Source organism: Hakea prostrata, chromosome 3, assembly GCF_041222555.1.
Source record: "Hakea prostrata isolate BN-2017 chromosome 3, UWA_Hpros_2, whole genome shotgun sequence".
NCBI classification, from domain to species: Eukaryota; Viridiplantae; Streptophyta; class Magnoliopsida; order Proteales; family Proteaceae; genus Hakea; species Hakea prostrata.
The window spans coordinates 42,293,569-42,355,363 of NC_142602.1; the positions used below are offsets into that span (position 1 = coordinate 42,293,569).

A 61,795-nucleotide genomic window follows, 5' to 3' on the forward strand; every position below is an offset into this window, starting at 1 on the left:
ATTGAAATTCGGGATGACTGGGATGAAGAAGCTATGCAGAGAGCCGAACCAGTTGAAAAGCTTGAGCGAATTCAACTTCATCCGGATCTTCCCGAGAGAGGGACTATGATCGGTTCAGAACAACCTACAGAATTCAAGGAAGAACTCACTGAGTTTCTCCAAAACAACCTAGATGTATTCGCGTGGTCGGTCGAAGACATGCCCGGAATGGATCGAAGAGTTGCAGAACATAGCTTATGGATCAGGGACGATGCAATTCCAATGATCCAAAAAAGAAGGAATTTCTCACTCGAGAAACATGCTGCCATCAGAACCGAAGTGGAGAAGCTAGAGCAATTGGGTTTTATAAAACCCATAGAATGCCCAACTTGGTTGGCGAATGTAGTCATGGTGAAGAAAGCCAACGGCAAATGGAGAATGTGTACAGATTACACAGATTTGAATAAGGCATGCCCAAAGGATTGCTATCCACTTCCCCGAATCGACCTCTTGATCGACGCTACAGCAGGACATGAAGTATTGAGCTTCATGGATGCTTATTCGGGATATAATCAAATTAGGATGAATCCCAAGGACGAAAGGGATACGGCCTTCATGACGGATCGAGAAAGTTACTTTTATAAAGTAATGCCCTTTGGGTTGAAGAACGCTGGGGCCACTTATCAGAGAATGGTAAACAAAGTCTTCAAAGACCAAATAGGAAGAAATATGGAAGTATATGTGGATGATATGCTCATAAAGAGTATTGTCCGAAGAAGTCATCTGGAAGATCTTGAAGAAGTCTTTGATACTTTGAGAACATACCAGATGAGGCTAAATCTGGAGAAATGTGCGTTCGGAGTTTCTTCCGGAGAATTCCTTGGGTTTATGGTATCCCAACGAGGAATTGAGGCAAACCTGGAGAAAATCAAAGCCTTGCTCGAGATGGAGTCACCAAGGACGGTTAGAGACATCCAATGCCTAGCTGGAAGAGTAGCAGCCTTAAACAGATTTATCTCGCGATCGGGTGAGAAATGTTTGCCTTTCTTCAAGGCTCTTAAAGAGCTCGGGAAGGCAAAGGATACCTTATGGACCGATGAGTTAGAAAGCATTCGAGAAATTGAAGGAGAAGCTCGGGACTCCACCTCTCTTAGCCCGACCTTCAACGGGAGAGCAACTATTCACATACTTAGCCATATCTCCAGCGGCAGTAAGCACGGTCTTAGTAAAAGAAGAAGGTACTTCACAAAACCCTATCTATTTCATAAGTCATGTTTTAGTAGATGCCGAGACACGATATCCGGATGTGGACAAACAAGCCTTAGCACTTGTAATCGCATCTCGGAAACTCAGACCATACTTCCAAGCTCATCCAATTGTAGACTTGACCAACTTCCTGTTGAAGAAGATACTACAGAAACCAGACTTAGCCAGAAGAATGGTCACATGGGCTATTGAGTTAAGCGAATATCAAATTCAGTACAAAACTCGTCCAGCCATAAAGGGACAAGTTCTGGCTGACTTTATTCTTGAGAATAGCATGCCTAGTTCGGGAGTAGAAAATTCACCCGGTCCGGAGTTATGGACTTTGCATGTTGACGGCTTGAGCAACTCTTCGTGGAGTGGAGCAGGGCTAATGCTAATCAGCCCGGATGGATTCACTATTCATTATGCTTTAAGATTCAACTTCAAAGCCTCTAATAATGAGGCCGAGTATGAAGCCCTACTAGCAGGACTAAGACTTGCCCGAGCCCTAAGAGTCCGAGAATTGGAAGTTCAAAGTGACTCTCAATTGATCGTGAATCAAGTTCGTGGCGTGTACGAGGCGAAGGAAACAAGAATGACAAATTACTTAGCCAAAATTGATGATTGTCGCCATTATTTCGATCATCTTGAGATAAAGCAAATTCCGAGAAAGGAAAATGAAGTAGCAGATGAGTTATCCAAGTTGGCTTTATCCAAATATTTGACCTTAGGCTCAGCCGTTTATATTGAACAGTTGGAAATTCCTAGCATTCGGGAGGCCGAGGCGATGGATATTGAAGAAGAGCCTAGTTGTATGAGCCCAATTATATCATATTTGAAGAATGATATCCTCCCAGAAGACGTCAAGGAGGCTAAGGCAGTTAAAAATCAAGCAACGAAGTTCACCATTATTGAAGAACAGCTTTATAAAAGATCAGTAACAAAGCCTCTTCTAAAGTGTGTTGGCCCTTCTCAAGCCCAATATGCCTTAGCCGAGGTACACGAAGGAATATGTGGAGCACATATGGGAGGTCGGGCTTTGGCCCATAAAATAATACACCAAGGCCTTTATTGGCCGAATATTCAGAAAGATGCCGTGGACTATGTCAGAAAATGCAAGCAATGTCAACTTCATGCATCTGTTCCGAAGACTCCGGCTGTTCCTCTTACATCTGTCTCCAGTCCGATTCCCTTCGCCATGTGGGGAATGGATCTGGTGGGAAAGCTCCCTAAGGCCGCCAACAATAGAGAATATTTGATCGTGGCAATCGACTATTTCACTAAGTGGGTGGAAGCCGAACCTCTCTCATCCATTACTAAGAAAGAAATGGAGAAGTTCTTTCAAGAAAGGATCATCTACAGATTTGGAATTCCAAAGATCCTTGTGACCTACAATGGAAAGCAATTTGTTGGGGCTGGCTTCAAGAATTTTTGTGAAAGATATCACATCGAACATAGGACTTCATCCGTGGCGTATCCACAGAGCAATGGGCAAGTTGAGATAACTAATCAGACGCTTTTAGATAGAATAAAAAAGCATCTGGAGACAAGTCGAACCAAATGGGCTGAAGAACTACCAAGCGTCCTTTGGTCATATAGCACCATGGCCAGAACTCCTACGGGAGAAACACCTTTTCGGCTAACCTACGGCACTTTTCCCGGTGGAGGTATTGGCAGAATCAAAGAGATATACAAACTTCAATAAAGAAGCAAACGAAGAAGGCTTGAAGAGCAATCTTGATCTAATAGACGAAGTGCGGAGCATGTCAGAATACCGAAATCACAGATATTGGAACCGAGTAGCTGGATACTTCAATGCTCGGATAAAAAATAGAAGACATCGTGGGGGTGACTTAGTGCTCCGCAAAGTTGCGGCATCAGACCCAAGAAACCAAGGCAAGCTCTCACCCACATGGGAAGGGCCATATCTCGTCGAACAAGAGACGAAACTAGGGACATACAAGCTAAAAAGCTTAGCCACGGGCGAGACAATTGATCGAACTTGGAATTCCATGAATCTTCGAAAATTCTATCAGTAGAGTTAGTATAGATATGTAGCATTTGCAACCAAGTCGAAAGACCATTTGATCCTCAATAAAGTCAATGTCTCCATTTTTGACATCCTTTTTCTTGAAAAGAAAGTTATAGCGAAGAAGACACAAGCATTTCTTCACGAGAACCCAAAAGCGCTCTTACGAAGAGCCCAGGAGAATTCTTAATAAGCTTAAGAACCCAGGAGCGCTCTTCAAATCAACGAAGAACCCAAGAGAATTCAAAGGTGTTACACTCGGGGCCTCACTCGGGTAGCCATTCGGGAGAATTCCCTCACCTCTTATGAAAACCAAGAAAGGCTTTCATAAGATGGAATTATTCAAAGGCGTTACACTCGGGGTAGCCATGAAATTGCCCCCTTGAACCGAGGTCCGAGGAACTAGAGGCGGGGTGCCTGATCCTTGGAGGGGTGGGGTATGTTGCTTGGCCTTGTTCGCTGGCCTGCGGTTGGGCCCGGCCCCTGTGGGCGGCTTTTGTGTTGTTGTTGTTGTTGTTGTTGTACACTCGGGTAGCCATTCAGGAGAATTCCCTCACCTCTTATGAAAACCAAGAAAGGCCTTCATAAGATGGAATTATTCAAAGGCGTTACACTCGGGGCCTCACTCGGGTAGCCATTCGGGATAATTCCCCCACCTCTTATGAAAACCAAGAAAGGCTTTCATAAGATGGAATTATTCAAAGGCGTTACACTCGAGGCCTCACTCGGGTAGCCATTCGGGAGAATTCCCCCACCTCTTATGAAAACCAAGAAAAGCTTTCATAAGATGGAATTATTCAAAGGCGTTACACTCGGGGCCTCACTCGGGTAGCCATTCGGGAGAATATCCCCACCACTTATGAAGAACCAGGAAAGGCTATCATAAGATGGAATTTTTTTTTCAAAGGCGTTACACTCGGGACCTCACTCGGGTAGCCACTCGGGAGAATTTCTCCATCACTTATGAATTTCTCCAACACATGAGATACAATTCTCTACAAGACCTTCATTCAGGACCCTATTCTGACAGACCAACTGGAATAAAGGCTTGGGAGAACTCAAACATCATCAACTCTAAGGCATTACTCTAGGGGAATGACTCGGGAAGATACTCGGGACAAGTCAAAAGAAGCTTAATGCCTTAGTTGGAGGCAAACAACTACAAGCTAACATCCAAAATATTTGGCCACAAGGACCAATATTACAGAAAGCGCAAAGTTGCACAAATTCAACGATTGTTTACAAAAATTCCAAAAAAACAAGAGAAAAAGTTCAAGTATTCAAAGTTTCTCAGAAACAGAAGCAAGAAAAAGTTAAGTCTTTTAGTTCTCGGGAGGATTCTCTCCTTCGGGAAGCTCTTCGTCCGGACGCTCTTTCTCGAGACTCTCTCCAGAGCCCACTTCTTCATCTTCATCAATATAGAGAAGAGGACCAGGAGGGCTAAATGGTTCTCTGCACTCAATACCTTCGGGTACATCTCTTTCAAGAGTCTCGTAGACTCTACCGTCTAGCATCCCAGCGAATTCCTTCAGGTTAGGAATATCTACCCGTCGGAGAACTTCAGTAAAAGCGTCATTAAGCCCGAGGCGGTAGGTCAAAGCAGAGAGAGTCAACTGAAGTTTCTCGAACTGAGAAGTCCCAAGGTAAGAAGCGATGATTTCTTTCCGGACGACGTCGGGAACATCCTCAGCACTAATAGGAAGTTTTCCTGCCCGAACTTCAGAGCGAAGCTCAAGGGTAGTAGACTCCATCTCAGCTTTCTCGCGTCAGCCTTTCCTTATCTTTAAGGGCCTCATCCAAGTCTTTCTTCGTCTGAGAAAGTTCTTCTTTAAGGACTGACTTTCTCTTGGACACCTCCTTCAGGTTTAGACTCTTTTCTTCATCCCGTTTCTTCAAAGCATCAACCTTCTTGATAGACCCAGAAAGCTCCACAGATCGTTCGCGAACCTTCTCAACATCCCGAAGCTGGTTAGTCAGGTGCTCCGAGCGAATCATGCACTCTCCCATATAATGTGCCCCTCCAGAGAAGTATCTGAAGAAAATATGGAATACCATGTTACAAGAGTCACTTGAAGAAACATAAAAGTTAAGGACAGAGAATTACCTATAGGCGCTGGCATAAAACTTGTCATCCGAGAGATTCTTCAAATATTGGCGATCAGAAGGGATCATTCCTTTGAGAAGCCAAGTCCTGGCTGCGTTTGAATCCCCCAGCACAGTGTCACTCGAGGTTAAGTCCCACCCGGGAACGAACACGGGGGACTTCTGGGAATCCCCCTCGGCAGCATCCTCGCTGTCCCGAGGCCTCTTGGAAGACATGCCCGAGCATCTGGACGGGGACGCCTGAGGGATGCCTATCTCGGGAGGACCTCCTCCAGTTGAGGAGCTCATCCTGGCGGTCTTCTTACCCAAAGGCTTGGACAAGTTAGGGGCGCTCGGGACTTGGACGACGGGACCAATCTCTGTGGCTCCGCCTTTCTTCACTGGCTTACGAGCGAAAGCCTCTTTGGTGTTCCAGCGAGTAAGGGCTCGAAGAGCGTCAATGTCCAATTTGCTAGCCACTACGACAACAAACGAAGAAGATTAGAAAATGCAAAGATAAGAAAATCCACAAAATTGAAGAACATTAATGAAGAAGGGGCTCACCTGGAGAAAAGCCCCACAACTGAAGAACAGATGGATACTCAGACAAGTATCCATGAACTGCGGCTGAGTCTCCGTCAACTTGGATGATCTTTTCTAAGGCCGCTTCTTCGGCGGCGGATAACTCAATGAGAATATTGGGTTCTTTAAGATCTGATTTGGATTTCTTCACAAAAGCGGTTGGGAATAGCGGCGGGACCGGGGGCTTGCAGAAGAAAAAGTGATGTCTCCACCCCTTGGTGGACGTAGGCATAGACCCCGGCAAAATGATGTTGCCCGACCAGTCCATCGCGTCGGTTGCCCGACGTTGAAGAGAGAGCCAACCCCCCTTCGACTGACTCTTAACTTCGAAGAAATGCTGGAGAAGGGGGAATGTTGGTTCAACTCCAACATTATGACAAAAACCCACGAAACAAGTGACATTTCTCCAACTATTTGGAATAAGGTTGGAAGGAGAAATTCCATAATGAATTAGAAGGTCTTCAATAATTTTCTGGACGGGAAGGCGAAGACCCCCTAAGAAAGCATCGTAATAAAGAGAGAAGGACCCATTCGGGGGCTCTCCAACCCGACTGGATAGAGACGGGAGCAAGAAGGAATAATCCTCTGGAATTTCAGAGAAATCCCTTAAACGCTGGAGATGGTGTTGGTTAAGATCTCCGGGATAGAATTCGGGACCCGAAAACTTGAGATCATAATCAATGTGAGAAGGTGTCTTTGGTTTGTTCCTTTCTTCAAGAGTTTCCTCCTCAGAAAGCAACTTAGCAGGGAGAAAGGGTGGCCAACGATTCCGGCAATCTTGAGGACGAGAAAGGGGAGGACGAGGCGAATAATGCCTCTGACTAGCAACTCAGAATTTAGCAGGAGATAGACTAATACTATCAACCTCCTGCTCAGCCAAAGAATTCACAGAAGCATCGAAATTGACTAAGTCCGTTCCTAAATCAGAGCATAGGGGTTCTTGGTCAAGAGGGTCGTCCCTAGCTAAGTCAGCAGCAGCTCTAACAATAGAAGAATCAGAGAAATCATCTTCATTGGAATAGTGTATAGATTGAGTTCGGGAAGACATCTCGGGACTGGAGATCTCAGTAGTCGGGACCTCCAGTCGGGAGGTGGCTCGGGCTATTTCCTTGCCTTTTCTTAACTTATCCATAATACAGAAATGACAAAGGAAAGAAATGGAGAAAGGTTAGAGATAACTTACTGGTTGAAGAATTGGAATAGCTAGTTGAAGAAAGCAAGCAACGCAGTCGGGAGACTTCAGAGAGAGTTTGCAAGCAAAAGAGTAAAAAGAAGATTGAACCTCTATTTATAGTGAGGAGGAGGAAGATGAAGAGACACATCCAACGGTCGTGAATCAAGCAAGGCGACGGTTAAGATCTGGCACATGAAAGGTCGCGATCCAACGACCAACAATGAACAGACACAACGGTTGAGATTGAGGGACTCAAGATCTCAATCAAATGGCCCATGATCGAGTAAATCAATGGCTGAGAAAGCATGACCATTCGCATATCAGAAGCAGCAATAAATGTGAATTAGTACGATGGTTGGGAGTTACGAAGGCCTTGGAGAAATAATGGCTCTCATTCAAGACGACGTCTTAAAGTTTCTCCAAGAAGAAAGGAAATTTTCTAAGAAGCCTGGGAGTAACATTCCATACGTTCGAGAAGTCAATCGCACGGAATGGGGGGCTCTGTTGTGGGGAACTAAGGTCCCGAGTCCCCCCCCTCGGGAGAGATACACCTCCCTCGGGCTGGTGCATCTCTTCCCTCATAAAGGGTCCCGAGTGCCTCACTCGGGACAGATGGACCCCTTTGGGTTGTCTGATCTCTTCCTTGGAGAAGGGTCCCGAGTGCCTCATTTGGGACAGATGTGCCAATTTGGGTTGTCTGATCTCTTCTTTGGAGAGGGGGTCCCGAGTGCCTCACTCGGGAAGAGTATATATCCAACTCAAGCATTTCTCAGAAGACTCTCTTGACCAAGTCAAGAAGAGTTAGTTACGCATAAACACTCAGCATATCTATTCCGAGAATTGGGGAGGTGAGTGAGCATAACGGCACTATCAGGTGCCACAAAGAAGGAGCCGTTATTCCACTACTCCACTCACTCCTCAACTATCGATCCGAAACTTAAGGAATCGCCGCCTCCAAGGAACCTCTATATAAACCCACCTCCTACATGGAGAAAGGTACGAGAACTTTCATCTGAATAATTACTCATTACGTTCTTGAGAACTCTCTCAAGAACTCTTATTGTTGCCTAGGCTGACTTGAGCGTTGGAGGCAGTTCCCCGGCCAAAACTAGGCCGGACCGTTCTTGCTTTCTTTGTGTGTGCAGGCATCCCAATTATTCCAACTTGGCTGAAGAGCTCTTAAGGTGGTCATCTCAATATCTGGCCCTCGAAGAAGTTCTAGATGCAACACTTTCAATGCAGAAATGGAACTTGCGACCTAAGAGATGTATCCAGGGTAAGAGTGCTATATCAAGTCTCCATCTAACCAACATAACACATCACTCTAAATTATCTTATTATACCCAGTTCAACACTCTCAATCCCTCATAGTGAGCAATGTGAACTATCCTCATATGATGTACTCATGAATTTGTCAAATGACAAGTTGCCCAAGCAATGAGTCACATGATTGTTGGGTATAGAATGAAAAATTTTCCCATAGCCCTCATGCCTTTTGGATTATCCCCAACTACTTTCCTAGTCTTGTCTTGCGAGACAGCATCGTCCTTGATCATAAGGAACAAGCTAAAATAGCATCATTGGGTGTCCTCTTTGTGGCATAGTCTAAAGTAAAAGGTGCAAGTAGGATCAACAAAATGTGATTCTGATGGCTCACATAGTGACAGAGCAGGGATCCATTCAATCATTCTCATCATCGTCGACTTCAGCACACAAACATGCATGCTATGGCGTAACTCCCACTGATATGGGCATGTCACATGATGAACACATTTATGTGTTCTTAGGGCATAAAGCATGAATTTTATACACTTTGAGTGGAGCTACCTTGGGTTTTATGTTGTTTTTGCAGATTTTATGAATTTTCAGGACTTGAGCGAATATTTGGAGTTTTGGGTATGAATCATGCAATTTTACACGTCTTCAAATTCTCAAATACGAAACTGGGCCTGATCATGAGAATGATGGGCTAGAGATTTGATTATGGGCCAACTCTGAAATATTTAAGAGATAAAGAAAGCAAATTTTGATCTACGGCTGAGATTAGAAATTATTAATCAAATCTACAGAAATATTATTGAGAGAGTCCTAATGGAGAAAAAGAGTCCTTGCACACCTCAATATCTTATTTCCTATTTGGGACTTGGTCAAAGAAAGAAAAAGAGGAAAAAGAATTATATTCAGAAAGAAAAAGAGGAAAAATCCCGTTTTTGAATGTCTCTGTCCAGTTTCGATCAAGCCCTTCATCGAACAATCATCCGGTGTCCAATCGAGCTGATTTTTGGAGGAGAGCTTTACGACTTCTTAACCCTAAAATCCAACGGTGGAATTATGTATTTGATATCTCTAAGTCCATTTGATTGGTACGCCAAAACCCTAATTGGTTGAGTCAAATAAGAAGTTTGAGTTTTATTCAAATTCAGTCGTGCCTCATGTGAAATCCAGCCCTAACCCTGACCTGGAAACCCGATTGTTTATAGGTCTGAAGACCTAGAGTAAAAGAATAAGCCAACTATGGGCCATCTCAGTAGAAGACATGGTGTTTGACCAAAAACCCATGGATGTTGACGTTGGTGTTCCAATCTTGGAAGTCTGTGTAGATCTGGAAAGAAAGCTGCACCTATCTGAAGATGAGATTAGTTGAAGGACTTGGAGTGTTATTTGACTTGGTTCGAAGGCATTTCTACCCACTAGGTATGTCACTTGATGTGTGTGCAAAAGCCCTTTAGGTTTGGTGTTCATTTGATCCATCCATTTCCCTGTTTGAACTTTGTTGACCTGATTGGTTGACTGATTGGTCAGCTGGGCCAGTTGACCAAGCATTCGACCAATGGTGTGTTAAATCTGAGAAACTCCAATTTTAGGGGTTTTCACTCTCTATTTAAGCACACTTCATGTTTCTTAGTATCGTCTACCTCGAAAACACTCTAAGAACGTGGGAAGACTCGTTTGAAACTCTCTTTGGTGATTTCGAAGATTCCTCCGCAAGATCTGGAGCCTCTCATCTCCGATCTGTCAGTCTAAGGTTAGTATCTCTTCTGTGTTGTGATTTATCGTTCTTTGATCTTGTTCTTGTTTGAGATTGGGAAGAAGATGTTGCATTCTTGCAACCATCTCTTCCATGATCTCATTTTGTCTTCAGGGTTTAGGATCAGCATAGAGATCTCAACCCTAACTCTGAAAATTCTTCTTTAAACCCTAATCCTTTCCATGGATATGATTTCTTAGCCGACTGAATCTAATTCTCATGATGTACTTGTATTTGATTCTGATTACCTTTTTCTTGGATGAGATCTAAATCATCCCTTGTCTTTGGCGTGATTTCCATTTATTTTTCATCGAATTCTAAGGTTTTCACCCAATTGGGGAAACCATGATTTTAATTCGAAGGTAATGTTTTTGATCATTATTAGTGCCCGATCTTTACTCCCTTAGTGTTAGAATATTATCCTATAGTCTTCCTCCAAGTTTCGTGGCTTAGCTTGACTGATCGTGTAGCAACGAGTGAAGTTCCGAACCCTGTAGATTGAGTTTCGAATTAGAATTCTCGCATTTGCTTTGTACTGACTCTGTTGGTCGACTGGGTCAGTAGACCATCAATCGACCAATGAAGTTAGTAGCTTTGTTTTTTGCTCAGTTTGATTCGTTTGCTCTCTGATCTTTTAGGCATCTTTCCTAATGCTATATCTATGATTGCTAGGGGTTTAATTGCTAAGTTTGGAGCCTCTCTCTTTGATCTTTGGATTATCTTCGACAATAATCAAGGTAAGGACAGTCATTTCATAATAACATAAATCACATACTCTTTGGTTTCTACTTTAAGAAACTCTGAGTTTATTTACTGTTCTTGTATTTTATACTTCTGATGTACTATTGTAAGTACAGTAGCACTTCAATTATGTATTTTTTTTTCATTATTCAAGATTATATGAAATGCTTATTATTGCATATGGTTTAATGATTGATTATGCTTTTACATTCTCTTTGTTTGACGAGTTGTTGATTTTGTACGTCATGACTGATCTGAGAATGTGTTTAATTAGGTATGGTTTGGGATTGAGAGGTGTCCTTTTGACACTTCTGTCCTTGGACATCGGAGGGAATAGTATGGGATGTTCTCCGAAGATGCCCATCGACGCTTTCCCAAATCATTGGTTGTCATACCTAGGGCTATCTAGCAGTGTTTGGCTAGGATGTCCTCGTTATATCAGACCCGATTCAGAAGGGTATTAAGACTAAACGACCCGTGGCAGCAATAGGGATTCACGGGCACTCGAGACCGGTGAGTTATATGCGTGAGAGGACGGGAATCACATTGTGGGGGCCATTTATGGGTAGGGTTGCTTATGGATAGACTTGGGCTCTCAAGACCGGTGAATTATATCCGTGAGAGGACATGAGAGCTTCTCGTTTACTATTTTTGGATGATCTATAGGGTTGATGAGTCTGTAGTCCGAGAGGGAGTACACTGACTCTAGTGTGAAGGATACCGGAAAGGATCCCGAGAGGGGAGGAATGGACGTATCTGGATATGAGTTGATGTAACTGAGTAGATGACTTGTATTGGGCTAGGCTTAACCTTGACATGCGCCAGTACTTAGACCAATGGTGATGTGTGAGAGCGGTGACTTAACCCCCAGCCATGGATTGTCCAAGAGGGATGACGGACCCACTACCAACCGAAGCCGAGTGACTGAGACCTTCCCAAAGAAGTATGATGCTATGACTTAAAGCATGTCTTCCAATAGAGACCAACATACATAGAGCTTAGATGCATCCATACATTATCTGTTTCATATTGCATTGCATCTTGTTATGTTCTGCTGTATGTTATTTATGTTGTTATGAGTTAACTTGCCTTGCTGAGTTCATTCGAACTCACTCCTTTTTGTGCAAATCTTTTTGTTAGATTATTCCACAGGTACTGACTACTATGAAGGACTGTATAATGAAGCGCAAACCAATGAAGCGTACTACGTGCAAAGTACTGGCAACTATGAAGATCACACTGATGATCCCTCGAGCGATCAAGTTGCGTACTACAATTAGACATAACGTAGAGTTGGAACATCTCTGTTGGATTGATGAAGTCCATTACTTTGAAGATGTTATCTATAGGATAGAAAACTCGTAGTTCAGTTTGATTTACTTTCCTTACTTTTCTTTAGAAACAGATGTAATTCTTTTTAGACTTACGTGCTACATTCCGCTGTAATTGTGGAGTGAGTTTCTGCCTCACTCTATTTCTTTTTGATGTACTTACATCTTGTATCATTTCCGCACTCTGATTATACTGATATACATTTCCTGATTAGATCTTTGATTTATAATATTACACTTGATTTTATGTGTTCATGATTATGTTATTGCATATGTGGGAGGATGATTTCCTCAATCCTTGATCTTCAGCACTGTGGATCACACACCAGGGTATGCCAGTTAGGGTACCGGCTGGGGGGATGTGACACCTCATATCCCATGTAAACTCTATAAAAGGAGAGCATACTCCATCAAGGGGAAACGTGTTCTAGATCTTAAGAGAAGCACATTTTCTTTTCTCTTTGGTTTATTTAGGTTTTCTTTAGTTTTCTTTGCTTGCATTTGTGAGATTTAAATTTCTAGATTGAATGTTTAGGTTTAATTTTTCTATGTAATGCAATTCAAGTTCAAGTTTTAAGTTCAAGTTTCAAGTTTTAAGATTAGTTTTTTCTCGGGTCTAGCAATTGCAGATCTAGATCATTCTAGATCTAGATCTGGTTGTTAGGGTTGGTTGAGATTCGAATCGTTTGTTCAATTCGCTAGTAAGTAATCTTCTTCAATAATCTTCTCTCCTTCCTCCATTCCTGCTTCTATCTACCCCTCCATATTCTTAATTTAAGATTTACTTTCAGCATTTATTTATTGTTCTCCCTTCCCCTAGGTCCTTGATCAAAGATGCCTATAGTCGTGCCTATCTTTGGTTAAGGTTTCCCTTTCCTTTTATTACTCTGTTATTTACTTTCTGCAATTTACTTTCTACAATTTACTTTCAGCATTTATTTATTGTTCTCCCTTCCCTGAGTCCTTGATCAGAGATGCCTATAGTCGTGCCTCTCTTTGGTTTAGGTTTCCCTTTCGTTTTATTGCTTTAATTATTTCTTTTCTGCTATTTCTTTTTCTCTAATATCCTTTCCCCCGGTCGGTGGACTGTAAGCTACGGCGAAGGGTCCACGGTCAAAGTCATTATTATTATACTCCCCTTCCCTTGATCCAGAGCTGACACTCGGATCACTTCCCTTTTCCTTTTATTTTTATTGTTTGCATTTTTTTCCCGCCTTTTATTTATGCATTGATTGTGTTAACTTTATTTTTCGTTTTAATTCGATTAGATTAGATGTATGGATTATGATCGTTTAGTTTAGTTAATTAGTTTATAAAAATTGAATCATTCCACTCTCGCATTATCATTAAGAAGTTGAATTCTAAGTGACATATCTCCTTGAAATCGACCCGTTAGCTACATGATACCGAGTGCTTGCAGTTACTTTTAATTTCACAAACATCACAAAAGAAAGAAAAAAAAAAAGCCATATGAATCTTGGTTCAATCGCTACCTAAAGCACCTAACCTGATTCTTCTACAATCAATCACTCAATGACCAATTATAAAAGATTCACATTTGACTACAATACAGGCAACACATAAATGTGATGATTCTATGTTAGACTGTTGAGGTCTCATCTTAGTTCCAACTAAGGCGCCTGTTATTGGTTTGAAAGCCTCCTAAAGCCTTACAAACCCATAGGCTCATCTTGCTCGCTATATTCAAGCGCTAAGGCGAATTACCTTTGTGAGTGGGTCAAATCAATGCCTAGTGACATCTTTATAAAAAGTATACTAGCTCACTTATCATAAATATGCATCAAATATGCACATTAAAAAAATGATTTCATTATGTCCAAAAGAAGATGTCTTTAAAAAAAAGGAGAAAACATCATCCATGCCTAAGACCTAGACTCTTAACATTTGACAGAAACACATCCATTGGTATAGGCTTAGTCAATGGGTCAGCCACCATGTTGGATATGGAGATGTGCTTTAAGACAACTTCTCCATTCGCAATCATATCTCGAATAAAATGGTAGTGGATCTCTATGTGTTTGGCTTTTCCATGAAGCTTAGCATCCTTAGAAAGAGCCAAAGTTGTCATTCTATTAGTGTGTAGGAACACCACATCATCTGCATGTGAGAATAGGCTAAGACTTCTAAAGAATTTTCTAAGCCAAACTGCCTCTTGAATAGCAGCTAAGCACGCAACATACTTAGCCTCCATTGTGGACAAAGCAATGCATGTTTGCTTCTTGCTGCTCCAAGTAATAGCTCCAAGTCCAAGGACAAAAACATAACCTGAGGTAGACTTTTGCTCGTCCTGATCACTGCCCCAATTAGCATCACTATAGCCTCTCAACCTCAAATCTGAACCACTAAATGTGAGCATGAGATTTGTCATCCCACGAAGGTAACGGAAAATCCTTTTTACTGCCTACCAATGGGTAAGTCCAGGGTTACTCTAGTAATGAATGACCATCCCAATAGCATAACAGATATTTGGGTGCGTGCACATCATCGCGTACATCAGACTAACAACTGCAGAAGCATAGGGAACTCTTGACATTTAATTTTTCTTTTCTTCATTCTTAGGGCATTTATCTAGGCTCAGTCTGCACATTTTGTCCATTGGTGTGTCAATAGGCTTAGAATTTAGCATGTGGAATCGTTCAAGGACTTTCTCTAAGTTAGTTGAGACAAACCAAGAAAAATTCTTTGAGCGATTCCTCACTATCTGGATGCAGAACACAAAGTTAGCTTCGCCCATGTCCTTCATCTCAAATGTGGAGGACAACCACTCTTTAGTGGCGATAATCATGTCAATGTTATTCCCTGCTAAAAGGATGTCATCGACATATAAAGAGAGAACTAAGAATCCTTTCTTGGACTGTGTTATACACACAATAAAGCACAAGAGCACAGTATCGTATAGCTAACGGGTCGATCTCAAGGAGATTTGCCACTTAGAATTTAACCTCTTAATGGTAATGCGAGAGTGCAATGATTCAAAATTGTTAATTACTAAATTAAACTAAACAAATGGTCCTAATCCATACATCTAATGTGATCGGATTAAAATTAAAGATAACACAAATATAACCAACGCATAAATAAAAGGCAGAAAAAAAAATGCAAAAAGGAAATAATCAAAGCAATAAAAGGAAAAAGGAAACCTTAACCAAAGAGAGGCACGACTATAAGCACCTCTGATCAAGGACTTAGGGGGAAGGGAGAACAATAAATAAATGTTGAAAGTAAATTGTAGAAAGTAAATAACAAAGCAATAAAAGGAAAATGGAAACCTTAACCAAAGAGAGGCACGACTGTAGGCATCTTTGATCAAGGACCCAGGGGGAAGGGAGAACAATAAATTAATGCTGAAAGTAAATCGCAGAAAGTAAATAATAAAGTAATAAAAGGAAAATGGAAACCTTAACCAAAGAGAGGCACGACTATAGGCATCTTTGATCAAGGACCCAGGGAGAAGGGAGAACAATAAATTAATGCTGAAAGTAAATCCTAAATTAAGAATACGGAGGGATAGATAGAAGCGGGAATGGAGGGGGGACAGAAGATTATTGAAGAAGGTTACTTACTTGCATCTTTGAATTGAACAAACGATTTGAATCTCAACCTAACAACCAGATCTAGATCTACAGTTGCTAGACCCAGAGAAAAACAAATCCTCAAACTTGAAACTTGAACTTGAACTTGAACTTGAAATTGCATTACATAGAAAAATTAAACCTAAACATTCAATCTAAAAATTAGAATCTCACAAAAGCTAAAGCAATCAAAAAAAACTAGAGAAAGCCTAAATAAACTAAAGAGAAAAGAAAGAGTGCTTCTCCTAAGCTCTAAAACACGTTCTCCCTTGATGGAGTATGCTCTCCTTTTATAGAGTTTACATGGGATATGAATCTTGACAGAGTTTGAATCAAACTCAAAGTTCCTATCTAACTCAACCAATTAGGGTTTTGACGTATAAATCGGACTGACTTAGAGAGATCAAATGAAAATTTTCACTGTTGGATTTGAGGATCAAGAAGTCATGGAGCTCTCCTCCAAAACTCAGCTCAATTGGACATGGGATGACCATTCGATGAAGGGCTTGATCGAAATTGAACAAAGACATTCAAAAACGGAAATTTTCCCTCTTCCTTCTCTAAATATAATTTTTTCCCTCTTTTTCTTTTTTTGATCAAGTCCAAATAGGAAATAAGATATTGAAGTATGCAAGGACTCTTTTTCTCCATTATGACTCTCAATAATACCTATGTAGATTTTATTGATAATTTTTAATCTCAGCCGCAGATAAAAATTTTCTTCTTTATCTCTAAAATATTTTGGAGTTGACCCGTAATCACATCTCTAGCCCATCATGCTCCAGATCAGGCCCATTTTCGCACTTGAGAAGTTGAATGGACCTCTTTACGTATAAAATTCCATGTTTCATACCCAAAACTCCAAATATTTGCTTAAATCTTGAAAAGTCCTAAAATTTGCAAAAACAACATAAAACCCAAGGTAGCTCCACTTTAAGTGTGTAAAATGCATGCTTTATGCCCTAAGATATCACACATAAATGTGCTCATCACCCAACACAAAGTTGGCTTCACCCATGTCCTTCATTTCAAATGTGGAGGACAACCACTCTTTAGTGGTGACAATCATGTCAATGTTATTCCCTACTAAAAGAATGTCATCGACATATAAAGAAAGAACTAAGAATCCTTTCTTGAACCGCTTTATATACACACAATGACCTTCTTCAATCACATCAAAGCCATTCGAAGTTATGTCATGATGAAATCTAAATACCACTGTTTGGACAGTTTGAGGCCATATATGGAACGTTTAAGGCGGCAAACTTTGCGTTCATGTCCCTTGGACTCAAAACCCATTGATTTATCCATATAGATCTCTTCATCTAGTTTTTTTGTTGAGAAATGACGTTTTAACGCCCATTTGAAAGAGTTCTAGATCTAGTCTTACCACAATGGACAATATAAGGCGAATGGATGTTATCCTCACCACAGGGGAGAATGTCTCATCATAGTCCACACCCTCTCTTTGGGTGTAGCCTTTCGTTACAAGTCGTGCCTTATATTTGTCAATTGATCCATCGACCTTACGCTTAACCTTAAGAAACCCATTTGTTCCCAATAGTTTTGCAATTAGGTGGAGGATCAACTAACTCTCAGACTTGGTTCTTTTCCATAGAACTCAACTCATCTTCTATAGCAGCCAACCATTTGTCCTTAGCATGTGATGATAGCGCTACCTTTAGGGATGCAGGCTCCTCCTCATCAGTTAAGGCACACAAAAGGGCATCCCCTTCAATCTCAAATTGACGACGGGGAATATGTCCTCTTGTGCTTTTACGCGTATTGAGATCACATTGGTTTATGGGTGTATCCCCACAAGATACACTCCCACTAAGTTCTACATTCGTGCCCCCACTTGGTGCACTATGACCAATATCTTCTCTGGTGACTATCGGATGTGTTCTATCGCCACCCTCACCAAAGAAAAATTGGTATGCTGTGATCCTCCTCTATCTCATAAAGGTCAAGATCTTTATGCGCATCAAATATGTCACACCCCGCCCGCCAGGCCCGGTTACCCGCCCGACGACCCGTGGGTGCGATCCTTCACAGGATCCATGGTTTTAGTCTATCAATAATAATAAATAAAAATACCTGTAATCAAGAGCAAGAATAGTGCAATAATTAATAAAAAGGTTACAGGAGTCCAAATACTCCAATAAATATCCAAGAAATAATCAAAGGAAAGAATCAAGAATCAAATGTAATATCGAGTTCAGCGGAAGCAAAAAGAATAACTAAATAATCTTCATCTTCAGGAGGCTTCATGCTCTGCAAGTCCATGTATCACTGTCTGTGCCACATCAGCTTCATGAGAAGGCTCTTTCATATGAATCATCTCCAACTTCCGACATTGTGCAACCATCTGTACAGTTTATATAATACATACAATGAAAGGAATGAGTTCCAACGAACTCAGTAAGGAACAAGCAATTCTCATATATATGTCAATACAATCCACGAATGCACATATGAAATGATATGGATGATATGCAGAAATATGAATGCTACTAAGATCTAACTATGCAAGTCTCTAATGGCTGACATGCTTTAAGATATACACCAGCCCTCCTCTGGGTAAGTCTCATCACTCTGATCCAGCAAGGACCGGTTACCTCTCGTAGGGATCCCGGGCAAAGGGGTAAGTCCACACCGGCTCTCAAAACCGTGGCTGGGGGTTAAGTCAACACTCTCTCACCACAACCATTGGCAATGAGTACTGGCGCATGTCGGGGTTTCTAATCCAATGCAAGGTCATAATGGTAACATACTATATGAAGTCTAGATACTTCCCCTATGGCACCAACCAACTCGGTTCAGTATCCTTCGCAACCTAGGAGTAAGAATCCTCATGGACTGGCTACCTTTGTTGGACTCCACTCCTTAACCCTATGGTCATTCACATATTGTTGGGGCGGATGCTCTCATGACTCCTCGCGACACCCGGTCCGCTCCTTGGACGTCCATGATCCCAACCCTAACATATGCAACCCTACCATTACATGACCAATAGTGGACCACTGAGTCTCCGCACGGACTGGTTACCGCTGTTGGATGAAACATAGTCATGTCACCATTGTCACGGGTCACCCGGCTTCAATTCCCCTGCCGAAAGGGTAATAGCATGTGGGGTACCTAGCCATGCAATTCTAGACTCCCTAAGTATGTCATCAAGTAATCATGATAGTGCTGGAGACATCAGCAGGCATGTGTCCCATTCCACATCCTTCTAATATCCCAAGCCAAGATATCCCAATGGAATACCCCTTCCATCACAACTACACTACAATCACTCTTTATCATACCATGAACAGTTGTGCAATATCATGAAAGATGAAGTACATCAAGGAATACCACAAACAGCAAGTGTACAATAAGATTCACATGCTTTATACAATTACAGCAAGTTACATGATCAAAGAATAGTAAATAGAACAACAGAATCATTATGTATATGTAATTGCATATAAATAAGAATGCATGTCCTTACCTGTAATTATGTAAAACTCCTCTAACTTGAATTCCAGAAACTATTATAAGACTTCTACTTGAAATTGAGAATACCTATATAGAGGGTTACAAGAATATATAAGAGTCAAGAGTCAAAACAAATCCAAAATCAAACTTACACAGATACTGGAAACCGGCCGGTCACTTGAGCCGGTCGCTTAGGTTGAGCGACCGCCACTAGTGACTGCCCCAAAAACAGAGAGTTTCATATCCAAAACTCAGGCTTCTGATCATCCGTTTTCAATCCGGATTTTGAGTGATCATGGCCAAAGTCTCGAATCTAACACTCCTAGAGACAATAGGTGAAAAGGAACCTAACAATTATCATAAATGGATTACCCATAAACTCTCCCCTTGACTGGATCTATCCATTAACAGATGTAGGGATTCGTTTTTGGACAGGATCTCATCAAGAACATTGGAAAGGGAGTACAACAAATCAATTGGGTAACCACCAACAAAAAGGGGATGGGTTCAAATCAATTAGAGGTTAAAAGAAGAGAATTGCAGATGGAGATTCATTACCTTAATCAGAATCACCAAGAATAGAAGAGAAAAGGTTTTATATCATTAACAACACTTCAGACCTGAATCCTGCACGATTCCACTGCCGCCTAATCGCCCAAAATAGCAATCTCGAACAAAATAATGCGTTAATAGGGCGAGGGATGCTATTTATAACGAACAGGGGCAAAATAGGGCATTTTCCCGCAAGCAGAACCGGGTGGTCGCTTAAGGCGGTCGCTTGGTTTAATCAACCACCACTAGCAACCGCCCCCATGTATATTGCTATACAAGGGTGCTTTGCTCATGGGGTTGAAGACCAAGTACAACCTAACCCAAATGAAGACATGGGGGAGATCATAGTCCGAAAAATCAATCATAATAGGTTTGTAACAAAGAGGTTAGGGTTTCATCATAACATATGGCTCATGAAAAGGTTATGATCACGGAAAGAGAGGGAATGATTGTTATCAAGAAAATAACAAGAAATCATAGGAAATCTAGTTTATGTTAACATAAACATTACCCATGAGGTTTCCCCCACATGGAAGGTTACAAGAGGTTTCCAGAAAGATCATTCAAGGGTTAGGGTTAAGGTTTCAAGAATCTATTAGCTAGGGTTAAGATCATGATGATGATCATAGATCTCAAAGAATAGAATGAGATCATGGAATAGATGGTTGCAAGGATGCATCATCTTTTTCCTGATCTCAAACAAGAACAAGAACGAAGAAAGAATAATTAGAAATCCTAATTAGGTTAAACATGGATCATGAAGAAAATATAGTGTGATCAAGGATAAAGAATTAGAGAATGATAGGTTACAATTTTAGTAAAGAAAACACATTGATTGGCTGTTAACAAGATCAAACTAAGGGTTCTTGGTTTGATCCAAGAGGTTAGGATTTCACCCTTTTTTGGCTCCCAATGAAAAGGTTGAGAGCACCGGATGAAGGGAAATAAATTGATAGCCAATAAAACAAGAAAACATAGATGATCAAGTTTAGGTTAACACAAATATCACCCAAGGGAAAGAGAAACAAAGGATCAAGATTCACCCATGGGAAAGAGAAACAAAGAATGCACAATCTGAAAAAGGTGTTGGGGAGTTTCCAACAAATAAAAGAACAATAGGGTTTCATATATGGTTACCTCTCATAAGAGTTGGTTACCTCTCATGAGAGTTACCCATAATTAATTCTCACAAAAACAACCCAAGATAGATAAAGGAAAATCTCATTAGTATTTCAAAATAAAGAATGGAATTAGGAAGGGTCTACGAATGAGAGAAAATAAGGTTCTCAATTAAAGTGAAGGGAAAGAAATTCAAATCATACAATTAGGGATTACTAACAAGAATCCGTGTATCCCACGAAAAGACTAGGGAGAATAAAGATTCACCCTTAGGGCAAAGAATTTACAATCAAGAAAGGTTTTGGGGAGAGTCCAATGAATTAATAGAAAATAAAAGGGTTGCCAATTGGTCCAAGGAAAAACAAGGATCGACTCCTCAATCATGAGGACACAAGGGAAGGTCATGGTAATAATATGAGACCTTCCCACAATCATAAAGATAGGTAGAAAATTAGGAAAAGTATCATTAAGAGCTTTGGTGGAATCAAATTCAAGGATCATCGCCATATGGCTTCAAGATCATAGAGTGAATTGAATTGTGGAATTCACTCTAGGGCTAAAAGAATTAAAGAAGAGGTCATTACAGTAGTGTAATACCCTTCTCATGATCAGAAAATCAGAAGTAGAGAAGAAAGAATGAATTAAAGAAGAAACAAATTGAATACCAACATTTTAGAAGAGAAACCGATGAAGAAATCAGAACAGATGCTTGAGGATCTTTCTTGGCTTCGAAGGAGAGGTTCTAGGGATCTTCCCACGTTCTCCAAGGCTTAGAAACATAGTGGGAGTGAAAAACATAGAGTTCCCCCCTTTTTAAAATCCACAAAGAGTCCAAGAATTACTAGGGTTTCACCAAACTGACCAAACTGACCCTGTTGGTTGATTGGTTGCCAAAGAGGAAGTTCAAAGATCGATCCCACACTATCTAGAGGTTTAGAAACATAATGGGAATAGTTTACCACGAAATTAAAAGAAATAAAGCTTTTGAAAACCTTCAAAACAGATATTTACCAAAATGCCACTGCCTGGACAACTTATTCAAAAATAGGGATTTAATGGGCCTAACTTCAATATTTTTGGATGGGCTTCTTTCAATACATCGTACTACTTACCTAGTATGGAGGGAAGTCTTCAAACCAGGTCCAACTAAGCTTTAGGTCCATCAACCAAGTTCTTCTTCACAAATAAATAGTTCAACACCAAATCAAGTAAGGTTTCCATAAGGAAACACCATCATCAATATCCATGGGTTTTGGGTCAAACACCATATCTTCTACTGAGATGGCCCACAAAGACATCTTCCTAAGATTTTAAAAGATAGTAAAACTGAAATCACGGTCAAACTTCAAAATCAACATTAAACAAACCCTACTTGACCCAAAACAGATCGGGTTTCCGGGCTAGATTTGGGTTGGGTATCACAAAATAAACTAGGGTAATCTGCTTCTAGAAATTCGACATCTCGTGACTCATTCTCAGTCATACCTCCACTAGGGTGTTCACCATACATAGCATTTCCTTTAAAGCTATTAGGATACCTCACAAAGATGCATTTCTTAGCTCTAGGTCCTAACTTCCCTTACTTATGAGAAGGGATGTGAACATACCCAGCACAACTCCATGGTCATAAATATCCTAGAGCAGGCTTTGTACCTTTCCATAGCTCATAGGGTGTAGATGGTATTGACTGAGATGGTACTCTATTCAGGATATAGGCTGCAGTCTGAAGTGCATCACCCTAAAACTAATTGGGAGGTTTGCTTGTGCTATCATGGACCTAACCATGTCCAATAGAGTTCTATTTGTCACATCCCGCCCAAATACACCCAGCCTATACCCTATCTGGGTTACCCGGGGGAGTGATCCACAGCCCAAAAGATCAAGTTTAGGAACGATTATATCCATTTAGCACAATAACATAATCAAAAGCAAGAACAAATCATTGTATTCTAATAAGTTAACAATAAAAGTCAAGAAAGGATCACAGAAGGATCACTAAAGAATATCAGAGTGCGGAATAACAAGATATCAAATCAAAAGACAACTGTAAAGTATAGTGGAAATATACCCCACAACATATGCGGAAGGTAGATCGAAATCTAAAGCAAGCTCTAAGCTAATACAATTAAAATAAAATTCTAGAAGAAACAAGAGAATCTAATCCACATCTTCAGTCGGCTCTTCATCTTCTTCAATCTTCATCCTCTTCACTTTAGGGTCATGCTCTTGAAGCTTCAGATCAGCATATAGCGCACGATCCCATCGGCGAATAAGACGATGCCGGCTGCCGTCAATGGGAGTCGTCAATGCAGCCCAAATCCGAGTGTTGACTGCCTCGCTGTTCATTACCTTGTCCAAGGACATCCGGCACCATGTCAGGGTCCCCGGGGTAAGCTCAAAGAACTTAGCATGTAACCAAACACAACATCTCACTGCTTCACAAACAAACATATATGCAATGATATGAAACAATATATGCAAATATGCTTCTAACTCTATGTATGTATGCTAATCTCTATTGGCAGACATGCTTTAAGTCATAGCACCATACTTCTTTGGGAGGGTCTCAATCACACATCATCGGTTGGTAATGGGTCGATACACCTTAAGGACAACCTTGGCTGGGGTTTAAGTCACCGCTCTCTCACATAACCGTTTGGTCTAAGTATTGGCGCATGTCAGGGTAAAGCCTAGCCCAATGCAAGTCTTCTACTTAGTCATATCAACTCAGATCCAGATACGTCCATTCCTCGCCCCTGGCGATCCTTTCCGGTATCCTTCACACTAGAGTCAGCGTATCCTATGGCTACAACCAACTCGGACTACGGACTCATCAACCCTATAGGTCATCCACATATAGTAAACGAGAAGCTCTCATGTCTTCTCACGGGTTGGTTACCGGTCTTGAACGCCCATGAGCCCAAGTCTATCCATATGCAACCCTACCCATAAATGGCCCCCACAATGTGATTCATGTCCCCTCACGGGTTGGTTACCGGTCTTGAGCGCCCGTGAATCCCCATTGCTACCACGGGTCATTCGGTCTCAATACCCTTCCGAATCGGGTCTAATATAATAGGGAATATCCTAGCCAAACACTGCTAGACAAGTCCTAGGTATGACAACCAATAATCCGGGAAAGTGTCAAAGGGCTTTGGAAATATCCCATACTATCCCCAATGATGTCCAAGGACAGAAATGTCAAAAGGACATTCCCCAATCCCAAATCATACCTAAAGAATCACAATCATAATTCAATCATATCATCCACGACAGATATCTCATCAAATAGAAGAGTATAATAAGACAAGATTAAATGAATAAGAAACATACATGAATAAGTATTCATTTATGATCAAGTACATAAAGTAAATAAGGAAATAAGATCCTACTGTACTTACAGCATTCATATCATAATGGAAACTAACATAACAGTAGCTAAATCACGCATTCATGTCATAATACATAAAGACATGTAAATAGGCATATTGTGAGTTGGAATACTCACCTTGTAATCCGAAGTTATAGTCTTCAAATTAGAGATCAGAAAACAGATCCAAAATCACCTAAACAAGCTTGACAAAACATGTATACGTCATAAGAAGTGATTCCAAAAGATTGGAGTCGAAAAGGATCAAAAACAGAGTTGCTATCACTGCGGGTTGATTGGATGGGTTGAGTGCTCCAGTCGACCCAAGCAATCTTCCCAAGAGCAAATCCGAAAATAAAAAGAGAATCTTGGTCCGAAACCTATGCTACACAAACCGGAATGCGACGAAACTTGGAGAGATTGTCTAACACAGTAGTGTAAGACTAAAAAGCATAATTTAGACATCAAACCACCATTAAAACCATTACTTACTAATTTAGAATCATAGTTTCTATTTTGGAAAACAAGACCTTCTAATTTGGAAAACAACATGGTTTTTATTGAAAACAAGCTATGAATGAAAGAGATGAACTAGAGATGATGAGATTCTCATTCTAGTACATGAACATAGTAAATCAAGAGTAAGAATGATCATAGAGATGCATCTAATTTGCTAGAAGAAATCAAAATAAGAACATGATCATATTTTAAGAAGAAATCATGAAAATCATGTAGAGAATGAATATGAAATCATAGCATATAGAATGAGAAGAGATTGTAGAAGATATGATTGCAGAGATGCAATATCTTCCTCATAATCTCAGATCAGAGAAGAGAATGATCCTAGTAAGAATGAATCAATAGCATAATAGATTGAATACTAACCTTTGATTGAAGAACAAGAGAGAGAAAGCTTGAGAGTTGAATGTAGACTTTCTTCCACACCAATGGAGGCTTGGAGATGAGTTCCCTTTGTTCTCTAGGTGTTTTGGAGGCTAGGGATACTAAAAACACGAAGTTATGAGGTATATATAGCAATAATGACCTAAACAGAAGATTCCGCTTGAATTCTGTTTACTTGGGTCGAGTGGGTTGGGTTGATTGGCCTAGTCAACCCAACCAGTCGACCCAGGTTGACAGCATAGCCTAAAACAGGGATTTGAGGGCCTTTCTCTTATCGGAATCAAACGAAATTTTAAACACAACAACTATAACTTAAATAGCATAGGAAAATGGCTTTAAATCATATCTAACCATGCTCTAAGGTCATCAACCAATCTTCTCTTCATCAAGGTGCATTCTCTTTTCTAAATCAACCAAGCTCTTCAAGTAGGGAATTCCATCATCAATTTTCTATGGGTTTCGAATCTACACTAAGGGAGAGGTCCGACTTGACTTCCTAGGACCTTCTAAACATATCAACACCATACTCAAGGTCCAACTTCAAGGTCAAACATCAAACAAGTTCTTCTTCATCCAAAACAAATAGGGTGTCTAATTTAGGTTTTGGGCTGGATTTCACACTATTCCTTCTTAATGCTACCCCATTTTGTTGCGGAGTGTTAGGAATAGTTAATTGTCTTACAATTCCTTTTTCTTCACACAATTCTTTAAATTGTTTGGATAAATATTCACGTCCAGGGTCAGTTCGCAGAATTTTTAAATTCCTGCCTAATTGTGTCACATCCACCCAGCCGGTACCCTATCTGGCATACCCGAGTGTGTGATTCACAGTCCACAAGATCCAGTAGTTAGAAAAATCAACCTCCCACACTCACAACAATATAATCAAGAACAAGACTAAATCAAGGTTTACAATATTATTCAAATGAATCATAGTTAAGTAACGAGATAATCATCAGAGTGCGGAAATGATACCAATAGATATATAAATCAAATGTAGAGTGAGGCGGAATCTCACTCCACGAGTACAGCGGAATGTAGTTCGAAACTCAAAGGGGATTACAATTGATTCTAAGACTAGAAAGAAAGATATAACCCAACTAAGCTAGAGTCTTTTCTACTTTATAAAGAACGTCTTCATAAACAAAGACTTCATCAATCACGCTCAGACGCTCCCACTCCACAGTAGGGCTAATCTTGGTAACGAGAGAGACCACTCGAGGAATCCTCAATGTAATCTTCATAGTTGCCAACACCTTGCGTATGGTACGCTTCTTCATCTTGCGCTTCTTCATATTGCACTTCATAGTCATCAAGGCTGCAGAATAATCTAACAAAAGATGTTGTACAAAAGGAGTGAGTTTCAAAAGAAACTCAGCAAGGCAAGTTATTCCATAATAGCATAAATAACATGATAGCATAAACATAGCATAATATGATATGATATGAGACAGACAATGCATGTATGAGTCTAACTCTATGTATGTAGGTCTCTATAGGCAGATATGCTTTAAGTCATAGCACCATACTTCTTTGGGTAGGTCTCAATTCACTCATCCTCGGTTGGCAAAGGGTCCTTCATCCATCTTGGACAATCCATGGCTGGGGGTTAAGTCACCTCTCTCTCACATCACCGTTTGGTCTAAGTACTGGCGCATGTTAGGGTAAAGCCTAGCCCAATGCAAGTCTTCTACTTAGTTACATCAACTCACATCCAGATACGTCCATTCCTCCCCTCTCGGGATCCTTTCCGGTATCCTTCACACTAGAGTCAGCGAATCCGACTCTCTCAAATACGGACTCATCAACCCTATAGGTCATCCACATATAGTAAACGGGAAGCTCTCATGTCCTCTCACGGGTTGGTTACCGGTCTTGAACGCCCATGAGCCCAAGTCTATCCATAAGCAATTCTACCCATAAATGGCCCCCACAATGTGATTCATGTTCCCTCACGGATATAACTCACCGGTCTTGAGCACCCATGAATCCCCATTGCTACCACGGGTCGTTCGGTCTCAATTATTGGGTCTGATATAATAGGGGTATAACCTAGCCAAACACTACTAGACAAGTCCTAGGTATGAAAACCAATAATCCGGGAAAGTGTCAAAGGGCAACATTGGAAATATCCCATACTACTCCCAATGAGGTCCAAGGACAGAAATGTCAAAAGGACATTCCCCAATCCCAAATCATACCTAAACAATCACAATCATAATTCAGTCTATCATCCACGACAGATATCTCATCATATGAAAGAGTATAATAAGACAAGATCAAATAAATAAGAAACATACATGAATAAGTATTCATACGTGATCAAGAACATAAAGTAAATAAGGAAATAAGATCCTAATGTACTTGCAGCATTCATATCATAATAGAAACTAACATAACAGTAGCAAATCTAAGTAGTTCCCAAATTAGAAACTAAATCTATGCAATCTATGTTAATATGGTAACAACTTTCCTTACCTTAAATAGATTCGAATATATTCCGGATGAACAAGAGGATGAATCCAAAGTTAGCAAACAAACCCTAGAATAGCATCACACAATCATTAGGAAGTAGTCCTAAAAGAATAAACTTCAATCGAATCGAAACGGACGAAGAAATCAAATTTTGTTCTTGTGGGTTGATTGGCTGGGTTGATGGAGTCAGTCGACCCAGGCAGTCTGCCCAAGAGCAAATCCGAAAATAAAAAGGGAATCTTGATCCGAAACCTATGCTACACAATCCGGAATGCGATGAAACTTGGAGAGAATGTCTAATACAGTAGTCTAAGACTAAAAAGCATAATTTAGACATCAAACAACCATTAAAACCATTACTTACTAATTTGGAATCATAGTTTCTATTTTGGTTAAAATCATAGTTTTCATTGAAAACATGCTATGAACGAAATAGATGAACTAGAGATGATAAGATCTCATTCTAGTACAAGAACACAGTAAATCAGAGGTATGAATAATCATAGAGAAGCATCTATAATGCTAGAACAAATCAAAATAAGAATATGATCATAGTTTAAGAAGAAATCATAAAAATCATGTTAAGAATGAATGAGATGATCATGGCATAAGAGAATGAAAAGAGATTGTAAAGATATGACTACAAGGTTGCAGCATCTTCATCATAATCTCAGTTCAAAGATGAGAATGATCATAGAAAGAATGAATCAAGAATACAAAAGATTGAATACTAACCTTAAATTGAAGAACTAGAGAGAGGACTAGCAAGTTTGCAAGATTAGATCTTCTTCTACACTTTTGGAGGCTTGGAGATGGTTTCCCTTCGTTCTCTAAGTGTTATGGAGGCTAGGGATACTAAAATCATGAAGTCATGGGGTATATATAGCAATATAACCTAAACAGAAGATTCTACTCGAGTTCAGCATCTCTGGGTCAATTGGCTGGGTAGCCTGGCCCAGTCGACCCAAGCAGTTGACCCAGGCAGATAGCAAATCCAAAGACAGGGATTTGAGGGTCTTCCACTACTCGGAATCAAACAAAACTTTAAACACATATTCTATAACATATCTAGCATGGAAAAATAGCTTTAAATCATATCCCACAAAGCTCTAAAGTCATCAACTAATCTTCTCTTCATCAAGGCGTAGTCTCTTCTCTATATCCAACACTGTCTTCAAGTATGGGGCATCATCTTCAATCTCCATAGGTTCGGAGTCGAACACTATGTCTTCTACTAATATAGCCCATAGTTGACTTTCACTTCTACTTCGGGTCTTCGGACCTACAAACAAAAGAGTATCCGGGTCAAGGTTAGGGCCAGGTTTCACAAATTGATTCTCAACCTCTGTCACAAAGCATTTGAAGCAATCTAATGCTTCATGATGGTGAGCGATCAAGTAAACGTAACCATATCTCAAATGATCATCTGTAAAAGTGAGAAAATAGGAAGCTCCATGTCTTATTGATATGGATGCCTTTCCAAAAGGCTTCCGATGAGCTTTTCCAACCAAACAAGGTTCACATATGGGTAGGTCTACTTTAGAAAGTGATACGGAGGAAATATGATCGAACCTGGTTCGTACTCGATTTGACCCTCGACCTCGGTCGAGCCGGAGGGAATCGACTCGTTTCCGAGCCAGCCGGGTCCACAAGATAGCTTGTTGAGGAAGAAAACTAAATCGGCAAGAAGCACGCCCTAATCCGACTTATGGATTAGGTTAATTACCCTAATGATGGCAGACACAACTTGGCGGCTGTCACTTATCATTATTGAAGGGATAATCATTGAATAACCGTGAGGTTATCTCAGGAGTCCTCTACTAGTTCAAACTAGTAGAAGTCTATCGCTCAACGGATCTAATTGTTAGAATCCAACGACTATCCGAAGAAGGCTCAAATGCATCCAACGAAGAAAATTCGAAGGTACACTCTATATAAACCTTACTTACCTACGAGGTGAGGAGGACTGAGATCCATATACACACTGGTAGACGTAAACTATCAGAGGCTTACGATCTAGATCACTTTCCCAGTTTTTCATTCCTTAGCTCTGTGTCTAATAGAGCCGTTTGTGATTAAGTTCATCAACTGACTTAGCCTTTGGAGGTGGACTCCCGACCCCTGGGTCGGGCCACATCTGACTCTTTCATTTTGCAGGTCATCACAAGGAGATCTAAGGGCTGAGCAGATTTTGGACGCATCATTTGGCACCGTCTGTGGGAAAGACTTATAAAGCTATGGTGACTAGATCGGCAGCAGCCGCAGCCACTGCTGCACAACGTGATACTGGTGTTCAAATTCCTGGAGAGAATAATCCAGATATTCCCCAGGGAAAGTCTACCTCCTCTTGAGGTATATGGTGGTCGAGGAGGACATGATCCTCCGGGGACATTCCAAGATCAATTGAATCAGGTAAAGATTCAACTTCTGGAGGTGAGCCAAGCACTTCGTGTGCTAACCAGACGAGTGGTATTACCACAAGAACTGGATCATCACAATTCAGGGAGGCGTGTATTGCCACGTGATCAAAGATTGACTGAAGATCTGAATATCGGTCAGAACTTTCGCAAAGGTGACCGAGGGCCTAGGAGAATTGACGATCAACCTAGGCGGGACGATCAGTTTGACAGACCACAGGAAAGTACTACCGATTCAAATACAAGGTTGGATACAGGAGTGAGGACTCACCGACTGTTAGACGAACCGTTCGTGATGATCGAGCAGTTCACGATGAGCGGAATGTTCGTGACGGACAGGCCGTTCGTGATGATCGGATAGCTCGTGAAGATCGTGTTGTTCGAGGTCGTGATCGTAATGCAGAAGATCACTCGACTCATATTGGTCAGGAATTGGCCAATATCAATAAAAAAAAACTAGGACAATTGGCTAGAGGAAGAATAAGTGAGGATATTTATTCAGTTATTCAGAAAACCCCCTTTGCCGAGCCAATTGCGGGATATCAGTTTCCCCACAACTTTCGTTTGCCTACCTTTTCTACATTCGATGGCTCCGGAGATCCTACGGCCCACATTGGCTATTATCAGCAGACCATGGCAATTGCAAGTAATTCTGATGAAATTTTCTGCAGGGTTTTTAGTTCATCTTTAACCGGAGCAGCCACAAAGTGGTTTTCGAACCTCCCATTTGGAAGGATCGTAAACTTTGATGAGTTGGCACGCAAATTCATAGGGCGATTTCAGAGTGGAATCCACGTCAAGAAGACGGAAGAAACCTTGTTTACCGTCAGACAAGGAAAGAGTGAATTGATCAGAGAGTATCTGAAAAGATTCAATAGAGTAACAATGGAGATAGAGAATTTGGATGAGCAAGTAGCTAAAACTACTCTATTCACTCACTAATCGAAGACTCCTGCAGCTATTACTACAGGATATGCCTACAACTTATGCTGAGTTGGTACAGAGATGCCAAAAGTAGGCTGAAGTCATAGAGATCTTAGATGCGCACCAAGGAGACAACAAAGCCTCCACTAAAGAACCAAAGGCTCCTGAGCAAAAGTAGAAGCCAAAGCAGAATGTTCGAGATCGGGTTGGAAAGCCTCAGGCTTGGCGACAGAGATCTCCCGGTAAAAGTGAGTATACTCCATTGAATGCTCCTCGGGCTGATATTCTGAATATCATCAAAAGGCAAAATATTTTGAAGTGGCCACCCAAAATTCCTTTGAAGCCTGGAGAGCAGCAGGATCGAGAAAAATATTGCCGATTCCACAAGGATTATGGTCATTATACTAATGACTGTTGTCATTTAAAAGCAGATATTGAGAGATTAATATCTTAGGGACATTTGTCCAATTTTGTTAGCAGAAGAAGGGAGGAGCCACGTGAGGCTGCCCCTAAAAGAGATCGTTCGGTTAGTTTAGAATGACCGAAGGAGGCTCCGAAGTCTAAAAAAGGTAAGGATGTGATTGATGCTACTCGGTCACCGATCCTTACAATTTTCGGAGGCCCAGAACCCGAATCACTCCGGAGGTTAAAGACAAAATCTAAATTTGTTGGAACCGGAGAGGCGCAGAAGCGGAAGAGGCCAAATGGTGAAGATTCTATCACCTTTGGCGAGGAGGATGAAAGAGGCGTTTGTCTACCTCATGATGATGCCATAGTCATCAAGGTAGAGATTGCGCGCCGAGAGGTACATAGAGTTTTAGTTGATACAGGGTCTGCAGCTGACCTAATTTCTTATGAAGTGTATCAAAAGCTGAAGGTGGATGAGAATTTGATGGAACCGTCATCCACACATTTATATGGCTTTGCGGGATCGTCCGCAGTAGCGGAAGGGTCTATCCAGTTGGATTTATCTATTGGAAGTTTTTCCCAAGGAGACTACCGTTTGAATCAATTTTTTGGTGTTTCCAGCTTATAATGTTATCCTTGGACGGCCATCGTTGTCCAAGATTGGTGCTATTGTTTTGACGAAACACCTAAAGATAAAATTCCCGACTGACATGGGAATTGGTCAAGTTTCCTCTGATCAGAGGATCTCTCGGCAATGTTATGTTGCCTACTTAAAGGACAAGGAGGGCCCGAAGAAAGTGACGGCCTTGCCTATAGAAGTTCGAGATGATCGGGAAGAAGCAGAAATGCAAAGGCCCGAGCCAGTAGAAAAGCTGGAGCAAGTCCAACTGTGTATCGAGGATGAGAAAAAGATTACTTATATCGGGTTTGAGCAGCTGGAGGAATTCAAGGAGGAGTTGAAGTTTTTTCTTCAACAAAATAATGATGTATTCGCATGGTCTGCCGAAGACATGCCAGGAATTGATCGGGCTGTAGCAGAGCACAAACTCTGGATAGATCCTAAGGTGAAACCAGTTATCCTAAAAAGGAGAAATTTCTCCATTGAAAAATACGAGGCGGTTCGGGGCGAAGTTGAAAAACTGAAGAATTCTGGTTTCATAGAACCAATTGAATGCCCAACTTGGTTAGCCAACGTGGTAATGGTCAAAAAGGTGAATGGGAAGTGGAGGATGTGTACAGACTACACAGACCTCAACAAGGCTTGCCCTAAAGATTGCTATTCGTTGCCACGGATTGATCTCTTGATAGATGCAACTGCAGGATATGAAACTTTGAGTTTCATGGATGCCTACTCGGGGTATAATCATATCCTTATGAATAAGGATGATGAAAAGTTTATGGCTTTCATGACTGATCGTGAAAGCTTTTATTACAAAGTCATACCATTTGGCTTGAAAAATGCAGGAGCTACATATCAGAGGGCCGTCAACAAGATTTTCAAGGACTTAATTGGGAAGAATGTTGAAGCTTATGTTGACGACATGCTAGTAAAGAGCTTTACAAGAGCAAGTCATATCGCAAATTTAACAGAAGTATTCTCAGTGCTGCGAAAATATCAAATGAAGCTGAATCCAGAAAAGTGCGCCTTTGGAGTTTCTTCAGGCAAATTTTTGGGCTTCATGGTATCGTGGAGAGGTATTGAGGCTAATCCAGCCAAAATACAGGCTCTAATCGACAAGGAAGCTCCCAAAACTGTTTGTGACGTGCAGTGCTTAACAGGGAGAATTGCCGCTTTGAATTGTTTCATCTCCCAATCTGGGGAGAAATGTTTACCATTCTTCAAAGCACTCAAATATTTGAGGGGCAGCAAGGAAGTGAATTGGACTGAAGAGTGCCAAAAAGCTTTTGAGGAGTTAAAAGAAGCACTAGGACAGCCACCACTTTTGTCCCGATCGGAGAAGGGAGGAAATCTTACAGCTATATCTAGCGGCGTCCCTTTCAGGGGTCAGTGCAGTACTTGTTCGTTAAAAAGATAAGAAACAGTGGCCAATTTACTATGTGAGTCACGTATTACTTGATGCGGAGACACGATATTCCCAGATCGAGAAGCAGGCTTTAGCTCTCATGACAGCAGCCATGAAGCTACGACCATACTTTCAGGCTCACCCAATAGAGGTATTTACGACTTTCCCTCTTAGTAAAGTTCTTAATAAACCTGATTTGTCTGGAAGGATGGTAGCCTGGTCGGTCGAACTCAGTGAGTTCCAAGTGAGCTTTAAGCCCAAAACGGCAATCAAAGCTCAGGTGTTAGCTGATTTTGTAGTAGAAACTACTGCACCAGTGGAGACCACTATTGAAGATCCTATTATACCAACCATTTGGGAAGTATATGTGGATGGCTCGAGTAATAAGGATGGAGCAGGAGTTGGAATTCTATTGAAAAGTCCAGCAGGATTTATCATTCGATATGCATTGAGATTTGCATTCGAAGCTAGTAATAACGAAGCAGAATATGAAGCCCTAATAGCTGGACTTAGGTTGTCAAAAGCATTGGCCATAGCAGATGTTACTATTTATAGTGACTCTCAACTTATAGTCAACCAAGTCCAGGGAGAGTATGGTATTAAAGAACCTCGCTTGCAGAAGTATCAAGAGATTGTGCAAGCATTTCAAAAAGAATTCAAGAGTTTGAAAGTATGTCAAATTCCGAGGACAGAAAACACATTGGCAGATGAGCTATCCCAATTAGGCTAATCAATAACCCAAACCCGGATCCAACCGAGATCAATAACCCAAACCCGGATCAACTAGGTTCGGTACTATTCTTTTTATATCATAAGCCCCCAAGCCGAGTGATCGGGAAGAGCCCCCAGACCGAATGCTTGGCTTGGTTCTTTGTCTCGATTATGAATGAAGATGAAACATCTTTTCAGTCAGGATCAATTCACATTTATTGCGTCTTCCCAGCGGGGTGCTCTCAAGCTGCCTGAAACTCCTTGTTATTAGTGTGACGCACGCCACATAGCCATTGGGAAGTGCTGCCATCATTGCTCTGACGCTCAATCTGTCAACAATCGATAGCCATTGATGATTTCGAATCTAGGTCATTGATCAACTCCATTCGAACAGTCACACAATCTCACTCGTTGATCGAATTTGATCTTGTTCGTCCATCCTTGCCCTTGGCTCTATAAAAGGACTTCTCCTCTTTCATTTTTACTTTGCACTTCTCTACGAATCTAACTTTGCTTGCAAAATCCTACTTTTGCTCTGAAGGTTTCCAACCTCTGTTCCTGCGATTCAAGCTCTTCAATCTCTTAAGCATCAACTTCTGAATCACAAGTAAGTTATTTCATCTTTTTTCTTGCTTTTTCAAATCCTTTCTTTTCCTTTTGGGTAGTCAGCTTATTCTTCATTTGCCCTTCTTTTTTCTTAGAAAATCTAGTTCAAAATCTTCTATTTCTCATTTCTTCCTATGGGTAGTGATAAAACTTCTAGTGGGGACTCCATTGACCGTATGATTGATGGAGGGCTTTGCTGATCAAGCAAGTCCTTCAGTCTCTGTAGAGTTGTCAAGCAATCAGGATGAGAGGATCACCAATCATTGGTTGCGTTCTACCCCAATGAACCTTAGAGATCCTATGGAAAATATGGCTGGGGTTCGGAGAGCTTCTTCCATGAAAAGGAAAGCTCCCAAGCAATCAATGGTCGGGAGTTCCCGACCCTCCAAAAGACCCTTCACCAGTCCATCTTTCTATGTGTCTCATGTTCTTCCTACCGAAGTTGACAAACTTTCTTCAGAGTTTTCTCTTCCTCTTTCTTACACTCTTTGAGTCCCGAACTTTAATGAAAGGGTAAATTCCAATCCTCCTGGAGAGTTTTCAATTTACGTTGATACTTTCAGGAGTGGAGTTCGGCTTCCTCTTTATTCTTTTCTCTTTGCTGATATGAAAACCAGCCCTAACCTAACCCAGAAACCCTGTTGTTGTAGGTTCAATGACCCGAAGTAAAGTAAAATACAACTATGGGCCATCTCAATGGAAGACATGGTGTTTGACCTAAAACCCATGGAAATTGATGATGGAGTTCCATACGTGGAAACCTTGTCAGAGTTGGAGAAGAAATTGCACCTTGATGAAGAAGAGTTTGGTTGATGAACTTGAAGCCTATTTGGACATGATTTGAAGGCATCCCTCAATGCTAGGTGAGTTGCTTGATGAGTTGGAAGAAGCCCATTTTAAAATATTGAGGTTTGGTGTTTCAATTCCCAACCTTGGGCTTGCTGTCAGCTTGGGTTGACTTGGCCAATCGACCCAAAATGATAGGATCTGACTAAGATCTTTTGTTTAGGGTTTTGATGCTCTATTTAATGAGACTACGTGGTTTTCAGCCAATCTTGTTTCTAAAACCTCTTGAGAACATGGAGAACCTCTCTCAAGCCCTCTCTTTGGTGTGTGGAAGATCCAGTGCGAATTCTCAAGTTCTTCGATGATTATTCCTCAGTAAGGTTAGTAATCTCTCTTAATTTTCTATTGATTTCTTCTCATTGCAGTGATATGAAGATGGTATTGCATCCTTGCAAATGCCTCTTTTTCAATCTCTATAGTTGCGAGTGAATCTCCATTCACTCCAATACTTCTATGATCTATACATTTGGATTTTAAGAAGAGATCATGTGATATCTTCATGAATGTGTGATCATTCCATTGTATTGATTTCTAAAGCATGTTAGATGTATTCTGATGTTAGTTTTCATCTATGATCTACTGTTGTTATTCTTCTAGAGTGAATTCTCATTCTCTCTAGCCTCTCTATTGAATCTGCGGACTATTTTCTATGAAAACCCTATTTTTGATTAATTTATAATTCTACTATTTTGATCAATGTTGAGGTTTAATCTATGCTAGTTGATCTTAGATTACTGTTCCTAAGGTTCCTTTGAATTTTTAGAGTGTTTTGAATCTGAGAAGATGAGTTTCAGATCAAAATTCAAAATTCTGCTTCGTACTGTTCATTGGGTCGACAGCCTGGGTCGACTGGACCAATTGACCTAGCCAATCTACCCAATCTGACAGCAATGAATTTCTTCTTCTATTTCGATCCATTTGACTTGTAATCTTTTAGGGTTTGTTCTTAATGATTGAATTATAGTTGTTTAGGGTTTGTTTTCTAACCTTAGACCTATCCTCTTTGATCCTCCGGAATTATTCAAAGATATTTAAGGTAAGGACGGTTGATTCTCTAATAACCTAGAATGCATGATCTTTGGTTTATGATTCAGATTTGCATGTTCATACTATTGTTGCCTTAGTTTTCTTACAATTATATTACTACTGTAAAGTCTTCAACTATAGTAGGTCTTGTTCACATGATTCTTTTATCAATTTGATCATGTATGATTGATTATCTTTCTATGTATTGAAATATCGGTTGTGTGTATAAATGACTGATTTTGGGTATGTGGTTGCTTAAGTATAATTTGGGAATGGGGAATGTCCTTTTGACATTTTTGTCTTTGGGCATTAGTGGAAGTGGTATGTGACATTTCCTATGGTGCCCCTTGACTCTTTCCTGGATTATTGGTTGACATACCTAGGGCTTGTCTAGCAGTGTTTGGCTAGGATGTCCCTGTTATATCAAACCTGATTCAAAAGGGTATTGAGACCGAGTAACCTGTGGCAGCAATGGGGGTTTATGGGCGCTCAAGACTGGTAATGAACCCATGAGAGGACATGAATCACATTGTGGGGGCCATTCGTTGGTAAGGTTGCAGTAGTAGACTTGGGCTCATGGCACTCAACACTGGTAACCAACCCATGACAGGACATAAGAGCTTCACGTTTACTATTTGTGGATGATCAATAGGGTTGATGAGTTCCTAGTCCGAGTTGGTTGTAGCCATAGGATACGCTGACTCTAGTGTGAAGGATATAGAAAAGGATCACAAGAGGCAAGGAATGGAAGTATCTAACTCTGACTTGATATAACTAACTAGAAGACTTGCATTGGGCTAGGTTTAACCATGACATGCACCAATACTCAAACCAATGGTGATGTGGGAAAGCGGTGACCTAAACCCCAGCCATGGAATGTTCAAGAGGGATGCAAGACCCAATTACCACCGAAGAACCCAAGATACTGAGATGGTTGAGGGAGAGTGATTTGAGACCTACCTAGAGGAGTATGGTGCTATGAGTTAAAGCATGTCTACCAATAGAGACCAGCATACATAGAGTTAGAATAATTCATGCATTGTCTGTTTCATATCCTTTTGCATTCTTTATGATTTGATATCATGCTTTACTGTGTTATTATGGAATAAACTGCCTTGTTAAGTTTTTTTGAACTCACTCCTTTTTGCAAACATCTTTGTTAGACTTATCTGCAGGTACTAATGACTATGAAGGCTAGTACTATGAAGCCCAACTAGATGACGCATACTACGCCCAAGGTGCTAGCTATGGTGACTACAACGGTGAAGAATTCCACGGTGATGGTGTATCGTACCAGGATTAGTCACACCCATGTGCTAGTTCAGCATTATCTAGATACTAAGACCTTTACTTTTAGAAGTGTTATTTATAGGCTTGAAGAGGCACTAGTTTAGTTCTGATTACTTCTTTCTATTCCTTTTATTTTGGGAATCGATTGTAATCTTTCTTTTTACTTTCGAACTACAATTTCGCTGTATTGTAGAGTGATTTTTCGCTACACTCTACTTTGATTATTAGATTTGTGAAATCAAGCCCAAATCGTAACTTAGACACCCTATTTGTTTTGGATGAAGAAGAGCTTGTTGGATATTTGACCTTGAAGTTGGACTTTGAGTACAGTGCTAATATCTTTGGAAGGTCCTAGAAAGTCAAGTCAGACCTCTCCCTTAGTATAGATCCGAAGACCAGAAGTGAAGGAAGAAGACTTGGTGTGCCATCTCAGTTGAAGACATGGTGTTTGACCCAAAACCCATAGAAATTGATGATGGAGTTCTTTTTTTTGGAAACCTTGTCTGAATTGGAGATGAACTGCACCTTGATGTTTAAGAATTTGGTTGATGGACTTAAAGCCTAGTTGGTCATGGGTTGAAGGTACCCTCTGTGCTAGGAAGGTTGCTTGTTGAGTTGGGAGAAGCCCCACCAAAAATTTTGAGGTTTAGAGCTTGAAATTCCTATTTATGGGCTTCTGTCAGCCCTGGTCAATTGGTTGGTCGATTGGCTGGTCGATTGGGCTGAAAAACCAGCTGCTGACATAATGTGTGAAGATCTTCTTTTAGGGTTTTTGATTCTCTATTTAATAGGACTTCGTGTTTCTTAGCCCCTTTTTGTTTCTAAAACCTCTAGAAAATGTGGAGAACCCCTCTCAAAGCCTCTCTTGGTGTTGTTGAAGAACTACTCGCAATTTCTCAAGTTCTTCATCTCTTGTTCATCATTAAGGTTAGTAATCTCTTAATCTTCTACTGAATTTACTCTTGTTATGATTTAGTCTCCTTACTATGATTAGGAAGAAGGTATTGCATCCTTGCAAACACTTCTTCTACAATATCCTTAGTTGAGAATGAATCTCCATTCATTCCAATGAGGCTATGATCTCCATATTTGATTTTCTAAAAGAGATCATTGATATCTTCATGAATGCATGTTTAATCCTAATTATCTAGCATGATAGATCCATTCTCATGATAGTTCTTATCTCTGATCTATTGCTAATGTTCCTATAGAGTGAAACCTTGTTCTCTCTAATTTCTCCTTTGAATCCATGGTTTGTTTTCATTGAAAACCATGTTTTTGATCAAATTAGAAAGCCATGTTTTCAATTTAGAAAGTCATAATTTTGATCATTGTTGGTGTCTAATCTATGCAAGTTAGTCTTAGATTACTGTTTCTAATTTTCCCTTAAATTTTAGGAGTGTTTTGAATCCCGGAAGATGAGTCTTGGATCAAAATTCTGAATTCTGCTGCATACTCTCACCTGGTCGACTGCCTGATTGATTGGACCAAGCTGCCAGGCAAGCTGCCAAGGCTAACAATATGGAATTTCTTCATCCGATTTGATCCGTTTGACATCTAATCTTCTAGGGTTTGTTCCTTATGTTTAATACATGTTTGTTCAGGGCCATTTTGGTAATCTTGGACTTGTCCGTTAATCTCTTTTTTGAAGTTTACAAAGTCAAATTCAAGGTGAGTATTCCAACTCATAATAGGCCTATTTACATGCCTTTTGTGATATGACATGAATGCATGATCTAGCTATTGTTGTTTTGTTTTCTTTACATCATGATACTTCTGTAATTATAGTAGCATGTTTATAATGAGATTTATATATTGGAATTGACTATGGATTTATGTGAGTATGATTTGGGCTATGATGTGATATGTATGGAATCATGCTATGTTGTGAATGCCTAGGTTGTAGTTGTGGATTGGGGAATCCCCTTTTGGCATTTCTATCTTTGGTCACTAGTGGAGGTGGTATGGGACGCTTTCCTATGGTGCCCCTTGACTCTGTCCCTGACTATTGAGTGACATACCTAGGGCATGTCTAGAAGTGTTTGGCTAGGAAACCCTTGTCATATCTGACCCCATCGAAAGGGGAATTGAGATCGAGTGACCCGTGGCAGCAATGGGGAGAAGTGGGTGCTCAAGACCGGTAACCAACCCGAGAGAGGACATGGATCACATTGTGGGGGCCATTCATTGGTAGGGTTGCATGTAGTGGACTTGGGCTCCTGGACGCTCGAGATTGCGAGAAGCATGAGAGGACATGAGAGCTTCCCGTTTACTATGTGTAGATGACCAATAGGGTTAATAGTCAACGCAGCCAGGAAGGAGACGATGACTCTAATGGGAAAGGTACCGGAAAGGATCGTGGGAAGCGAGGAATGGACGTATCTAACCCTAAGTAGATAGGACTCAGTAGATGACCTGCATTGGGCTAAAGATTATCCCTATACACGCGCCACTACTCTGACCAAACGGTGATGTGAGAAAGTGTTGACCTAAACCCCAGCCAAGGTTGTCCGAGAAGGTTTCAGGACCCATTACCAACCAGAGAACCCAAGATACCGAGATGGTTAAGGGAGAGTGATTGAGACCCTACCCAAAGAAGTATGGTGCTATGACTTAAAGTGTGTCTGCCAATAGAGACTACCATACATTTATAGAGTTAGAAGCATACTTGTATATATTGTTTCATATCATTGCATTTATGTTTGCCTTTGATTGTGTGTGAAGATGCTTATTGTGATTGGATACACTTGCTAAGTTCTTTTGAGCTTACCCTTTAAGGGACTTGTTTTTAGATGACTTTGCAAGTGTGGAAGAGAACCCGTGCCATGGTACGAAGGACCCTTCCTTATATGATGTAGCTCCAGAAGTCTCTGGAGAAGGTTATGTCCAGTGGGACAGCCAGCTCACAGGTTTGGACTGCTCTAACAGCTCCTATTGATTGCAGCCGGCAAATTCTTGTTTTTCAATGGGATCGTGAGCTTGACAATGACCTGAAGCTATAGGAGCACAACCCCAAAGGTGAAGAAGATGAAGATTGAAGAAGAAGAAGAAGAGCTGATGGAAGACGTTGATTAGATTTTCTCTTTTCTTCTAGACTTTTCCTTTTGTTTGTAGTATCATGGCTTTCCATTAGTTTTTTATCTACCTTCCGCATATGTTTGTGGGGTGTATTTCCTCTATACTCTACAGTTTTATTTTGATGGGTTTCTTGTTATTCCACACTCTGATATTCTTTTGTGATCCTTCTGAGATCCATTCTAGACTTTTATTAGTAAATCATTTGAATACAATGATTTGTTCTTGCTTTTGATTATATTATTGTGCTAAGTGGATTGTTCCTAAACTTGATCTTCGGGGCTGTGGATCACACCTCTAAGCATTCCAAATAGGGTACTAACTGGAGGGATGTGATAGAATGGTAGCAGGGCCCAAAGTTTTCAGACAATCATAACCATAGAACACACTAATGAAAGCATACTTGAGTCATAGATCCAAAAGTGACTCAAATTTTCTTAGAAGTGAATAATGGAGAACCTTGGATTAGAAACTTGAATTGATGAAGCATAATATACCAAGTGTGAATAATACACAATAATAAAAATTTATGACTTCTACTTGGGTTGTGGTTATGGGTTTCAGTTGTGTGTCGAGTCATGAGTTGTCTTTGTGAGTAAGTTTTGTTGTGAGATGTTGTTGGGAGTAAGTTGTCATATGAGTCTAAGTTGTGTTGTCGTCATATGTTGTCATACGAATTTGAGTTAGGAGTTGTTGTTTTAAGTTGTCGTTGGGAGTAATGGTCGTGAGTGGTCATTATGAGTTAGAGTCATAACTAAACATTGAACATTTATTAATGCAACAAAAGAAAAGCATAATATACAATAACACAAGTGATACAAATTTAACTTCACTAATCACTTAGGTTTACAAGTCTGAAAGTGAATACGTCTGTGATGACATAAAAGAAAATTTCTAGTACTATCTGTTTAGGTAATTGTTCCTAAGAATCGAGCTGATCTCTTATAGCCCAAGACTCCTCCAGTCATGTTAATCGATCTTCTATAGTGTATATGTGTGCCTTCATCCTCAAAACTGTCGAGCTGGAATAGTTTCCTCCTCATCTGACTAAACCTCCTGATCCTCCTCATCATCATTTTCATCCTGATCCTGAACCTCATCTGGAGTTTGGACGGTTGCCTCTTTATCCTTGTATTATCTCTACTTGTGGCATAGGAATAGTACTCTGATCTTCACATCTACCTCTCCTAACCCCTAGGTGTTTTTCCTCGTAGTGGTTTGATGGGAATCTGAAGAGACAAGTTGAGATTTGCATTGCATGAGTAAAGGAAGTTAAGCAATGCAATATTTGGTGAAGAAGAGCATTTTGGCAATTTTCAAAAAAAGTTTGATTTCGATGGAAACTATGATTTGGACATGTTAGCATGTGTATAAGAGTTGGTTTAACATGCTAAGAAGGTTTGTTTGGAGAAGATCCATCGAAACCCTTGGATTTTGGGGAAAATTCAGCAAGGATGAAAGTTGTGAAAGGATCCTCCTATAGAACTACCAGCCGTGGAATGTGTCCCCGACCCTTGTCTACTCGTCGCCCTCCTCTAGGCATAGTGAACCTGTTGAGACAAGAGAAAGATTTTATTGAATTACTACTTGAGCTGTTTTTTGCACTAAAGAAGGGCATTTCGTAAGTTTTTGAAAAATTTTGATTTTGGCGAAATTGGGATTCGGACATACTAGCATGTGCATAAGACTTGGATAAACATGCTGGGATGGTTTGCTTGAAGAAAATCCATCAATTTTGCAGTGTGGAAGTGAAAATTCAGCAAATATAGAAGAAGAAATTGGACAAGGTTTTGTGATTTTTGGAAAGTTGGATTTTAGCCAAACGAAGTGCGTGTGCACCTTCCTCATATTGAATCAGTCATGTGGGAATTAGTTTGGTGTCAAAATTCAATTTGGTTTTGAAATGGTGCAAGTTTTTCAAAAGAGGGATTTTTGGTGAAGTGAATAGTGAAATTGGTGCAAAGTGTGTGAAATCTTGTTGTTAAGGCATGTCATTGTATGGAAAGTTGTTGGAGCATGTTTCGAAGTGTCCCAAAACATGTTTCTAACCAATAATAGCAAGCATTTCTCAGTTTTGAAGAAAATCATGTTGTAGGTAAATGACATTTGAAAAGAAAGAATAAGGAAGAGAGCTTACTTGTGTATGATGATCAATGGAGGTTGTGTGAAGTTGTTGAAGCCTCTTGCAAGCCTTGGAAGCCTTAGGAAGCCCTAGAACCCATTTCCTTAGAGCAAAAAATTTCGAAGGAAGTGAAGTTAGAAGTGAGTTTGAAATGAAGCAGGGTGAATTTTGTTGTTTTGACCATTTTGAGAAAATTTGATATTTGATCCCTTGTTTGGATTATTAATGGCCTGCTCTATTGAGTTAAGTGTGTTTGGCATGTTGGGAATATGAGTTTGGATTCGGATTAAATTTTCGTGGAGTTTTTACCGTTGGTTTATCATAATGGTTGGAAGAAGGAACCGTGGTGCCTCCTCTAGTTGGAATGGGAGAAGAGTTATCCATGAAGCTAGAGTGTCTTCTGGTGGTGTTGAAGACCACAATCCTCCAAATAGTCAAGCCACTAGTAATCCACCTGATGCTCCTCCAATGGTCAGTATCCATGATATTGCTAATATCATGGGGAATATGATGCAACATCAAAGTGCACAATTTAATCAGATGTCGACTGGGATCATGGCTATGCACAACGAGACCCGTGCTGCTGCCCAAGCAAACCCCAATCATGTTGTTGTGCCTAATGCTGAAAGGTATGCGGGAACTCCTCATACCAGAGTGATGGAAAGTTTTCTAAAACTGCAACTCCCAAGTTTTACTGAAGTGACAGAAGATACTCTATTCCCTAATAAGTGGCTGAGGAATTAGAGAAAGCTTTTAGAAACTTCCAGTGCTCTGAAATGCAGAAGATCTTGTTCGCCGAGCAGAAGCTCCAGCATGAGGCTGATGCATGGTGGAACTCGACCCATCCTATCCTTGAAGCCTTGCATTCCGATGGTATCTCTTGGTAAATATTTAAGGAAGCGTTTTGTAGAATTATTTCCCTGAGTCTATGAAGGATGCGAAAGAGTCGGAGTTCATGGCTCTTACGCAACGTCCCCTATTTGTACTTGAGTATCAACATAAATTTGAGGAATTGTTTTTCTTTGCTCCTGAATCCCTGAAGGTAGATAGAGCTAAAGCAAAGAAGTTCTTCAAATGACTAAGACCCTCAATCAAAGCATACCTCACCATTTTACCAATTGAGATCTATGCTCAGATAGTGCAGAATCCGAAGAAAGTTGAAGAAGCCGAGAGAGAGAGGTTTAGTCATCTGAGATACTTGCCAAGTAGAAGTTCTGGCTATGTTGAAAGAACCAACCGGAAGTTTGGCTGTTTTAGAGCAATTTGACATCTTTTGTGGAGGGTCCAGCTGATCAGATGGAGTTAGTGATAGCGAGTTAGGTCAGAGACAATTAGATCAGATTTACTACTCGTACACTAGCAGAGATTCTCGGGGTTCCACATTGTTCACATGTATGTGTGTGGATATCAGTAGGGGAGGATTTCAATAGACACATGCTTCCATACGAGTTGTAAAAGATATGCATGACACTTTGGGATGATGATAGGTGTTATCAGCCTAGGAACAGCGGTGAGATGATTCCATCGGCCAGAGTCATTGGGCGGATCATAGGGAGGAACATCATACCGAGAGCGGGACATCATCATGTGGTTACGGTGATGGATGCCTTACTCATCTATCGGATCTATATGGGATTCGAGATCGATCTAGCTTATATCATTCAGAGTGTTATGATCGAGGTTGTCACGCATCCGGGTGTTAGGAACCTTTGCTTTGGGATCTTATTGACACACATCTTCAGATATTTCGGGATAGACCTGGATGGTGAGGAGAGAGTTGTTGCAGGTGCGGGGTATTCCATCTACACGAGGACTATTGGATTGATGCAGTTAGATCATATCGATAGGTCTCCCAATCAAGGGGATGAGTCGGAGTCCGAGGATGATGATGAGGATGTTCCCGCAGAGGAACAGGCTAGGGATGACATAGGTATGCAAGATGTCGGTCCCGATGATCAGGGGGTTCCTGCACCACAGTTTGAGGTCAGGGGTCCATCAAAGGATGCACCAGAGGCACCAGATCTGTATGCTCAGATGCTGTCTATGACTTCCCTGATGGAGAGGATGGGGGCCAGACAGGAGCAGTTGTTCGAGAGTTTAGGAGCCAGGCAGACTCAGATGTACGAGAGGATGGAGGCGAGTCAGACACAGATGTATGAGAGGCTGGAGGTGAGGCTTGCACAGATAAAGTCCAGACAAGATCAGATGCAGTCTCAGCTCACTCAGATTTCTGAGGATGTCAGAGCACCCAGAGATCAGCGACGATCTCCTAGATAGATAGATTGTACAAGGAATTCAATTTATGTTTTCCATATGTAATCCATTGTAAAACTTATTTAAGTTAATGAAAGTTATTTTTGTTTCATCTATTATTGTGCATTATTCACTTTTCTTATCTGTTTCATTAAGTGATGATTGTTAAATGGTAATTCTTGTATGTTATTCAACCATTCACTTATGCTTCATCAATCGGGTTTCTTGTCCGAGTTATCTATTATTCACTTCTAAGAATAATTGAGTCACCTTGGATCTGTGACCCGGAATGTTCCGTTATCGTTTCTGTGGTTGGGGCCTTACTTGATCGTGGGCTCTGATACCACTCTATCATATCCACCCAGCCGGTATCCTATCTGGCATACCTGGGATGTGATCCACAGCCCGAAGATCTAGATCGAGCGGCCATGCCTCCCACATACACGATAACATAATCATGAACAATATAATCAATGTTTAAAGTAAGCAATAAATAGATCAAATGAATAAGAAAAGATAATCAATCAGAGTGCGAAATTTATCAAGTATTAATTTCACATAAAGTAATCTCAAAGGGAAAGAGTGATTAGGAGTCACTCCTTCAATAATAGCGGAAAAGTGGTTAATCAAATTTAGTTACAACCAGTATCAAGAGTAAATCCATAAGAGTTAAAGACAATATATCCAAATGTTTAACAGTCATCTAGGGAAATGGGGCACTACGCAAAGGTTTCTTCTATCCTAATGATTGTTTCTTCATAAGTATGGATGAAGTGAACCCAGCGTGGCCGCTCCCTCACCATGGTGGGGCTAACCCTGGTACGAACCATAATCCTCCTCGGCACAATAATCCTGACTCTCATCGTAGCCATCACCCGAAGGGTAGTATGCGGGATCATAGCTCGGGTCGTAGAGTGCCCCATCAGAGTCTTCTACACCTGCAGGATAAGCTAACAAAATTGCACGAAAGGAATGAGTTCAAAAGAACTCAGCAAGGCAAGTCGTTTCATAATACACAATTCATATGATACAAGTCACGATATGATGCAAGATGATATGAGACAATGATGATATATGATTCTAACCCTAAGTATGCTAGTCTCTAAGGTAGACATGCTTTAAGCCATAGCACCATATTTCTTTGGGTCGTCTGTCACTCCCCCTCAATCATACAAGATATCTTGGGTCTGCCGAGGTAATTGGGTAAAGTCCTCATCAAACCATGGTTGGGGATTAAGTCACCACACTCTCACATCACCATTGGTATAAGTATTGGCACATGTCACAGCGAAGCCTAGCCCAATGCAAGTCATCTACTCAGTGGTATCATGTCAGATCCGGATACTTTCCCTATGGCACTGACCAACTCGGTTCCGTATCCTTCACACTAGAGTCAGCGTATCCTATGGCACCGACCAACTCGGACTACAGACTCATCAACCCTATTGGTCATCCACAAATGGTAAACGGGAAGCTCTCACGTCCTCTCACGGGTTGGTTACCGGTCTTGAACGTCCGTGAGCCCAGGTCTATCCATTTGCAACCCTACCAATAAATGGCCCCTTTTGGGTATCCGCAGTATGGTTTAAGTCCTCTCACGGAGTGGTTACCGGTCTTGAGCACCCATCAGCTATACTCTACCACGGTTCATTCGGTCTCAATACCCTTCTGATTCGGGTCTGATACAACAAGAATAACCCTAACCATACACCTAGACAATCCTATGTATGCCATCCAATAACTCGGGAAAGCATCGATGGACACCTTCGGAGAATATCCCATATTATTCCCTCCTTATCCCAAGTCATACGTAGTCATTCACAAGTTCAATCTCATCATATCATATCAATTCAATAATTCATCATATAATTAAAGGCATGTCATAACATGATTAATCATATACAAAATCTTAAAGGATAATTAAGCATGATATTCCGAATGACATATAACATACAATTACTGATAAAATGCATATAATAGTCATGCATGGTTAAGGAGTACACATAGGAAATATATCCACTGAGTTCTCAAAGTATAAGCATGTTTACATAATCAATGTACTTGAGATAATGACCGTCCTTACCTTAATCGAGTCGTAAATAAAATCAATGATCACAAAGAAATAGTCCCAAAAGTCAGTGTTGGTACCCTAGACAACATACAAGTAACATCAGAGAAGAAAACAATCGAATCAGAGGTCAAACGAAGCAATTCGGCCAAGTACAGGGATGTTACCATCTCTTGGTTGACTGGCTTGGTCGACTGTCAGTCGACCAAGGCAGTCGACCAAGACTTGTTAACCATGGGCAGAATTGAAGACTCGGTCTAAAACTGACCTTCCGGTGCTCCGATCGACACGAAATTTGGAGGGCGTGATTATAACAATATGACGATCCAACGGTCCAATTAAAAATACCCAATTCAAAGCCTTATGTTCTATATGATAAATTTCAAGAATCGAATTGGAATTGTTTGAAATTGTAAAGAATGATGGGAATCAATCAAGTGAATGTTAAGAATCGAGTTAGAATCATGAATTCATAATAATCTAGGCTTAACATGCGTCTACATATCAGTTTTGAATCAAGAATAGGTTGAAATGAAAGGAATCAAAGTAATGAAATGTAGCAATCCTAATGGGAGCATAACATAGCAAGAATGGGGTGATGATCATGGAATTGAAAGGAGGAAATTCATGGTTAAGTGTTTGCAAGGTTGCAACACTTCAACCATGGTCTTAAGATCATAAATTGATAGAATAATGAATAGACTAGAAGAAGAATAAGAGGAATCATACCTTGACTTGATGATTGATGCGTAATACTAATGATTGGAGTCTAAGATCTTCACAAACACCAAGAAAAGCCCAAGAGAGTGTCCAACCTCGTGCTCTGGAGTGCCAATGATTAGTTTAGGTCCTCATTCACGAGTTCCAAAAAGGTAGGGGCAAAATGGGAAGTAATTTTGTAAATTTTCGAAATCCATTACTGCTGGTCGACTAGCTAGTCGACTGTCAGTCGACCAAGGCTTGACAACAACTTAGAACAGGGAATTGGAAGGCCAGACATATCCGAATTGAGTTGGGTTTTCTCCTTCAAGTCAATCAACAAGTCTAGTTTCAAGAATACCTTCGGATTGATCACGGGGGTCCAATAGGTGCTTCAACTAATTCAATCTTCTTCGATGCGCAAATTTTCACTAAACACTGACAACATGCTCAAGTAAGGGGCATCATTGTCAATGTCCATAGGCTCTGTATCAAGCATCGAATCTTCAACTAAGAGGGCCCACAAGTCCCTTCTACCACCACTTCGAGTCTTCGGACCTGCAACAGTATAAAATTTGGGCCGGGTCAGGGTTAGGATAAGGCCGGATTTTATAGTTAATGTCTCTAAATCTTTAAAGCAAAAACAACGGCGGCAAGCTCTAAATCATGAGTGGGATAATTCCGCTCATAATCCTTCAATTGCCTAGAGGCATAAGCCACAACCTTGTCGTGTTGCATCAACATGCAACCCAAACCGATCTTGGAAGCATCAGTGTAGAGTGTCAACCCACTGGAACTATCAGGTATAGTTAAAACCGGAGCGCTTGTCAATCTAACTTTCAGCTCTTCAAAATTCTTCTCGCAAGCTTCGGTCCAAACAAACTTCTCTTCTTTTCTAGTTAGCTTAGTCATAGGGGCAGCCAACCTAGAAAAGTTCTCAATAAATCTCCGATAGTATCCTGCCAATCCAAGGAAACTTCTTATCTCAATCACAGTCTTCGGTCTTTCCCAATCTGTAACAGTTTGCACTTTCTCCGGGTCAACACGGATACCTTCGGCTGAAACAACATGGCCAAGAAACACTACCCTTGAGAGCCAAAAGTCACACTTGCTAAACTTGGCATAGAGTTTCTTTTCTCTCAACCTTTGCAATGTGAAGTTCAGGTGTTTCACATGCTCTTCCTCATTCTTCGAGTAGATCAAGATGTCATCAATGAAAACGATCACAAACTTATTGAGCACATCATGAAATACCTGGTTCATGAGGTCCATGAACACAGCAGGAGCATTGGTTAAACCAAAAGGCATAACTTTAAATTCATAATGTCCATACCTTGTTCTCAACGCCGTCTTAAAGATTTCACTTGACTTCACTTTCAATTGATGATACCTAGACCTTAAGTCAATCTTCGAGAACAAAGCCGCACCTTTCAACTGATCAAAAAAATCATCAATCCGGGGCAGCGGGTATTTATTCTTGATCGTTAACTTGTTCAACTCCCGGTAGTCAATGCATAGGCGCATACTACCGTCCTTCTTCTTCACAAACAAGACCGGAGCTCCCCAGGGTGATACACTTGGCTGCATAAAACCTCTATCCAGGAGCTCATTCAATTGCGTTTGCAACTCCTCTAGCTCGTTAGGTGCCATCCTATATGGGGCCTTAGACACCGGAGACTCTCCAGGAGTCAAGTCTATGAAGAACTCAACCTCTCTATCAGGGGGTATTCCTTACAGATCGTCTGGAAACACATCAGGAATGTTACAAGCAACTTTGACATCTTCAAGTCTCTTCTCTTCTTTGACCTTGCTTCCAGATGAAGCATCTTCCACCAAGGCGTGGACTTGCATTAAAGCGGTCAAAGTCTTCTTGCTCACTCTTCCCTTCTTGCCTTGGAACTCGAAAACTGAATTCCCTTCCATTCAAAACTGAATCTTCTTCAAAGAGCACAAGATCCCAGCATTGTAGGATCTTCACCAATCAATTCCCAAGATCACGTCGAAATCCCTCATATCAAACAACACTAGATTTGCCTTCAAGTTCAATCCACAAACAAAAACAGGACATTCCTCTAAAACTTTATCTAGTTTAACAGCAGACCCAACAGGGGTACAATTTGACAAACAACTAGATAAACATCTGGGTGTTAGGTTAGTCTTTACAACAAAAGTAGATGAAATGAATGAATGAGATGCACTCGTATCAAACAACACAAATGCTAGAAAGGAAGCGACTAACAATGTATCTGCGACAACTTCATGGCAAGGGTTCTGCTCAGTACCAGAGATGTTGAATACTCTACTAGAAGGAGGGGCAGGGGAAGGAACAGGAGCAGAAGCGCTTCTCATGATAGGAGCAGAAACACCAGGCAAGGCAGACTTCTTCAGACAAGAGCGAGCAAAATGTCCGGGCTGCTTACAAAGGAAGCACACAAGATCTCTCTGTCCCAGAGAAGCGGCTGCCATAGCAAGTCTCTGAAAAGCAAGCTGAGGGTGAACCATATCAGGCCGAGGGGGCTGCACAAATCCCGTAGGTCGAGCTCCACTAGGTTGGCCACGAGGACCCACATGAGTAGCACTAGAACTCTGACCCACACTCCTAGGCTGGAAGGCAGGAGTGGGATATGGTGAAGGCCTCACAAACTAACGCTCAGTGCGATCCAAAAGACCAGGGTGCTTAGGCTGCCAAGGCCTCTGAACACGCGCATTTTCTCTTTCAGCTTCTTCCAACTTCTTAGCATTCTGAACCACCTGGGCATAACTCTCAAGAGGGAGGAGGGTGAGGTCTGTCTTTAAAGATGGCCACAGTCTTTTGAAGAATTTCTTTGCTTTCGCATTGTCAAGCTTTATCGAATCAGGGGCGAAAAAGAACAACTCTTCAAATTTTTGCTGGTAGTACAGCACTGAAAGGGAATCCTGAGCTAATTCCGTAAACTCTGTCTCCTTGGAATCCTTCACTGCCTCAGGGAAATAGTTCTTACAAAAGGCTTCCTTGAATACTTCTCAAGAGACAACACCAGCATGGAGGGTTTCCAGAATGGGTCGAGAAGAAGTCCACCATGCATCCGCTTCCTGCTAAAGCTTCTGCTCGACGAAGAGTACTTTCTGTGCATCTGTACACTGCAAATGCCGGAAGGCCTTTTCTAGTTCCCTTATCCATTTGTTAGGGAACAGAACATCATTAGATACACCAGTAAAGGATGGCACCTGCATTTTCAAGAAGCTCTCCATTAGCCTGGTATGCGGGGTTCCTGCGAACCTCTCCACATACGGGGCTGCCATGCCGGGGTTACCATGCCCACCTTCTCTGTTCTCCTCCCGAAGATTCACAAAACCAACCATCATCTGATTGAACTGAGTTTGCTATTGCTGCATCATGTTCGCCATGACGCTAGCAATGTCCTTGAAGCTTTCAATATCAGGGGCATTTGGGATGCCATTTGAAGTATGGTTGTCCTCTTGGGTCTGTTGGTCAGACCCCCCCCCCCCCAGCAGGTGTCTCCTCGTTACCGGTACTACCAGAACCGACAAGACGATTTCTCAGTAGAACCATTCTGCAAAAGAAATTCGACCACATCAAGACACGAAGATTCATCAAAACTCTCTTGACCATATGATTAAAATGCTCAAATCATACATAGGTTCATCAATATAATAAGAAAATAATCAAACATTGGTCAAAATTCAAAAATTTCATCAAAAATCCAATTTTTTTTCACTTTTATTAGCCTTGGTCGACTGGCTGGTCGACTGTCAGTCGACCAACGCTCAAGCTCAACAGTAACGATAAAATCAGGTTTTTAACTTCATTTCCACTCCATTTCTCATTTCTAACTCATTTCTCTTGTGGAGGGGCTCTCGAGAACGCATTAGCAGTCACTTCTAAGTAGATTCCAAGTGGTTTCAGGCTTCCACAACATCAACACAACAAGTATTACGCAACCAAGTAAGGAAATCACTATTCATCATCTTCTCAATTGATTTCTTCACTTAGATTTCTCAAAATACCATGTTAAACTTGTTGTTCTAAGTTAGAAACATGTTCATGCATGCTTAGAAACATAATCTCATAGTTTTCATGCAACAACATTGCTTAAACATTAAGCAAACTCAAAATCTGAACTTGCTTTCGTTAACGTAGCCGAAAATTTCCAAAATTTAGTAAAACTTCGAATTCTTTCAAACCGCTAGGAGTTTTAACACCAAATTTGATGCTACACATTCCAAATGACATGCTACACACTACCATGCAATTCGTTTCCACCAATTTCAACAATATCAAAAATCCCCAAATTTGACCTAAACGTCAAAATTCCTCTTTTCTAGCTTGCTGAATTTTCAACTTTAGGACGCGATTTCGACTAGTTTTCTTCCAACAAACTTCACAATCATGCAATTCTAAGTATTGTGCATGTGTCAGTATACTCAATTGAATTTTCCCCAACTTTGAAAATTTCCAAAAAAATGACGAAAACGCCCTTCATGTCCAATTTTGGTTAATCTTCTAACATTGACTTGTTGATCTTTTCTACAGATATTTATACACAATGGAGAGACAAGGATGAAGTGGTCGAGCTCGAGGTAGGGTAGTGGGAGCCAGGAGAGGTAAAGGTCAGGTACCTTTGCTGCCACGAGCGGAGGTGATCGACCGACACCCCTTCGTTACACCATTGGCCGAGTTCCTCTACGAGGTATACTTTGGGCATTGTCATATAGAGTATGGCCGACCATTTCGGGCTGGAGAGTTGACAACATTTCGGATCGTGGAGAGATTCGACACTTTGGGATGGACACACCAACTCACTGAGGATTTACCGGTGTACCCAGAGTTAGTTCGGCTGTTTTACAACAATTTGACATCTTTTGTGGAGGGTCCAGCTGATCAGATGGAGTTAGTGATAGCGAGTCAAGTCAGAGAGATTTAGATCAGATTTACTACTCATACACTAGCAGAGATTCTCGGGGTTCCACATTGTCCACATGCATGTGTGTGGATATTAGTAGGGGAGCATTTCAGCATTCACATGCTTCCATACGAGCTATAAGAGATATGCATGACACTTTGGAATGATGATAGGCGTAATCAGCCTAGGAAGAGCGGTGAGATGATTCTATCAGCCAAAGTCCTTGGGCATTGTAGGGAGGAACATCATACTGAGAGCGGGACATCATCAAGTGGTTACGATGATGGATGCCTTGCTCATCTATCAAATCTATATGGGATTCGAGATCGATCTGGCTTATATTATACAGAGTGTTATGATCGAGGTTCTCACGCATCCGGGTGTTAGGAACATTTGCTTTGGGATCCTATTGACACGCATCTTCATGTATTTTGGGGTAGACCTAGATGGTGAGGAGAGGGTTGTTGGAGGTGCGGGTATTCCATCGGCACGAGGACCATTGGACTGATGCAGTTAGATCAAGTTGACAGGTCTCCTAGTCTAGGGGATGAGTCGGAGTCCGAGGATGATGATGAGCATGCTCCCACAGAGGAACAGGCTGGGGATGATATAGGTATGCAAGATGTCGGTCCCGATGATCAAGGGACTCCTGCGCCACAGTTTGAGGTCGGTGGTCCATCACAGGTTGCACCAGAGGCACCGGATCTGTATGCTCAGATGCTGTCTATGACTTCCCTGATGGAGAGGATGGGGGCCAGACAGGAGCAGTTGTTCAAGAGTTTAGGGGCCAGGCAGACTCAGATGTACGAGAGGATGGAGGCGAGTCAGACACAGATGTATGAGAGGCTGGAGGTGAGGCTTGCATAGATAAAATCTAGACAAGATCAGATGCAATCTCAGCTCTCTCAGATTACCAAGGATGTCAGAGCACCCAAAGATCGGCGACGGTCTCCTAGATAGATAGATTGTACTAGGATTTCAGTTTATGCTTTCCATATGTAATCCATTGTAAAACTTATTTAAGTTAATGAAAGTTATTTTTGTTTCATTTATTATTGTGCATTATTCGTTTTTATTTTTCGTTTCATTAGGTGATGATTGTTAAATTATAATTATTGTATGTTATTCAACAATTCACTTATGCTTCATTAATCGGTTTTGTAGTCCGAGTTATCTATTATTCACTTCTAAGAATAATTGAGTCACCTTGGATCTATGACTCGGAATGTTTCGTTGTCGTTTCTGTGGTTGGGGCCTTACTTAATAGTGGGCTCTGATACCACTCTATCACATCCACCCAGTCGGTATCCTATCTGGCATACCCGGGATGTGATCCACAGCCCGAAGTTCAAGATCGAGCAGCCATGCCTCCCACATACATGATAACATAATCATTAACAATACAATCAACGTTTAATGTAAGTAATAAATAGAGCAAGTGAATAAGGAAAGATAATCAATCAAAGTGCGGAATTTATCAAATATTAATTATACATAAAGAAATCTCAAAAGGGAAAGAGTGATCAGGAGTCACTCCTTCAAATATAGCGGAAAGTGGTTAATCAATCTCAATTACAACCAATATCAAGAGTAAATCCATAAGAGTTAAAGACAATATATCCAAATGTTTAACAGTCATCTAGGGAAATGGGGCACTACGCAAAGGTTTTTTCTATCATAATGATTGTTTCTTCATAAGTGTGGACGAAGTGAACCTAGCGCAGCCGCTCCCTCCCCATGGTGGGGCTAACCCTGGTACGAACCATAATCCTCCTCGGCACAATAATCCTGACTTTCATCGTAGCCATCACCCGAAGGGTAGTATGCGGGATCATAGCTCATGTCGTAGAGTGCGCCATCAGAGTCTTCTACACCTGCAGGATAATCTAACAAATTGCACGAAAGGAATGAGTTCAAAAGAACTCAGCAAGGCAAGTCGTTTCATATATATAACTCATACGATATAAGTCACGATATGATGCAAGATGATATGAGACAATGATGATATATGATTCTAACCCTAAGTATGCTAGTCTCTAAGGTAGACATGCTTTAAGCCATAGCACCATACTTCTTTAGGTCGTCTGTCACTCCCCCTCAATCATACATCATATCTTGGGTCTGCCGGGGTAATTGGGTAAAGTCCTCATCAAAACAATGGTTGTGGGTTAAGTCACCACTCTCTCACATCACCATTGGTATAAGTATTGGCGCATGTCACGGTGAAGCCTAGCCCAATGCAAGTCATCTACTTAGTCGTATCATGTCAGATCCGGATACTTTCCCTATGGCACCGACTAACTCGGTTCCGTATCCTTCACACTAGAGTCAGCGTATCCTATGGCTCCCAGCAACTCGGACTACGGACTCATCAACCCTATTGGTCATCCACAAATGGTAAACGGGAAGCTCTCACGTTCTCTCATGGGTTGGTTGCCGGTCTTGAGCGCCCATGAACCCAGGTCTATCCATTTGCAACCCTACCAATAAATGGCCCCTTTCGAGTATCCGCAGTATGGTTTAAGTCCTCTCACGGAGTGGTTACCGATCTTGAGCGCCCATCAACCATACTCTACCACGGGTCGTTCGGTCTCAATACCCTTCCGATTCGGGTCAAATACAACAAGGATAATCCTAACCATACACCTAGACAATCCTATGTATGTCATCCAATAACCCGGGAAAGTGTCGATGGACACCTTAAGAGAATATCCCATACTATTCCCTCCGATGTCCAATGACAGAAGTGTCGGAAGGACACTAGTCAATCCCAAGTCATACGTAGTCATTCACAAGTTCAATCTCATCATATCATATCAAATCAATAATTCATCATATAATTAAAGGATACACATAGGAAATATATCTACTGAGTTCTCATATAAGTATATTTACATAATCAATGTACTTGAGTTAACCACCGTCCTTATCTTAATCGAGTCGTAAATAAAATCAATGATAACCAAGAATAGTCCCAAAAGTCAGTGTTGGTACCCTAGACAACATACAAGTAACATCAGAGTAGAAAACAATCGAATCGGATGTCAAACGAAGCAATTTGGCCAAGTACAGGGATGTTAACATCTCTTGGTTGACTGACTTGGTCAACTGTCAGTCGACCAAGGCAGTCGACCAAGACTTGTTAACAATGGGCAGAATTGAAGATTTGGCCCGAAACTGACCTTCCAGTGCTCCGATCGACACGAAATTTGGAGGGCATGATTATAACAATATGAGGACACTACACACTAAATTTCATAACGATCCAACGGTCCAATTATAAATACCCAAATCGAAGCCCTATGTTCTATATGATAAATATCAAGAATCGAATTGGAATTGATTGAAATTGTAAAGAATGATGGGAATCAATCAAGTGAATGTTAAGAATTAAGTTAGAATCATGAATTCATAATAATCTTGACCTAACATGCATCTACATATCAGTTTTGAATCAAGAATAGGTTGAAATGAAAGGAATCAAAGCAATGAAATGTAAGCAATCCTAATGAGAGCATAACATAGCAAAAGTGGGGTGATAATCATGGAATTGAAAGGGGGAAACTCATGGTTAAGTGTTTGCAAGGTTGCAACACTTCAACCATGGTCTTAAGGTCTTAAATTGATAGAATAATGAATAGATTAGAAGAAGAATAAGAGGAATCATACATTGAGTTGATGATTGAAGTGTAAAACTAATGATTGGAGTCAAAGATCTTCACAAACACCAAGGAAAGCCCAAGAGAGTTACACTTTTCGTTCTCTGGAGTGCCAATGATTGGGCTAGACCTTCATTCACGAGTTCCAAAAAGGTAGGGTCAAAATGGGAAGTAATTTTGTGAATTTTCGAATTTCATTACTGCTGGTCGACTGGCTAGTCGACTGTCAGTTGACCAAGCAGTCGACCAAGGCTTGACAGCAACTTAGAACAAGGAATTGGAAGGCCAGACAGATTCGAATTGAGTTGGGTTTTCTCCTACAAGTCAATCAACAAGTCTAGTTTCAAGAAATACCTTCGGATTGAGCACGGGGGGTCCAATAGGTGCTTCAACTAATTCAATATTCTTCGATGCGCAGATTTTCACTAAACACCAACAATGTGCTCAAGTAAGGGGCATCATTGTCAAAGTCCATAGGCTCTGGTTCAAGCATCGAATCTTCAACTACAAGGGCCCACAAGTCTCTTCTACCTCCACTTCTGGTCTTCTGACCTGCAACAATATAAAATCCGGGCCGGGTCAAGGTTTGGATAAGGCCGGATTTTACACACTTGGTTGAATAAATCCTTTTTCTAAGAGCTCATTCAGTTGATTTTGTAGTTCCTTCAATTCGGTAGGTTCCATTCTATATGGAGCTTTTGATACCGGGGCAGTTCCTGGGATCAACTCTATGGTAAACTCTAGCTCTCTCTCCGGAGGCAAACCTAACAAGTCTTCCGGAAAAACATCCACGAACTCATTCACCACCTTGACTTCCTCAAGCTTATTTTCCTTTTTGTTCTCATTTCCAGATGAAGCACTAAGTGACACACATTCTACCAATGCATTCACTTGCATCACCGCAGTCAAAGTCTTCCTGCTAAGTCTTCCTTAATCACCTTGAAATTCAAAGACTGAATTTCCTTCAACCTGAAATTTTACTCTTCTCAAAGGACAGAGGATAACCGCTTTATGACCAGTCAACCAATCCATTCCCAAAATCACATCAAAATCCTTCATATCTAAGAGTACCGAATCAGCTTCCAAATTTCTTCCACAAACAATAACAGGTCAAGCTTCAACTACTTAATCTAACTGTACCATTGATCTAGTAGGTGTACTAATCATCAAGCATCTAGATAATTTCTTTGATGTCGCAATAGTACATCTTACAAATATAGATGATATGAAAGAATGAGATGCACCAATATCAAATAGTACAAAAGCAAGTACTAAAGCGACAAGTAGCGTACCTGTCACAACATCATGACTCATATCCTGCTCGATCCCAATAATACTAAACACTTTTCCTATAGGAGGGACTGGTGCAGTCCTGGCTACAGTTGCTGCCAGCTGAGTATTTCTTCGATGGCAAGTGCGGGCATAATGTCAAGTCTGCTTGCAAAAGAAACAGATAGGATCTCTCGGTGTAGTAGTAGTAGTCACTGTTGTCAATGATCTCTGATTCACAGGCCTAGGATTTGCATAGACTAGCTTGGAAACTTGAACATTCCCAGTTAGTCTGATCTCGCTATTCTGAATCTGCTGTCCAGTCTGAGTATTCCCAAAACTTTGTCCTACATTCCTAGGCTGAAATGTCAAGGTGGGGTATGGTGTAGGTCTAGTGAACTTCCTGTCAGTCCTTTCCACATAACTAGAATTCCTACTCTGTAGGGATCTCTGGAGACGATACTTCTCCTTCTTAGACTCTTCAACTTTCTTCGAATTCTGAACAATCTGTGCATAACTCTAAATTGGTAGAACAGTGAGATAAGTCTTGATTGAGGGTCTAAGTCCTTTGAAGAACTTCTTCACTTTTGCTCGATCTACTCTCAATGACTCAGAAGTGAAGAAATACAGCTCTTTGAATTTATGTTGATACTTCAGACAAAAAGTGGTCCTTGCACAAGAGCCATGAACTCCAACTCTTTTTCATCCTTCATAGACTCAAGGAAATAATTCTTACAAAAAACATCTTTAAAATTTTCCCAAGTAATACCATCAGTATGCAAAGCTTCCAGAATGGGACGGGTAGCACAACATGCATCTGCTTCATGTTGAAGCTTCTACTGGACGAACAAAATCTTTTGTGCCTCAATGCACTGCAAGTTCCTAAAGGCCTTCTCTAATTCCCTCACCCATTTATTAGGGAACAAAGTATCCATCGTCACACTAGTGAAATCCGACACTTGGAGCTTCAGAAAACTCTCCATCAACGCATTCCTTCTAGCATTAGGCACACCAGCAATGTTAGGATTCACCTGGGCAACACATGTCTCATTATTCATAGCCATGAATCCAATCATCATCTGATTAAACTGTATGTTTTGCTGTTGCATGATGTTCCCCATAATATTAGCAATATCCTGCAAGCTTGCGATCGGGGGAGCACCAGGTGGATTTCCAACAGTCTGACCATGCATAGTTACCTAGCCACTGGCATCATCAGTAGATGCTCCACTATCCGCGACAGTCCCATTCACATTCCGACTTGCAGAGGCATTGTGAATCCTTGTGTTAACCATCCTATTAATCCAACATGAAGGCAAAAATCCAAGAAATTTTCAAAAACTCATTCCCATGCTCCAAACATGTAAAACACACTTATCTCGGTAGTATATGCCATTAAAAATCCAGACATAAGCATCAAAATCAAATTTCACCCAAAACTGGCCAAAGTCCAATAATTTTGTCACACTTGGTTGCTTGGGGAGACTAAAGTATGCGACCATAGATCCTTGCACGAGAAAAACTCTATTTAAAGGGCCCACAATGCTCATTTCAAAACATTTCTAACTTTTCCCATTTCTTGAGAGGGCTCTGGATAAAGGTTTTCTAATGCATTCCAAGGGTTTCTAGGGCTTCAAAGGTCTTCCACATCAACATCTAACACCACTTTGATCATCAACCTTTGGTAAGTGATGTTCAAACACCTTGGTGGCTTAACCCTCTTCTTGTTTTTTGCTCAAATCCATGAAATAGTTGTTGTTCTAGGTTAGAAACATGTCTAGGAGTTTCTTTTTTTACATTCCAAGTGTTATAAACTCAATGCCATGCTCCAACAACAATTTCTGACACTCTTTATATGCATTTTCACTATTCACCACATAATATGCCCATATTTAAAATTTTCTTCTCATTTTTAAATGCAATAAATTTTTAAGTCAAACAACTTCCTACACATCTGATTCACTATGATTGAGGTGCACACACATTTCGTTCGACCGAATTCCGAGTTTTCAAAAATCTCAAAATCTCACCCAAAAGTGGATTTTCCCCCATTTTTCCCTTGCTGAATTTTCTTGTAAGAACTAGGTTTTCAATGGATTTTTCTCAATAAACCATCTTAGCATCTTAATCCAACTTGAAAACGCATGCCAACATGTCCAAATAGCAATTTTTGCCGAAATCAAAATTTTCCAAAAAAAATTACTAAAATACCCTTCTTCACCAAAAATAAGCCTGTTGTACTTCCTTTACTAACTTCATGCATACATTGCCTTGTCTCTACAGATTTCATCATGCCACGCCAAAGAAGACTTGTAGACAAGGGTCTGGGACACATTCCTCACCAAGAGGTCATCCAAGGGGATCTCTTCAACTCTCCACAGGCCGAGTTCCTGTACGAGTACTACTTCGAGGACTTACCTATAGAGTACGGCCGTCTATTAGTGATGAGGGACATTGCGGTCTTCCGCATCCAACAGTTATTTGATGTCATGCAGTGGACTCACTTTTTCATTGCTGATCTCCCAGTGTAACCAGAGCTTGTCAAGTACTTCTATGGTAACCTGACCTACCACAAAGAGATAGAAGTATACGGAGGTTCGAGGCTAGTCATCAAGACACGGGTCCAGGAGACTGAGATTCGTTTCTCCACTAGAGTGCTAGCCCGCATACTCGAGGTACCTCACTACCCATATTCTTGCTGGTGGATTCTCGTCGACATCGACATTACAGAGACTCTCTTACCATACGAGCTTCGCGATATTTGTTCCACCTTGTGGGATAACCTCGAGTGTTACAATCTAGAGAGCGCACAGACACAATTCCTTCCGTCAAAGTCATTGGGCGGAACATCATTCTGAAGGACCGTCATCACAGCAGAGTCACGGTGATGGAGGCACTCGTGATCTATAGCATCTACACCTAACATCGCATCGACCTGTACTACATTATCTAGCACGTCATGATTGATTGAGTTGAATATCCTGGGATAAGTTATCTCGCCTTCGATCGACTTCTCACACTCATCTTCAGACACTTCGACGTTAGCCTAGAGGATACCGAGGAGCTTCATCGACACTTAGGTGAGGTAATCAGATCCCGATTGATCAGGATGATGCATCTTCAAAAGTTTGAGGGATCTGATGACGAGGTTGGTGTCACATCCCCCCAGCCAATACCCTTTCTAGAATACCTGAAGGTGTGATCCATAGCCCAAAGATCAAGTTCAGGGAGATCATATACTCACATAGCACAATAATATAATCAAGAGCAAGAACAAATCATTGTATTAAAGTAAATTAAGAAACAATCAAGTATGGATCTTAGAAGGATCACAAAAGAATATCAGAGTTCGGAATTAAACAAAATCAAAGTATAGAGTATAGCGGAAATAAACTCTAAAATCAATGCGGAAGGTAGATTGTATTTCTAAAGTATTACAACTGAATTAATAAAGGAAACTAAGAATCATTCTAAAACTAAACATAGTGAGTATCTATGTCCATCAAACAGTGTCTAGACTCAAATGTCTTCGACTCCAGCACGGAACACACTAGCTCCAAGATCCGGCTAATTCCAATACACTCCGTCATCACACGGTTATACTTCACTATGATGTTCATAGTCAACAGTATCTTGAAAACCATATGAGCCACAAGCCGTGGCCTTGTAGTTCGGGATCTCGCAGTCATCAATATCTGCAACGCAATCTAAAGAAAACATGTTCCCCAAAGGGTGAGCTCAAAAGAACTCAGCAAGCTATTCAAACACAATTAATAATTATAACAGTCACAATCTCAAGAACAGGAACAAG

General features: G+C 40.9%; 1 protein-coding gene across 1 annotated transcript; it reads right to left on the bottom strand.

The window, feature by feature from the left end:
* Nucleotides 1-49,883: 49,883 nt before the first annotated feature.
* On the bottom strand, nt 49,884-51,494 carry LOC149022304 (uncharacterized). The gene is made up of 4 exons (XM_089147581.1): nt 51,272-51,494; nt 50,904-51,151; nt 50,435-50,756; nt 49,884-49,894 (listed from the first exon to the last, which is right to left on the bottom strand). The coding sequence occupies exons 1-4, from the start codon at nt 51,492-51,494 to the stop codon at nt 49,884-49,886; spliced, it is 804 nt and encodes a 267-aa protein (XP_089003707.1).
* Nucleotides 51,495-61,795: the final 10,301 nt, after the last annotated feature.

What these genes read in the sequence shown, in the direction of transcription:
- LOC149022304 (XM_089147581.1), bottom strand. Translation starts at nt 51,494, where the DNA reads ATGGTTGGTTTTGTGAATCTTCGGGAGGAGAACAGAGAAGGTGGGCAT. An exon ending in GGCCTTCCGGCATTTGCAGT is followed by an intron (nt 51,152 to 51,271) that starts GTACAGATGCAC and finishes TCTCTTGAGAAG; the next exon opens with TATTCAAGGAAGCCTTTTGT. An exon ending in CTCTTGAGAGTTATGCCCAG is followed by an intron (nt 50,757 to 50,903) that starts GTGGTTCAGAAT and finishes CCTGCCTTCCAG; the next exon opens with CCTAGGAGTGTGGGTCAGAG.